Source organism: Mus musculus, chromosome X, assembly GCF_000001635.26.
Source record: "Mus musculus strain C57BL/6J chromosome X, GRCm38.p6 C57BL/6J".
NCBI lineage: Eukaryota > Metazoa > Chordata > Mammalia > Rodentia > Muridae > Mus > Mus musculus.
In genome coordinates, this window is record NC_000086.7 from 127,011,193 (window position 1) to 127,083,281 (window position 72,089).

Consider the following 72,089-nt stretch of genomic DNA (forward strand, 5'->3'; position numbering starts at 1 on the left):
AACATTAACACCAGAGATTTCCAGATGGCTAAAGGCAAACATAAGAATCTTAGTAACAGAAACCATGAACACCGGGTATCATCAGAACCCAGTACACTCACCAAAATGAGTCTTGGATACCCCAAAACACCTGAAAAGCAAGACAGATTAAAAACCATATCTGATGATGGTAGTAGAAGATCTTAAGAAGGGCATTAATAACTCACTTAAAGAAGTACAGGAGAACACTGTTAAACAGGTAGAAGCCCTTAAAGAGCTCAAAAATCCTTCAAGGAAGTACAGGAGAATACTGATAAACAGGTAGAAACCCTTAAAGATGAAACACAAAAATCCCTCCAGGAATTGCAGGAGAACACTTCTAAACAGGAAGAAGTCCTTAAAAAACTAAAGGAAAACACTGCTAAACAGGTAGAAGAAACACAAAAATCCCTAAAAGAATTACAGGAAAACATAAACAAACAGGGGATAGAATTGAACAAAACGATACCATATCTAAAAATGGAAGTATAAACAATGAAAAAAAAAAAAAAACAAAGGGAGACAACTATGGAGATAGAAATCCCAGGAAAGAAATTAGGAATCATAGATGTGAGCATCAGCAACAAAATACAAGAGATGAAAGAATCTCAGGTGCAGAAGATTCCATAGGGAACATGGACAGAACAATCAAAGTAAATGCAAAATGCGAAAAGATCCTAACTCAAAAAATCCAGGAAACTGAGGACACAATGAGAAGACCAAACCTACGGATAACAGGAGTAGATAAGAATGAAGATTTTCAACTTAAAGGGCCAGCAAATATCTTGAACAAAATTATAGAAGAAAGGTTCCCATACCTAAAGAAAGATACGTCCATGAACGTACAAGAAGCCTACAGAACTCCAAATACACTGGATCAGAAAATAAATTCCTCTCAAAACATAATAATCAGGAAAAAATAAACCAAATAAAGACAGAATATTAAAAGCAGTAAGGGGAAAAGTTCAAGTAAAATATAAAGAGAGTCACATTACAATTACTCCAGACTTCTCACCAGAGACTATGAAAGCCAGAAGATCCTGGACAGATGTTATACAGACACTAAGAGAACACAAATAGTAGCCCAGGCTACTATACACAGCAAAACTCTCAATTACAATAGATGGAGATAACTAAGTATTCCATGACAAAACCAAATTCACACAATATCTTTCAATAAATCCCACCCATCAAAGGATAATAAAGGGAAAACACCAACACAAAGATGGGAATTACATCCTAGAAAAAGCAAGAAAGTAAACGTTTAACAAAACTGAAAGAAGACAGCCACAAGAACAGATTCCCAACTTTAATAACAATAATGACAGGAAGCAATAATCACTTTTCTTTGATTTCTCTTACCATCAGTGGAATCTATTCCCCAATAAAAAGACATAGACTAATAGACTGGCTACACAAACAGGATTCAACATTTTGCTGCCTACAGGAAACCCACCTCGGGGAAAAGACAGACACTACCTCAGAGTAAAAGGCTGGAAAACAAGTTTCCAAGCAAATGGTCTAAAGAAACAAGCTGGAGTAGCCATTCTAATATTGAATAAAATTGACTTCCAAACCAAAGTTATCAAAAAATACAAGGAGGCGCACTTCATACTCATCAAAGGTAAAAATCTACCAAGATGAACTCTCAGTTCTAACTATCTATGCTCCAAATGCAAGCGCAGCCACATTCATTAAAGAAACTTTAGTAAAGGTCAAATACACATTGCACCTCACACTATAATAGTGGGAGACTTCAGCACACCACTCTCACCAATGGACAGATCCTGGAAACAGAAACAAAACAGAGAGACATGGACACTAACAGAAGTTATGAAACAAGTGGAATTAACAGATATCTACACAACATTTTATCCTAAAACAAAACAATATACCTTTGTCTCAGTAACTCATGATACCTCTTCAAAAATTGACTATATAATTGGTTACAAAAGAGGCCTCAACAGATACAAAAATATTGAAATTATTCCATGCATCCTATCAAATCATCACGAACTAAGGCTGATTTTCAATAACAGCATAAATAATAGAAAGCTAACATTCATGTGGAATCTGAACAACACTCTACTCAATGATACCATGGTCAAGGAAGAAATAAAGAAAGAAATTAAAAATATTTTGGAGTTTAATGAAAATGAAGCCACAACATATTCATACTCATGGAACACAATGAAAGCAGTCCTAAGAGGAAAACTCATAGCCCTGAGTGCCACCAAAAAGAAACTATAGAGAGCATACACTAACAGTCTGACAGCACAACTAGAAGCTCTAGAACAGAAGGAAGCAAATTCACACAAGAGGAGTAGATGGCAGGAAATAATTAAACTTAGGGCTGAAATCAATCTAGTGGAAACAAAAAGAACTATTCAAAGAATCACCAAACCAGGAACTTGTTATTTGAGAAAATCAACAAGATAGATAAACTCTTAGCCAGACTAACTAGAGGGCACATGGACAGTATCCTAATTAACAAAATCAGAAATGAAAAAGGAGACATAACAACAGATCCTGAGGAAGTCCAAAACATCATCAGATCATACTACAAAAGGCTATACTCAACAAAACTGGAAAACCTGGATGAAATGGACAACTTCCTAGACAGATACCAGGTACCCAAGTTAAATCAGGATCAGATTAACAACCTTAACAGTCCCATTTCCCCTAAAAAAAAAATAGGAGCAGTCATTAATAGTCTCCCAACCGAAAAAAGCCCAGGACCAGATGGGTTTAGTGCTGAGTTCTATCGTACCTTCAAAAAAGACCTAATTCCAAAGCTCCTCAAACTATTCAACAAAATATAAACAGAAGGTACTCTACCCAATTCATTTTATGAAGCCACAATTACTCTGATACTTAAACCACAGAAAGAACCAACAAAGAAAACTTCGGACCAATTTTCCTTATGATTATAGATGCGAAAAGTTTCAATAAAATACTCACAAATAGAATCCAAGAGCACATCAAAAAGGTTATCCATCATGACCAAGTAGGCTTCATCCCAGGGATACAGGGATGGTTTAATATACAGAAATCCATCAAGGCAATCCACTATATAAACAAACTCAAAGACATAAATTACATGATCATCTCATTAAATGCTGGGAAAGCATTTGACAAAATCCAACACCCCTTCATGATAAAAGTCATGGAAAGATCAGGAATTCAAGGCCCATACCTAAACGTAATAAAAGCAATATACAGCAAACCAGTAGTGAACATCAAAGTAAATGGAGAGAAGCTGGAAGCAATCCCACTAAAATCAGGGACTAGACAAGGCTGCCCACTTTCTCCCTACATATTCAATATAGTACTTGAAGTCCTAGACAGAGCAATTTGACAACAAAAGGAGATCAAGGGGATACATATTGGAAAGGAAGAAGTCAAAATATCACAATTTGAGGATGATATGATTGTATATATAAGGAACCCCAAAAATTCCACCAGAGAACTCTTAAACCTGATAAACAGCTTCAGTATAGTAGCTTGATATAAAGTTAACTCAAACAAATCAGTGGCCTTTCTTTACACAAAGGATAAACAGGATGAGAAAGAAATTAGAGAAACAACACCATTCACTATAATTCACAAAAAAATATAAAACTTTGTGTGACTCTAACTAAAGAAATGAAAGATCTGTATGACAAGAACTTCAAGTCTCTTAAAAAAGAAATTGAAGAAGATCTCAGAAGACAGAAAGATCTCCCATGCTCAGAGATTGGCAGGATTAATATAGTAAAAATGGCTGTCCTGCTGAAAGCAATCTACAGATACAATGCAATCTCCATCAAAATTCCAACTAAATTCTTCACTGAGTTTGAAAGGGAAATTTGCAAATTCATCTGGAATAAGAAGGAAGACCAATGTGTGGATACTTCATTTCTTCCTAGAATAGGGAATACAATATCCATGGAAGGAGTTGCAGAGACAAAGTTTGGAGCTAAGACAAAAGGATGGACCATCCAGAGACTGCCCCACCTGGGGTTCCATCTCATAATTAACCACAAAACTCAGACACTATTGCATAAGCCAGAAATATTTTGATGAAAGGACCCTGATACAGTTGTCTCCTGTGAGGCTTTGCCAGTGCCTGGCAAATACAGAAGTGGATGCTCACAGTCAGATCTATAGGATGGAACATGGGGCCCCCAATATAGAAGCTAGAGAAAGTACCCAAGGAGCTTAAGGGATCTGCAACCCTATAGATGGAACAACAATATGAACTAATCAGTACCTTCTGAGCTCGTGTCTCTAGCTACATGTGTAGCAGATGATGGCCTAGCTGGCCATCACTGGGAAGAGAGACCCCTTGGTCTAGCAAACTTTATATGCCCTAGTACATGAGGATACCAGGGCCAACAAGTGAGAGTGAGTTGGTAGGGGAGAAGGGCAGGGGGAGGGTAAAGGTGACTTTTGGGATAGCATTTGAAATGTAAATGAAAGAAACATCTAATAAATTAAAAAAAAGATGAAAAACAATAACACAAAGAAATCAAAAATGAAAATAATCTCTTTTCAAAACAGCATGCAGTTCTAAACAGAGAATTTTTAATAGATGATTTTTTTCTCTGTTTTTTAATTAGTTTTTTCTTCATTTACAATTCCAATGCTATCCCAAAAGTCCCTGATACCCTCCTCCCCCCCACTCCTCTACCCACCCATCACCACTTCCTGGCCCTGGCATTCCTCTGTACTGAGGCATATAAAGTTTGCAAGACCAACGGGCCTCTCTCTCCACTGATGGCCGACTAGGCCATCTTCTTATACATATGCAATTTACATAGCTTAAAAATACTTAAGAAATATTTATCATCCTTAGTGATCTGGGAAAGAAAAATTAATTTGAGGTTCTGTTTATACCTGTCAAATTGTCTAAAATCAATAGCAAAAATAACAACTCATGGTGGTGAGTGATATGCAGCATATGGAACAGTAATACATTGCTAGCTGAGTATTAATTTATGTATATACACTATGGAAATAAATGCAGCAGTTCCTTAGAATTTTGGAAATTTACCTACCTGGACATCCAGCTATACAACTCTTATAGTGCACATTTATCTAAAGGAAGCTTCATCCTATGACAAGAACATGTTTTCAACCATGTTCAGTTTTTCTTTATTCATAATATCCAGAAATGGATAGCAACCAAGATGTCTATCAATAGAAGAATGGATAAGAAATTTGGTATATTTACACAATGTAGTATTTTTCAGCTGTTTAGAAGATGTCATGAAAATTTTAGGAACTACATGTAATTTGACAGAACTAGAAAACAATCATCCCTAGTGAGATAACCCATATCCAGAAATATAAATATGACATGTATTTGCTTATGTGGTGATAATTTCTTTTGAATGAAAGAAATGATGCTCTATACATAGACCCATTGAAATTAGGGATAGAGAAAGAAACCAAGGGAGACCCATGGCTCTCCCTGGGATGGGAGTGCATGGGTTGGAGAGCAGGGGGGAGGGGTGATTGGGGATTTTCAGAGGGGAAACTAGGAAAGGGTATAACATTTGAAATGTAAATAAAGAAAATATCTAATAAAAAAGAATAGGTGTTATGAGTGAACTAGGGAGGAGGAAGAGATATGCATTTGAGGGAGGGTATTAAGGGAGAGACAGCCAGAATTTGAGGGGTAGTATGGAATCCTAGTATAGTGGAAACAACCTAAAGTATATGAAAGTGATCCTAAAGCTGTCTCTAATAATGGGGGAGATAGAGTCCCAACTGGCTATCATTTGTCACAAAATGAAGTTTCCAGTATCAGGACTGGGTTACATCCAATTGAGTTGTTGGCAAAATTTTTCCCCAAAACCCCAAACAGCCCAGGCTACTGCCAAGATAATATGTTTTTGTCAAAAAACTGACAACAAGGCCCCAGTTGCTGAACATAAAACCAACAGAACATATTAATCATAAAGAAGATGAGCTGGTGCGTACATAGAACCCATACATTCTAGTATTTTTGATGTTAGAGGGTTCTCTGCAGACTACCAAAAGAGAAATATAAATACCAAACCAACTACAAAATATTTGATCTACAATGCTCTGCTGCCTGCAAAATAATGGCACAAAGCTTATGGGAGCAACAAGTCTATGTCCGACTTGAGATGAAACATGTCTTATAGTTTCTATTGCTCTGAAGAGAAACCATGACCATTGTAACTCCCATCAAAGAAAACATTTAATTGGGGTTGTCATATAGTTCAGAGTCTTAGTCCATTATTATCATAGAGGGAAGCACAGTGGCATACAGGTAGACATTTTTCTGGAAAGGTACTGAGAGTTATCACTATGCTGTGAGTTCTACATCAGCATGCAGCAAGATGAGAGAGGCATTGAGCCTGAAACATTTGAAGCCTTAAAGCACACACCCAGTGAAACAATTCCTTTGAGAATGCCATACCCACTCTAACAAGGCTCATCCTAATAGTGCTACTCCCTATGAGAGCCTATGAGGGACAATTTTATTCAAGCCACCACATTCCACTCCCCAGTTCCCATAGGAGTATAGCCATATCAGAATGCAAATCTGAATTCATCCCAACTTCTAAAGTCCCCTTCTATAATCTATCATAGTCTCAACTCAGTTTAAAAGTCCAAAGTTCAAAGTCTCTTCTGAGACTTATGTCAGCCTCTTAGCTGTAAATTCCATTAAAAATCAAAATGAAAATGCAGATCACATACTTCCAACTTATAATAGATTAGGATATACATTACCATTCCAAAAGGGAGGAAAGGAAGCATTGTGGGCAAAAACTAGACCAGAGAACTAAAACCAGCTGAGCAAACTCCAGACTATGCATCTCCATGTCTGATGTCAAAGTACTCTTCATATCTTCAATCCCTTTTACCTTTGAAGAATAAAGATAAAAAATTACTGAACTCTTCCTCACCCCAGAGCCCGACCCCTCCCATCTAGAGATTGTTCCCAGAACACTCCTGAACTCTTCACCCCAGAATGCATTCCTGAACTCCTCACCCTAGAGTTCGAACCCTCCCAACTAAAGACTGTTCCAAGAACATTGTTGAGATAAGGGCCTCCTGGAACAACCTCAGAATGAACCGGGTACATTGCCAAATAATAGGACATGACCCCTTAGTTACGTAGAATCCCTTGGCAGAACCCCTTGTCCCTTGGCAGAACCCCTTATTTATGCAAACTTGTACTTTCCCTGCCCCGCTCTCCCCCCTTGAGTTTTTCCTATATAAGCCTGTGAAAAATTTGGCTCGAGGTCGATTCTCCTCTACACCATACTAGGTGCATGAGTTTCGACCCCAGAGCTCTGGTCTATGTGCTTTCTTGCTGTTGCTTTATTAAATCTTGCCTTCAACATTTTGAGTTCAGTCTCAGTGTCTTCTTGGGTCCGCGGCTGTCCCGAGGCTTGAGTGAGGGTCTCCCTTCGGGGGGTCTTTCATTTGGGGGCTCGTCCGGGATCAACGCGACCACCCAGAGGTCCTAGACCCACTTAAAGGTAAGATTCTTTGTTCTGTCTTGGTCTGGTGTCTGTGTTCTGTTTCTAAGTTTGGTGCGATCGCAGTTTCGGTTTTGCGGACGCTCAGTGAGACCGCGCTCCGAGAGGGAACGCGGGGTGGATAAGGATAGACATGTCCAGGTGTCCACCGTCCGTTCGCCCTGGGGGACGTCCCAGGAGGAACAGGGGAGGACCAGGGACGCCTGGTGGACCCCTTTGGAGGCCAAGAGACCATCTGGGGTTGCGAGATCGTGGGTTCGAGTCCCACCTCGTGCCTTGTTGCGAGACCGTGGGTTCGAGTCCCACCTCGTGTTTTATCGCGAGATCGTGGGTTCGAGTCCCACCTCGCGCCTTGTTGCGAGACCGTGGGTTCGAGTCCCACCTCGCGCCTTGTTGCGAGACCGTGGGTTCGAGTCCCACCTCGTGTTTTGTTACGGGATCGTGGGTTCGAGTCCCACCTCGTACAGAGGGTCTCAATCGGCCGGCCTTAGAAAGGCCATCTGATTCTTTGAGTTGCTTGTGGTCGACGCAAAGTTGCCGCTGTTTATGGTTTCTTTTTTGTCTTAGTCTCGTGTTCGCTCTTGTTGTGTCTACTATTATTCTAGAAATGGGACAATCTGTGCCCACTCCCCTTTCTCTAACTCTGGAGCATTGGAAGGAGGTGCAGGTCAGAGCCCACAACCAGTCGGTGGAGGTCAGAAAGGGTCCGTGGCAGACCTTTTGCGCCTCCGAGTGGCAGACGTTTGGAGTGGGCTGGCCACCAGAAGGTGCTTTTGACTTGTCACTAATCGCCGCCGTCAGGCGAATTGTTTTTCAGGAGGAAGGGGGTCACCCTGATCAGATCCCCTACATTGTGACCTGGCAGAATCTCGTCCAATTCCCACCTCCGTGGGTCAAGCCTTGGACCCCAAATTCTTCGAAACTGACGGTCGCGGTTGCCCAGTCTGATGCAGCCGGAAAGTCCGGCCTGTCAGCACCCCCCAAGATTTATCCAGAGATTGACGACCTCCTCTGGATGGACTCCCAACCTCCCCCTTACCCCCTGCCCCAGCAGCCACCTGCAGCCGCCCCACCACAGGGACCAATAGCGAGAGGGGCTCAGGGACCGGCGGGGGGGACTCGGAGCCGCCGAGGCCGAAGCCCCGGGGAGGAAGGGGGGCCGGATTCAACAGTTGCCTTGCCACTTAGAGCACATGTGGGAGGGCCAGCGCCAGGACCTAATGATCTCATTCCTTTACAATACTGGCCTTTTTCCTCTTCTGATTTATATAATTGGAAAACTAACCACCCTCCCTTCTCAGAGAACCCCTCTGGGCTTACTGGGCTCCTTGAGTCACTTATGTTCTCCCATCAACCCACTTGGGATGATTGTCAGCAGCTTTTGCAGGTTCTTTTCACCACAGAAGAAAGAGAAAGAATCCTGATGGAGGCGAGAAAAAATGTTCTAGGAGAGGACGGCACACCCACTGCCCTCCCTAACCTCGTGGACGAGGCTTTCCCCTTGAACCGCCCCAACTGGGACTACAACACCGCGGAAGGTAGGGGACGCCTCCTTGTCTATCGCCGGACTCTAGTGGCAGGTTTCAGAGGAGCCGCTAGACGGCCCACCAATTTGGCTAAGGTAAGAGAGGTCTTGCAGGGGCAGACTGAACCACCCTCAGTCTTCCTTGAGCGTCTCATGGAGGCATATAGGAGGTATACCCCTTTTGACCCCTCATCAGAGGGGCAGAAAGCCACTGTAGCCATGGCCTTCATTGGTCAGTCCGCTCCCGACATTAAGAAAAAGCTGCAAAGGCTGGAGGGGCTCCAAGATCATACGCTCCAAGATTTAGTAAAAGAAGCAGAGAAAGTCTATCATAAGAGGGAAACAGAAGAAGAGAGGCAGGAGAGAGAGAAGAAAGAAATGGAGGAGAGGGAAAATAGACGGGATCGCCGTCAAGAGAGAAATTTGAGTAAAATTTTGGCCGCAGTTGTAAATGATAGACAGTCAGGAAAAGGTAAAACAGGGCTCCTGGGCAACAGGGCAGTGAAACCGCCAGGTGGCAGAAAGATACCACTGGAAAAAGACCAATCCGCCTATTGCAAAGAGAAAGGACACTGGGCTAGAGACTGCCCTAAAAACCGGGAGCGATCCAAGGTCCTGACCCTAGAAGATGATTAGGGAAGTCGGGGCTCAGACCCCCTCCCTGAGCCTAGGGTAACTTTGTCCGTGGAGGGGACCCCCGTCAACTTCCTGATAGACACCGGAGCAGAGCATTCAGTACTCACTAGCCCCCTAGGCAAGCTAGGCTCTAAAAAGACCATGGTGATTGGAGCCACTGGTAGTAAATTTTACCCCTGGACGACCGAACGAGCCCTACAGATAAACAAGAACATAGTGACCCACTCTTTCCTGGTGATACCTGAGTGTCCTGCTCCCCTCTTGGGGCGCGATCTGCTAACCAAGCTAAAGGCTCAAGTCCAATTTACTTCAGAAGGCCCACAAGTAAGCTGGGGAAAAGCCCCCGTTGCCTGCCTTGTCCTCAACACAGAGGAAGAGTACCGGTTGCATGAAGAGCAACCCAAAAATGCAGTCTCTTCAGGCTGGCTAACTGTGTTCCCCAATGTCTGGGCAGAACAAGCAGGAATGGGGTTGGCTAAACAAGTGCCTCCGGTTGTGGTAGAACTTAAAGCTGATGCCACCCCCATCTCGGTAAGACAATACCCCATGAGCAAGGAAGCTAGGGAGGGCATCCGGCCTCATATCCAGAGGTTGCTAGACCAAGGAGTTTTAGTGGCCTGTCAGTCCCCCTGGAATACACCACTTCTGCCGGTTCGAAAACCAGGGACCAATGACTATCGCCCGGTGCAAGACCTCCGGGAAGTTAACAAAAGGGTCCTGGACATTCACCCCACAGTCCCGAACCCGTACAATTTATTAAGCTCTCTCCCACCTGAGAGAACATGGTATACAGTCCTGGACTTAAAAGATGCTTTCTTTTGCCTGCGCTTGCACCCTAAGATTCAGCTCCTGTTTGCCTTTGAATGGAGGGACCCAGAGGGCGGACAGACTGGTCAACTAACCTGGACTAGGCTACCACAGGGGTTCAAAAATTCCCCCACCCTGTTTGACGAGGCCCCCCATCGGGATCTCGCGCCTTTTCGCGCTCGAAACCCTCAGCTTACCCTACTACAGTATGTGGATGATCTCTTGGTCACGGCGGCCTCGAAGGAGCTGTGTCACCAGGGAACTGAGAGGCTCCTCACAGAACTGAGTGACTTGGGGTATCGAGTTTCGGCTAAAAAGGCACAAATCTGTCAAACTGAGGTAACCTACCTGGGGTATACCCTCCGAGGGGGTAAAAGATGGCTCACAGAAGCCCGGAAGAAGACTGTTATGATGATCCCATCGCCAACCACCCCACGGCAAGTACGTGAGTTTCTGGGGACTGCTGGCTTTTGTAGACTCTGGATTCCAGGCTTTGCAACCCTAGCGGCACCTCTATATCCTTTGACTAAGGAAGGAGTTCCTTTTGAGTGGAAATTAGAGCACCAAAGAGCTTTTGAGGCTATCAAGTCGTCTCTAATGACTGCCCCCGCGCTAGCATTACCAGACTTGACTAAGCCTTTTGTCCTATATATGGACGAGAGAGCGGGTGTAGCCAGGGGAGTGTTGACACAAGCACTGGGACCCTGGAAGAGACCTGTAGCCTATCTGTCAAAAAAATTAGATCCCGTTGCTAGTGGATGGCCCACATGTCTGAAAGCTTTTGCGGCAGTAGCCCTGCTGATCAAAGATGCTGACAAATTGACAATGGGACAGCAGGTGACTGTTGTAGCCCCTCATGCCCTGGAAAGTATCGTGCAGCAGCCACCTGACAAATGGATGACAAATGCCCGAATGACACACTATCAGAGCCTGCTGCTAAATGAGCGTGTAACCTTTGCGCCCCCTGCCATCCTCAACCCAGCTACCCTTCTCCCTCTAACAAATGATTCCGTCCCAGTACATCAATGTACAGACATCCTCGCTGAAGAAACTGGGACCAGAAGGGACCTGACTGACCAACCCTGGCCTGGAGCTCCCAGTTGGTATACGGACGGCAGCAGTTTCCTGATAGAGGGGAAGCGAAAGGCTGGAGCTGCGGTGGTGGACGGGAAAAAGGTAATTTGGGCAAGCGCTTTGCCTGAAGGAACATCGGCACAAAAGGCTGAACTTATAGCGCTTATACAAGCCCTCCGAGAGGCTAAAGGTAAGATCGTTAACATCTACACTGACAGCCGCTATGCTTTTGCTACCGCACACATACATGGGGCCATCTACAGGCAGCGAGGGCTATTGACTTCGGCTGGTAAAGACATTAAAAACAAAGAAGAAATTCTGGCCCTGTTGGAAGCCATACATGCACCTAAGAAGGTAGCCATCATCCACTGCCCCGGCCACCAAAGAGGAGAAGACTTGGTGGCCAAGGGCAACCAAATGGCAGACTCAGTGGCAAAACAAGTTGCTCAAGGGGCCATGATCTTAACTGAAAAAGGTGATCCGCCCAAAAGCCCTGAGGATGAAAGGTATAACATAAAAGAGCTATTGTGGACCAGTGATCCCCTCCCATACTTTTTTGAAGGGAAAATAGAATTGACTCCCGAAGAAGGAATAAAATTTGTGAAAGGACTACACCAATTCACCCACCTGGGAGTTGAAAAAATGATGAGACTAATTAAAAATTCCCGATACCAAGTGCCCAACCTGATGTCAGTGGCTCAAAAGATTATAGACTCCTGCAAACCATGTGCATTCACTAATGCGACTAGAGCCTACAAAGAACCTGGAAAGAGACAACGGGGAGACCGTCCTGGAGTGTATTGGGAGGTAGATTTTACTGAAGTTAAACCTGGAATGTATGGTAACAAGTATCTGTTAGTATTTGTAGACACTTTTTCAGGATGGGTTGAGGCATTTCCCACTAAAACTGAGACTGCCCAGATTGTGGCCAAGAAGATCCTTGAAGAAATCCTGCCAAGATTTGGAATCCCTAAGGTAATCGGGTCCGACAATGGACCAGCCTTTGTTGCCCAGGTAAGTCAGGGCTTGGCCACTCAGTTGGGCATCGATTGGAAATTACACTGTGCTTACCGCCCTCAAAGCTCAGGACAGGTAGAGAGGATGAATAGGACCTTAAAAGAGACCTTGACTAAATTAGCCATTGAGACCGGCGGGAAAGGCTGGGTGGCTCTCCTCCCTCTTGCGCTCTTCCGAGCCCGAAACACCCCTGAACGTTTCGGGCTCACTCCTTTTGAAGTTCTGTATGGAGGACCTCCCCCCTTAATGGAAGCTGGTGGAACATTGGTTTCCGACTCTGACCCTGTCTTACATTCCTCTTTGCTTATTCATTTAAAGGACCTAGAAGTGATTAGGACCCAAATTTGGGACCAACTGAAGGCAGCCTATATCCCAGGCACCACCGCAGTACCCCACGGGTTCCGAGTTGGAGACAAAGTCTTGGTCAGACGGCATCGAACCGGCAGCCTCGAGCCACGGTGGAAGGGACCGTATTTGGTGTTACTGACAACCCCTACTGCGGTAAAATTTGATGGGATTGCCTTCTGGATCCACGCCTCCCACGTCAAGAGGGCCGCCAGTCAAGATGAAGAAAACCACGAAGACAATTGGACAGTGGCAGCCACTGACAATCCTCTTAAGCTTCATTTGCACCGCAGGCGCCACCCTGAGCCTAGGGAACCACAACCCTCATGCTCCAATTCAACAGTCTTGGGAAGTGCTTAATGAGGAGGGAAACATTGTATGGGCAACCACTGCAGTCCATCCCCTCTGGACTTGGTGGCCTGATCTCACACCTAACATCTGTAAGTTAGCGGCAGGATCCCCCAATTGGGACCTCCCCGATCATACTGATCTTAGCAACCCACCCTCTGAACAGCGGTGTGTCCCGGGCGGGATAGGGAACTCGTATGGATGTTCGGGGCAGTTCTACCGAGCTAATCTTAGAGCTGCACAATTTTATGTTTGCCCTGGTCAGGGTCGGAGCAAAAGGCTTCAACAAGAATGTGGAGGGGCATCAGATTACTTTTGTGGTAAATGGACATGTGAAACGACAGGGGAAGCTTACTGGAAGCCCTCCTCTGACTGGGACCTAATCACGGTAAAACGAGGTAGTGGCTATGATAAGTCAAACCAAGGAGAAAGAAACCCCTATAAATATCCAGAGAATGGGTGCGCTTTTAAAAACAGCCCCCCGGGATCATGTAAAGGTAAATACTGCAACCCCCTACTTATAAAGTTCACCGAGAAAGGGAAACAACACCGTCTGAGTTGGCTTAAAGGAAATAGGTGGGGTTGGCAAGTATACATTCCACTAAGAGATCCTGGGTTCATTTTCACGATCAGACTGACAGTGAGAGATCCGGCGGTGACACTCGTAGGGCCCAACAAGGTCCTTATAGAACAGAGCCCCCCAGTCGTACCAGCTCCCCCAAAGGTCCTGGCCGTACCAGCTCCACCAACTCCACAGCCCAACACGGTGGTACCCTTCCTAGGGACTAATACTCCCCTCATAAAGCCTACCTTGGCTTCCCCACCGCCCCTAGATACAGAGAGCCGTCTGGTCAGTCTAGTCCAGGGAGCTTTTTTAGCTTTAAATAGGACTAACCCTAATATGACTCAATCATGCTGGTTATGCTATGCCTCTAGCCCCCCTTATTATGAAGGAATAGCTCAGATCAGGACTTATAATATTACTTCAGATCATTCTCAATGCCTTTGGGGAGAAAACAGAAAGTTGACTCTAGCAGCAGTTTCAGGAAGAGGGCTTTGTTTGGGCCGGGTACCTCAGGATAAAGGGCACCTCTGTAATCAGACCCAGAACATCCAGTCTAGCAAAAGTGGTCAGTATCTAGTGCCCCCCCTAGACACAGTGTGGGCTTGCAATACCGGTCTCACTCCTTGTGTGTCTATGTCTGTTTTTAATAGTTCCAAAGATTTCTGCATTTTGGTTCAGCTTATTCCTAGACTCCTGTATCATGATGATAGCTCCTTTTTAGACAAATTTGAGCATCGGGTCCGCTGGAGAAGAGAACCCGTTACCTTAACTTTGGCAGTTCTATTAGGATTGGGAGTAGCGGCTGGAGTAGGTACAGGAACCGCTGCCTTAATTAAGACCCCCCAATACTATGAAGAACTACGTGCAGCTATGGATGTTGATCTTAGAACTATAGAACAGTCTATAACCAAATTAGAAGAATCTTTAACTTCCCTGTCCGAAGTGTTGCTACAGAATAGAAGGGGATTAGACTTATTATTCCTTAAAGAAGGAGGACTCTGTGCTGCCCTAAAAGAGGAATGTTGTTTTTATGTTGACCATTCAGGAGTAATCAAAGATTCTATGGCCAAACTTAGAGAACGCCTAGATATACTTAAAAGAGAAAGAGAAAGCCAACAAGGATGGTTCGAAAGCTGGTTTAATAAGTTCCCTTGGCTCACCACTCTCCTCTCCACCATAGCAGGACCTTTAATTACACTTATGCTTTTGCTTACTTTTGGCCCCTGCATCCTTAATAAGTTGGTAGCTTTTATTAGAGAAAGGATAAATGCAGTACAGGTTATGGTACTAAGGCAACAATATCGGGTCCTCCAAGAGGTTGAAAACTCGCTCTAAGATTAGAGCTATTTTCTAAAAGGAGTGGGGAATGAAGAATAAAGATAAAAAATTACTGAACTCTTCCTCACCCCAGAGCCCGACCCCTCCCATCTAGAGATTGTTCCCAGAACACTCCTGAACTCTTCACCCCAGAATGCATTCCTGAACTCCTCACCCTAGAGTTCGAACCCTCCCAACTAAAGACTGTTCCAAGAACATTGTTGAGATAAGGGCCTCCTGGAACAACCTCAGAATGAACCGGGTACATTGCCAAATAATAGGACATGACCCCTTAGTTACGTAGAATCCCTTGGCAGAACCCCTTGTCCCTTGGCAGAACCCCTTATTTATGCAAACTTGTACTTTCCCTGCCCCGCTCTCCCCCCTTGAGTTTTTCCTATATAAGCCTGTGAAAAATTTGGCTCGAGGTCGATTCTCCTCTACACCATACTAGGTGCATGAGTTTCGACCTCAGAGCTCTGGTCTATGTGCTTTCTTGCTGTTGCTTTATTAAATCTTGCCTTCAACATTTTGAGTTCAGTCTCAGTGTCTTCTTGGGTCCGCGGCTGTCCCGAGGCTTGAATGAGGGTCTCCCTTCGGGGGTCTTTCACCTTCACTGACTGAAACAGACCTTTCTGTCTTGCACTGGTTCCACTCCCTGATAGCAGCTTTCCTTGGTAGGTATCCTACAAATCTGCTTTCTCCAAGAAATTGATGTCTCCAAGGCACCTCAGGCTTCACCCTCACCATTTCAAACAATGGTTTCTCTTGGCCTCCATAAAGGGATGTCTTTTGCATATGCCTAGCCTCAGTGGCTTTTCTTTGTCTTAGAAGGAGATTCTATAACTTCTTTCTTTTATCCTTAACTTGAAACCTAGAACCACATGTCTGAGCTCCCAAGTTTTCTGCTTGCTGGGGAAAAATCATGACTCCTTCCTTCAATTCTATTTTCCCACTACTTCTGATTTCTATGATTTCATTTGCTGTCTAACTTTAGATATCCTGCAAGTCACACTGTAGACCAGGCTGGCCATGAACACAAAGATCTACCTGTCTCTGCCTTCTGAGTGTTGGCATTAAAGGTGTGTACAATCACACCAGGCCTTAACATTTTAAAATAATGTTTTACTTTAAAAAAAAAAAAATCTTCTTCACAGTTAGAAGCTTAGCTGGTTGAGTCTTCATACACTTAGCATAACTCATTACTTTAATCTGTTTATACTTCCTGGTGTCCCTTTTTTTCTCAGACTTTATATTTTGTATCTTTTTCTTGACCTGCTTGCTCCTTTTCATTATATATCTGCATAATTATAGCCACTAATAGCAATGCTAGGCTGTCTGGAAATCTCTCCTGTTAAAGCTGTCAATTCGTAATTCTTCAATTTTGCTGCAAACAATTTTTTGAAAAGGACAGAAAGAAGCCACATTCTTTGACAATATATTATCAGTGAGAGCATATCAAGTGACTTCTTTTGTGATTGGGTTACCTCACTCAGGATGATATCCTCCAGATACATCCATTTGCCTAAGAATTTCACAAATTCATTGTTTTTAATAGCTGAGTAGTACTCCATTGTGTAAATGTTCCACATTTTCTGTATCCATTCCTCTGTTGAGGGACATCTGGGTGCTTTCCAGCTTCTGGCTATTACAAATAGGGCTGCTATGAACATAATGGAGCATGTGTCCTTATTACCAGTTGGTATATCTTCTGGGTATATGACCAGGAGAGGTATTGCTGGAAACTTGGGGCCTCAGAAAGTATGGAGGTCTGATGAGGTGGGTGCTGGGATTGGGGTCTCCCTCTTGGAGACTGAGATGTGGGAGATAGGAGGTGTGGAATGTAGAACAGTCCAAAGGTAGAGCAAGATTGGGATAAAGTCTGAACTGTAAAAACATTTAAAGAATAAATAAATAAATAGATAAATAAAATCTTAAACAATATGATGTTCAGAAAGGCACAATTGTATTAGTTAAGATAGGCCTCTTTTATGGTCAGGGAACAAGAACAATGACAGCACTGGCTGACATGACTCTCATTGAGGCTATACTGGTGATGATTAAGTTTTTATACCCAATTATGTCCTCAAATTCCTGATATGATTTATTAAGAATTGCTGATGAGCTCATATGCTTTCCAAGGATGTAAGGTAAATATGGCTGGTTTTTATATAAAAATTTAGATTTGTGCCTGTTTTAAGTTTTTTATAAGATTACATTGAAAGATAAATAGGAAAATAATTACTCCTTTCTTTATGACCACAAAATCCCTCCTGTCAATAAGAGAAACTAGCTGAGAATTCTACATTGCTTGCTAACAATTTGTTAATCTATATAAAGATGCTTAATTATGGATGTACATGGGTTTGGGGAAATAATTTATCTTTTTACCTGTACTATACAACGTTATTTCTTTTAAAGGTTGTAAAGGCCCTCAGAGACCTCCATTGGGCTCAGAAGGAAGATGAAGGGGGTGGCCTTGACAGGAATGGGTCCCAGCCTCTCTTTGGGCATGGTTCCTTTGTTCCTGTTCCTGTTGGCACAAGACCCTCCATGATTGTTTAAGCTGATGTTTCATTCTACTCACCCGTGATCCCGAAGTGATCCCTAGGTGATCCCGAGGTCCTAAGGTGTGGAGAGCACTCTGGAGCCCTTAGTGGCCTCTGCAGGTCTCAGAAGGAAGATGGTGGGGGCTAAAAGCATTAAAGCAGAGGATGGTTTCAATCCATTGACCTCTGGGTTATGGGACCAGCACGCTTCCATTGTGCCACTCTGCTTATTTTTATTTTTATTATCAGCTGAATAATATTCGATTATGTAAATATGTCATGATTCTGTTATCATCATTCATCAGTCGAACATTTTGCCTGTTTCTATTTTTTTTTTGATCTTGCAAATAATGCAGTGATTAACAAGTATATCTGTAGAAGAATATAAAATCCTTTTGTTATATGTGAAAACATTACATTCAGACTCTTCCTGCTTAATTTACATGCAGACTGGCAAAAAGTAAATCATTAAATAACCAGTTAGAAGAACTGAAACATGAGTCAGAATCTTGAAAACATACATGTCTCTAATATAAAGGGATTTTCAGTACTAGTTTTGTTAAAAAAAAAAAAAAAAGAAAATTACCTGTTGGACAAGGGAGTCTCTAATATGAAGATGTTAATAGCATGGAAAGCTCAAGTTCTTCAAGTTCACTAAAAAATTAAATTTAAGCTTATATTAGTTATTTTTCTTGTAGGTTTGACAAAATATCTAATAATTCAAAAAAGTAAATATTTACTTTGTTTATCAGTTTGAGCTGATGCAGTCATTTATAAGAGAAAGGACTGTGGATGGAACTGGTTACCTTGTTTCTGCAGTTAGGAAACAGAAAGGGATGAAACTTGGTGACTGCTATATTCAGAGTGATTTTTTTTTCTTTTCATTTAAACCTTTCTACATATTCCATCATAGACATATCCAGAGGAGTGTTTAAACTTTAATTCTTGGTCTGGTCAGAGACAGCCAATATTAATCATCACAGTGCTGGAGACTGGTCTTCAGAATGTAGTTCAGAAGCTGAGAAAAATCTTTGTCAAATGCACAAGACTATGATGATTGAGAGGATTTTCCAGGTGTAAAAAGTACATCTCTGAAAGAAAGAAAAGGAAAGATTCATGGAAAATTATACTAATAAGTCTAGAAGAAAAATGAAACAAAAATAATTCAAAGTTACTGTAATAAAGACATATGCTCCACTATGTTCACAGCAACATTCTTTATAATAGCCAGAAGCTGGAAAGAATCCAGATGTCCCTCAACAGAAGAATGGATACAGAAAATGTGGTACATTTACACAATGGAGTACTATTCAGCTATTAAAAACAATGAATTTGTGAAATTCTTAGGCAAATGAATGTATCTGGAGGATATCATTCTGAGTGAGGTAACCCAATCACAAAAAAAACAAAAACAAAAACAAAAACAAAAACAAAAACATAATATGCACTCAGTGATAAGTGGATATTAGACCAGAAGCTCACAATTCTTTTTAGAAGGAGAAACAAAATATTCATGGAAGGAGTTACAGAGACAAAGTTCGGAGCAAAGAATGAAGTGATGGCCATCCAGAGACTGTCCCACCTATAAATCCATCCCATAAACAACCACCAGCCCCAGACACTAGGCAGATGCCAACAGGATCCTGCTGACAAGAGCAACACATAGCTGTCTCCTGTAAGGCTCTGCCAGCGCCTGCCAAATACAGAAGTGGATATTCACAGTGAAATTGGACGAAGCACAAGGTCCCCAATGAAGGAGCCAGAGAAAGTACTCAGGGAGCTGAAGGGGTTTGCAGCTCCATAGGAGGAATAACAGTATGAAGTAACCAGTACCCCCAGAGCTCCTTGGAACTATACCACCTATCAAAGGAAGCACATAAGGGTGGAACTTATGACCCTAGCTGTATATGTAGCAGAGGATGGCCTAGTTGGTCATCAATGAGAGGAGAGGCCCTTGGTCCTGTGAAGGCTCAGTGCCCCAGTATAGGGAGATGCCAGGACCAGGAATGGGAGTGAGTGGGTTGGGGAGCAGGGGAAGGGAAGATGGGATAGGGGATTTTCAGAGGGGAAACTAGGAATGGGGATAGCATTTGAAACATAAACAAAGAAAATTTCTAAAATAAGAAAAGTAAAAAAAAAAATCAAAGTTACATGCTAGGATAAGAATCAGGAATTCTTTCTTTTAGAAGATTCTAATTTTTTCACAGAAAGATAAATATACCATATCATCTTTATTGAGTGTACCCTGGGGTATTCCCCTCAAAATCAAGAATGAAATGAATGAATAGCTTTGAGCTTTTTTTTTTTTTTTTTTTTTACACAAACAAGATAATGGAATAAAAGTATGAACCAAAGATTTCAGATTAAAACAGTAGAAAGGGATGAGAAAAATCATCATTATTGTAAAGGCTGCATATATGTAAATATCAAGAGGAAGTTGATGTAGGAAATGTGTAAATATCTCCAGGTTCAGATCTAAAGTACAGACTGGCAACAATTCAATTAAGATTTAATGGTGGGAAGGAAACATTTATAAAAACAGGAGAAAGTTTAACGTGTATAGAAAAAATTAATATGAAAATGGTGAGATTTACACAAGCAAAACCACAGAATGCTACCAAAACATTTTTATTGGATATTTTCTTTATTGACATTTCAAATGTTAGCCCCTTTCTACATTTCCCTCCCTCTTGGAAACACCCTATCACATCCTCCCTCCCCCTGATTCTATGAGGGTGTTCCTCCACCCACCCACCCACTTCCAACTTCCTGCCCTTGATTCTCAAATACTGGGACATCTATCAAGCTTTCATAGGACAAAGGTCCTATGGAATTACAGGAAAACACTGCTAAACAGGTAGAAGTCATTAAAGACGAAACTCAAAAATCCCTTAAAGAATTATGGGAAAACACAAACAAACAGGTGATGGAATTGAACAAAACAATCCAAGACCTAAAAATGGAAGTAGAAATAATGAAGGAAACCCAAAGGGAGATAATTCTAACCAAAAACAACCAGGATATTGAGGACACAATGAGAAGACCAAACCTAAGGATAATAGGTTTAGATGAGAATGAAGATTTTCAACATAAATGGCCAGTGAATATCTTCAACAAAATTATAGAACAAAACTTGCCTAACAAAGAAAGAGATGCCCATGAACACACAAGAAGCATATAGAACTCCAAATAGACTGGACCAGAAAAGAAATTCCTCCTGACACATAATAATCAGAAAAACAAATGCACTAAATAAAGATAGAATATTTAAAGCAGTAAGGGAAAAAAGGTCAATAAAATGTAAAGGCAGACCTATTGGAATTACACCAGACTTCTCACCAGAGAAAATGAAAGTCAGAAGAGCCTGGACATATGTTATACAGACTCTAAGAGAACACAAATGCCAGACCAGGCTACTATACCCAGCAAAACTCTCAGTTACCATAGGTGGAGAAACCAAAGTATTCCATGACAAAATCAAATTCACACAGTATTTTTCCACAAATCCAGACCTTCAAAGGATAATAAAAGGAAAACTACAACACAAGGACAGAAATAATGCCCTAGCAAAAGCAAGAAAGTAATCCTTCGACAAACCTAAAAGAAGACAGCTGCAGGAACAGAATCCCAACTCTAACATCAAAAATAACTGGAAGTAACAATTACTTTTCCTTAATATCTATTAAAATCAATAGACTCAACTCCCCAATAAAAAGACATAGACTAACAGGCTGGCTACATAAAGAAGACACAGTGTTTTCATGCTTACAGGAAATCTAACTCAGGGAAAAAGAAACTACCTTAGGGGAATAGGCTGGAAAACAATTTTCCAAACAAACAGTCCAAAGGAACAAGCTGGAGTAGCCATTCTAAATTTGAATAAAATCTACTTCCAACCCAAAGTGATCAAAAAAGACAAGGAAGGGCACTTCATACACATCAAAGATAAGATATTCCAAGATGAACTCTCAATTCCGAATATCTATGCTCCAAATGCAAGAACTTCTACATTCATTGAAGAATCTATAGTAAATCTCAAAGCACATATTACACCTCACACAATAATAGTGGGAGATTTTAGCACCACATTGTCATCAATGTACAGATCCTATAAACTGAAACTAAACAGAGAAACATTGAAAGTAACTGAAGTTATGAAAGAAATGTATTTGACAGATATATACATAAGATTTTATCCTAAAACAAAAGGATATAACTTCTTCTCAGCACCTCATGGCATCTTCTCGAAAATTGACCATATAATTGATCATAAAACAGGCCTCAACAGATACAAAATTATTGAAATTATCCCATGCATCCTATCAGATCATCAAGGACTAAGGGTGATCTTCAATAGCAACATAAATAATAGAAAGCCAACATTCAAATGGAAACTGAACATACTGTAATCAATGATACCTTGGTCAAGGAATAAAGAAAGAAAGAAATTAAAGACTTTTTAGAGTTTAATGAAAATGAAGCAACAACATACACACACCCATGTGACAAAATGAAAGTAGTCCTAAGAGAAAACCTCATAGCTCTAGGTGCCTCCAAAAAGAAACTAGAGAGAGTATACACTTGCAACTTGACAGCACACCTAAAAGCTCTAGAAAAAAAAAAAAAAGGAAGCAAATTCACCCAAGAGCAGTACACAGTAGTAAATAACCAAACTCAGGGCAGTAATCAACCAAGTGGAAATAAAAAGAACTATTCAAAGAAGCAACCAAACCAGGAGCTTGTTCTTTGAGAAAATAAACAAGATAGATAAACCCTTAGCCAGACCCACTAGAAGGCACTTGGACAGTATACTAAATAACAAAATCAGAAAAGAAAAAGTAAATATAACAGAACATGAAGGTCCAAAACATCATCAGATTCTGTTACAAAAGGCTATATTCAACAAAACTGGAAAACCTTGATGAAATGGACAAATTTCTACAGATACCAGTTACCAATATTAAATCAGCATCAAATTAATGACCTAAACAGTTCAATATCCCCTAAAGAAATATAAACAAGCACTCATTGATAGTCTCCCAACCAAAAAATAACAGGACCAGATTGGTTTAGAGCAGAGTTCTATCAGACCTTCAAGAAGACCTAATTCCAATTCTCCTCAAACTATACCACAAAATAGAAACAGAAAGTACTCTACCCGATTCATTCTATGAAACCAAAAGTATTCTGATTCCTAATCCATATAAAGATCCAACAAAGATAGAGGACTTCAGACCATTTTCCTTTAAGAATATTGATGCAAAAGTACTCAATAAAATCCCCACAAACCAAATCCAAGAACACATCAAAACAATCATCCATAATGATCAAGGAGGCTTCATTCCAGGGATGCTGGGATGGTTTAATATATGGAAATCTATCAATTTAATCCACTATATAAACAAATCAAAGATAAAAACCACATGATGTTCTCGTTAGATGCTGAGATAGCATTCAACACAGTCCAACAAAACTTTGTAATAAAATTCTTGGAAAGATCAGGAATTCAAGGCCCGTACCTAAATATAATCAAAGCAATATACAGCAAACCAGTAGCCAACATAAACTAAATGTAGAGAAGCTGGAAGCAATCCAACAAAAAAATCAGGGACTAGAAAAGGCTGCCCACATTCTCCCTAACTATTCAATATAGTACTCAAAGTTCTAGCCAGAGCCATTAGACAACAGAGGAGGTCAAGGGGATACAGATTGGAAAGGAAGAAGTCAAAATGATAGTATATATAAGTGACCCTAAAAATTCCACCAGAGAACTCCTAAACTTGATAAACAGCTTCAGTGAAGTAGCTGGATATAAAATTAACTCAAACAAATCAGTGACCTCTCTACACAAAGGATAAACTGGCTGAGAAATAAATTAGGGAAACAACACCCTTCACAATAGTCATAAATAATATAAAACAACTTGGTGTGACCCTAACTAATGAAGTGATAGATCTGTATGACAAGAGCTTCAAGTCTCTGAAGAAAGAAATCAAAGAAGATCTTAGAAAATGGAAAGATCTCCCATGCTCATGGATTAGCAGGATAAATATAGTAAAAATGTCTATCTTGCCGAAAGCAATCTACAGATTTAATGCAATCCCTATCAAAATTCAAACTCAATTCTTCAAGGAATTTGAAAATGCAATTGCAAATTCATCTGGAATACAGATTCAATGCAATCTCCATCAAAATTTCAACTCAATTCTTCACTGTGTTTGAAAGGGCAATTTGCAAATTCACCTGGAATAACAAAATCCTAGGATAGCAAAAACTATTTTCAACAATAAAAGAACCTCTGGGGGAATTACTATGCCTGATTTAAAGCGGTACTACAAAGCAATTGTAATTAAAAACTGCATGGTACTGGTACAGAGACAGACAGGTAGATCAATGGAAAATAATTGAGGACCCAGAAATGAACCCACACACCTATGGTCATTTTATCTTTGACAAGGGAGCTAAAACCATCCAGTTGAAAAAAGGACAGCATTTTCAACAAATGGTGCTGGCCCAACTGGCAGTTATCACGTAGAAAATTGAGAATTGATCGATTCTTATTTCCTTGTACTAAGGTCAAGTCTAAGTGTATCAAGGAACTCCCCATAAAACCAGAGACTCTGAACCTTATAGAGGAGAAATTGGGAAAAGCCTTGAAGATATTGGCACAGGGGTAAAATTCCTGATTAGAACAGCAATGGCTTGTGCTGTAAGATCGAGTATTGACAAATGGGACCTCATAAACTTGCAAAGATTCTGTAAGGCAAAAGACACTGTCAATAAGACAAAAAGGCTACCAACTGATTGGGAAAGGTTTTTTTTTTTTTTTTTTTTTTTTTTTTTACCAAGCCTAAATCAGATAGAGGACTAATATCCAATATATATATAAGGAACTCAAGAAGATGGACTCCAGAAAATCAAATAACCCTATTAAAAATGGGGTACAGAGCTAAACAAATAATTCTCAACTGAGGAATACTGAGTGGCTGGGAAACATCAGAAAAATGTTCAACATCCTTAATCATCAGGGAAATGCAAATCAAAACAACCCTGGGATTCCACCTCACACCAGTCAGAATGGCTAAGATCAAAAATTCAGGTGACAGCACATGCTGGAGAGGATGTGTAGAAAGATGGGCACTCCTCTATTGCTGGTGGGATTGTAAGCTGGTATAACCACTCTGGAAATCAGTCTTGCAATCCAGCAATTCTTCTGTGCATATACCCAGAAGATGTTCCAAGTTGTAATAAGGACACATGCTCTACTATGTTCATAGCAGCCTTATATATAATACCTAGATGCTGAGAAGAACCCAGATGTCCCTCAAAAGAGGAATGGATGCAGGAAATGTGGAACATCTACACAATGGAGTACTACACAGCTATTAAAAAGAATGAATTCATGAAATTCTTAGGCAAATGGATGGATCTCAAGGATATCATTCTGAGTGAGGTAACCCAATCACAAAAGAATACACATGATATGCACTCATTGATAAGTGGATATTAGCTCAGAAACTTAGAATACCCAAGATACAATTTGAAAAACACATGAAATTCAAGAAGGAAGACCAAAGTGTGGATACTTTGCTCCTTCTTAGAATGGGGAACAAAATATCCATTGAGGGAGTTACACAGAAAAGTTTTGGAGCTGAGGCTGAAGGAACGACAATCCAGAGACTGCCCCACCCAGGGATCCATCCCATAAACAACCACCAAAATGAGACACTATTGCATATGCCAGAAAGATTTTGCTGATTGAACCCTGATATAGCTCTCTCTTGTGAGGCTATGCCATTGCATGGCAAATACAGAAGTGGATGCTCACAGTCATCTATTAGATGGAACACAGGCCCCCCGATGGAGAAGCTAGAGAAAGTACTCAATGAGCTAAAGGGGTATTCAACCCTATAAAAGGATCAAAAATATGAACTAACCAGGATCCCCCAGAGCTGTGACTCTAGTTGCATATGTAGCAGAGGATGGCCTAGTCAGCCATCAATGGCAGGAGAGGCCCTTGGCCTGGTGAAGAGTATATATCCCAGTAGAGGGGAATGCCAGGAACAGGAAGAGGGAGTGTGTGGTTTGGGGACCAGGGCAGGGGTAGGGTACAGGGGGCTTTGTGGATAGATTTTGAAATGTAAATGAAGAAAATATCTAATAATAATAAAAAAAGAATATTGGAAACAGTGACCATGGGGCTGTGTTTACTACTTTGCTGAATTACTACCTTGTGTGATCTCCTTGCTTACTATTTTACTTAATTATTGCCTTGTGTGATACAAGCAGGCTGGAGAGAAATAAAGCTGTTTCAGAAAAAAAAAATCCCCATAGAATAATGTCCACAAGCCATTCTTGTAGTGGTTATCCCTCAATTGAAATTCTCTCCTCAGAGGTGTTTCAAGTTGACAACAAACTAACCATAACATTTTTCTTTGTAAAATATGTCAAAAATGAATTATTTTTAAAAATCATTTAAGAAAATATAGGCCTTCATTATCTAATACTTATTTTTTGATACTACCCAAAAATAAAATCATATGTCTTGTTTGGTTATGAGTTGTTGTACATTTGTAATTTCAGTTAGTTAGAAATTAAAGCAAGAAGATCTCTTCAGTTCATGAGTGCATTTGGTGCAATCCTGAGCACCACAGCAGTGTTTCATCTCAATAACATTTTGAAATCCCTAAATAACCATTTGCTGTGTTTCACAAATGCATTTGAATACTTATATCTCTCAGTCATATAATTAAGTTTTGTTTTTCATTATTTTTGTTTTAATTGCCTTACAAAATAAAGGATTTTTAGTAAGGTATTTATATATATATATATTTTGTTTATTCTCCTTTTCAAATCTCTTCTCTCCCTTCCTTCCTACAGCTGGTCACTTTTACCATCTCAGTATATACCATTCTGCTCTTATGTCACATGTATCACATTTATCCTCTGTCTCCAAGGTTTCCTTTTCCCTTTCAAGGTCCCCTATATGTTTCATGATCTACAATTACCCACTATATATCTCTACATAATACAGAACACACAGTAATTATACTTATATGTTTTATTTTACTTAATATAATATGTCCCAGCTCCATTGATTAGTTCACAAGATATTTTAATGCTGAAAAAGTTATATTACACATGTCTGCAATATTTTGTCCCCTTTCTATATTGTTTGAGATCTAGATTTGTTTCCATTTCCTTGATATTATTGGAAGTAGAGAAACAATAAATATAAATATTCAAAAAACTCAGTCGAAATGCTTAGAATCCTTTTTGTATAGGGATAAGAATAGTATAGCTGGGTCATATGGCAGCTTTACTTTTAGTTTTTTGAGAAACAACCATACTAATTTACAATGTGTAATTGCAAGTTTACATCCTGCAACTATAAATAAGAGTTGTTTTTCTCACACCCTCACTAACAACTGTTTCCATTTGATTTCTGGTTAAGTATATGGCATCAAAGAAATGCAATAAACCCTACCCTTTTTATTTTAATGTAAACATACTAGAAAAAGAACTTTGTAAGTACCAATAGTCAGGAACCATATGTCTGTCAGGTTTCTTATCTGCTTTAAGTACTTATTTATCATATGTGAATTTTAGGAGTTATTTAATATTTTAAATTTTAAAACATTTATACAATTTCCATATGACTTTGAACATCATGCTTGCTTAGAAGAGCAAGCCCTGTTCATCTAGTGATAGTTTTAGGTGTAAAACTTATTAAAATATTAGAATAGAAAAATGATTATTTCCTTGAAACTAAATTACTGTAGATTTACTGACAAATGGAATTTGTTTAAAGTTCTTAGGCAATATCTGTTTCACAAAAGAAGCCACAATATAACACTGCTAGCCTCCTCATTTAAAGGCATATTTTGTTATGGATATAGTCAATTATATATTATTGTAGAGTGATCATATAGTTCACACAAATGTGATGTATTATTATATCTATTTAAAACACAAAATAAGTATATATCTATAGCTAAAAGAACATTAGGGCCAAGTTTTATATCTTATTATCTTTTTTAAAATGTTTGCATTGCTATTCATAGTGTTAATACTTTGTAGTTGACTTTTTCCTCATAATTTATGGTAGAGATTTTGGCCCTGTCCACAATTTTATGAGGTGAGAATTCTATGTTCACAATTGTGTCAGAATTCTTGTATTTTTACTCTCAGTAGCAAGCCCTATAATGGCTTCTCTAATATATAATTCTAAAGCCTGCTTTGCTGATCCCATAAACCATTGCCCAATCCCTAAGAACTACATGAGTATATTTTCTTCAATGGCAGTCGTAGTTCTCAGTATTAATTGTATCTGCTAGTTTAGTTTCTTTACTCTCTTTGCACTTAATATAACAAAAACCAACTTAAGATACAATGGATTTATTTTGATTTATACTTTGTAAGAACAGTTCATCATGGTAAAGGTGGCATGGTGCTGGTGCTTAGAGTGTGGCACTGATCAGAAAATGGAGAAAGGGAAAAACAATTTCCCATCTTGATTTCTCTCTTTTGCCTTTTATCCAGACTACAACTCTAGCCCATAGGATACTATTGCTGACATACAATGTAGGCCATTACAATACAAATAAAACTTTACACAAATTATGGTAAAGGCACATCTTCAAAGCATTTTCAAATCTAGTCATGCAGATCATGGGGATTAGCCATCTTTTCACTTTATGGGCATCAGCATCAGCATCATTACTATTACTATTATTATTTGCTGATTTTACCACTTAGAATTTCTACATAACTAAACTAATAGTAATTAAATTGATATAATTTTCGGTAGACTCATATGTGTTTCTTTATTGGCTTTGCTGTTATGAATTATTCTAAAATGCTTTTAAGGCAATACATTTGCCTATTAATATATGGATAAAATACTTAAAATTTGGTTGCTTTTGAGTCTCAAACTATATCAGTCTCATATTTCAGTACTTATAATTTTTACTATCCTCATTCTGACACTGGAAAAAAAATGGTCATCTTTTTTAGCTTTTGCATTATTAGGTAAGTATTTCCCTCACAATTCAGTTGTCATAGAAACCTTCATGTAGATTCAGAAACCTCCAGCTTTGTCCAGTCTGGTAGTTCATCCTTTCCAGGTATCAAGCTTACTTTTTAACTTCTTTGTATTTTTAGGTAACTTTCCATTGACTTTTGATTATTCTATTAGGTTACATTTGATTTGGACCTCTGACCTATATAATTACTCAGTTAAATGATGGGCCATTATTTAATTACTTCTTCCTAAAGATATCCTCTACTTTCCATGGGAATTTACTTGGTCTTACTTTTAAGTCTCTTAAGTATATTTCTTTATTTCTTTTCCCGAATTATTCTTATCTAATTGTAGTAATGGAATTTATGCCCATGTATGAGAATATACTGTGTGTTAGTTTAATATCTTAACAACATGCTAATTAGAAACATGTGACTATCTTGGTTTTCCTTTTAGTCATGGAATCAGACTCTCGATTTCTTTTATAAAAAAATGTCTCATTACTGTCATTGATTGCCCTGATATTTTAACTTTTTGTTGTTTTGTCTCTGTTTTGTTTTAAATTTCAGGAATTTTAAATGATTAACTTTGTTTTTGACAAATGAAATAAAACTCCCAACAAATTATCCTAAGTACATATGTTTCTAGTAATATTCTAATTAGAAAAGATGTTTATTGAACAATAATCTTTAATTTATTAAAAATATAGTAACTTTAGGTACAATAGAATATTTTTAATACATTATTTCATGAACTCTAATTTCGATACTATTTCTTTAAAATTATATTTTTTTCTAAAATCAGCAAATCTTTTATATTATTTATTTCCTTTCCTGTTCCTAATTATCAAAAGTTTATATTAATTAACTGGACATTCATTTCTAGTCTGAACCTAGGCCAATCCTAGTACTGTGACTACTTGGCTTGTTGTTTACACTAAGAAGTCAAGAGAACTTCCAATTTTTTTTCTAAATTGTCCTTTAGACCTCTGTCTACTCAGTATTTCAGAGCCATATTAAAGCACCCTAAATATCACACTTAACATGGAATAGTGTAAATTTTTCAGCACACTAGTTGATTTCTGATTAATTTTTGAACTTTGACTATTGCAACAGAGTATTTTACAAAATACTGGCATTTTAACTATTCCTTATCCGAAGATGATGTACTTCATTTCCATCCTTTTGCTATGTTATTATATTCTATTAGTCTTACATAACCCATGTTAACTGTGAACTTTTTTTTTAAAAAATTAGGATGAATTTGAACTCTTAATCCTACCTCCTTCATATTCAGAATGATGTGACTAAAGACATATACAAATAAACAGTTCATTTAAATTTTCAGTTTTATTTTTCATTCTTCAAAATTCTCTCAATTATTTCCTGTACTTAAAAAGCCATTTAATGTTACCATATAAGCATCTCTTCTTAAAATTAATATATTTATTTTATTCTGTATATATTTTATCCCACAGCATCTTTGTTCCTGCTATACTTTGTGTTTTGTGCACATCTTTGAATTTGTTTGTAATGACTGGTCATATGTTTACTATCTAAGTTTTAGCTAATCTTACCATTAAGGACATCTATCTAGGTTGCCTTTTCCTCTAATGTGCATTCAATCACTTAAGATTTCTAGTTCGGTATCCTATAAGTACATATCTCATTAAAGGGAATATGTATTCCCCCCAACATCAAGTATCTTCAGGGTGCCATATTTCATTTAATATTCTTGTTTCAGAAAATTTTCTTCTGTTTGTAAAACAGAATTTTCTCTTTGTCAGGAGAAGCCTCTGTCCCTGTGTGGGTAAGGGAAGATCTTGTTAAACTTTTCAATGAGTTTAACAAGATTACTAAATATGCACCTTATGATTTGTAAAGGAGATTATCATTAATTTATTATGGCATCTCAAGTTCTACATAGGAACAATTTGATCCTTTCACTTCCTTTATCCATCTCTTATCCTTATATGCAAAAACATTGATTTACCAAGGGCATATGAGATAGGGACCAAAGCTGATTGACAGGTTTGCCATCAGATTTTAACTAGATACTTATCATCATAATATAGTCATAGAGCTAGTAATAAATCTCAGTAAGAAGGGTACTTGCCTAATATGAATGATGCTCATGGTTTAATCTTTAATTTGTGGTGTTGGTGCATGACTTTAATTACATCAATTGATAGATGTAGGCAGAATAATCAGAAATTCAGGGCCATTCTGATTATAAAGAAAATTAAGAACATTTAAGGCCTGCATATGAGATAGACTCTCAAGCATCATCATCATCATCATCATTATCATCAAAAAATATCTCAAACATACAAAAATCAATATTAAGATTATTTGTGCAAATATGTACATGGGAGGCATTTTTGACGATCTTCTGTCTCAGCAATGAATTGCACAGAGAAAAATGGATTGTTACAGGTAATGAGATAGTTATTTAAGAGAAAAACTAACTTGGAATTATCCTAAACCTGGATAGTGGACTTGCTCCCCAAACGGGATCCCATGACTTTTTTTTTTTTTTTTTTTTTTTTTTTACCTTTTTGGATTTGCTATATGTTATAGTAACCTTGTTCAAAATTTTGGGTGCAATTACTTGTTTTTTTCACATTAGTACCTGGGTTTTCCTCTGCTGCCCTGCCCTATTTCCCATTCTACCTCAGGTGTACCCCAAACATTTGGAATACTAAAACTCTTTCCAATTAACAAAAGCAAGCAATCATCTGTGATTGTGCATAGACATTGCCTAATACAGTCCATTGAATTTTCTTTCCATTCTACCTAGCAATAGAGATGATTCTCCTCTTTGTGTTCAGGCTTTTATGGGTCATGAAGTGGGTAGTTCTGGAAGGTCAGGACATTTACTTTAAAAAGTTGTTTTATTCTAGGAGATATAAGTTGAGTTCCAAGATTTAATATACAAGAATTTGAGTAATAAGCTAATCAGAAGCATGAGTAATAAAGCCACTGTAGGTATTATTCCCCATATCGAGTTCATCATTTATTTAAAGGTAAATCCTAGTCATTACTCCCAACAGATACTAGAGTTTAGGTTTGAGTATACCTTAATCATCTCTCTTAATTTTATATGATTCTGTTCAACTTTCAGTAAATTAATTTAAAAGCAGCATATTTATTGAACATTATGGTAGTTGTTTCCATTTTGGTCCCACAATATCTAAAGTCTTGCATAAAGGGGTCAAAGCTTCCTCAACAGTAACTCTAGTGGCCTACCTTGTCTAATGTAGTAGCAGGGAAAGGGCATATACTGACGTTTCTAATGCAGTAATTTACATGGGGTAGAAAATAAAATTCAGTTTAATCCAATGAAGTCTTTTTTTTTTAGAACAACAATTAGACTTTTATTTTATTTTATTTTATTTTAATTTTTTATTAGGTATTTAGCTCATTTACATTTCCAATGCTATACCAAAAGTCCCCCATACCCACCCACCCCCACTCCCCTACCCACCCACTCCCCCTTTTTGGCCCTGGCGTTCCCCTGTACTGGGGCATATAAAGTTTGCATGTCCAATGGGCCTCTCTTTCCAGTGATGGCCGACTAGGCCATCTTTTGATACATATGCAGCTAGAGTCAAGATCTCCGGGGTACTTGTTAGTTCATAATGTTGTTCCACCTATAGGGTTGCAGATCCCTTTAGCTCCTTGGGTACTTTCTCTAGCTCCTCCATTGGGAGCCCTGTGATCCATCCATTAGCTGACTGTGAGCATCCACTTCTGTGTTTGCTAGGCCCCGGCATAGTCTCACAAGAGACAGCTACATCTGGGTCCTTTCGATAAAATCTTGCTAGTGTATGCAATGGTGTCAGCGTTTGGATGCTGATTATGGGGTGGATCCCTGGATATGGCAGTCTCTACATGGTCCATCCTTTCATCTCAGCTCCAAACTTTGTCTCTGTAACTCCTTCCAAGGGTGTTTTGTTCCCACTTCTAAGGAGGGGCATAGTGTCCACACTTCAGTCTTCATTTTTCTTGAGTTTCATGTGTTTAGGAAATTGTATCTTATATCTTGGGTATCCTAGGTTTTGGGCTAATATCCACTTATCAGTGAGTACATATTGTGTGAGTTCCTTTGTGAATGTGTTACCTCACTCAGGATGATGCCCTCCAGGTCCATCCATTTGGCTAGGAATTTCATACATTCATTCTTTTTAATAGCTGAGTAGTACTCCATTGTGTAGATGTACCACATTTTCTGTATCCATTCCTCTGTTGAGGGGCATCTGGGTTCTTTCCAGCTTCTGGCTATTATAAATAAGGCTGCTATGAACATAGTGGAGCATGTGTCCTTCTTACCAGTTGGGGCATCTTCTGGATATATGCCCAGGAGAGGTATTGCTGGATCCTCCGGTAGTACTATGTCCAATCTTCTGAGGAACCGCCAGACTGACCTCCAGAGTGGTTGTACAAGCCTGCAATCCCACCAACAATGGAGGAGTGTTCCTCTTTCTCCACATCCACGCCAGCATCTGCTGTCACCTGAATTTTTGATCTTAGCCATTCTGACTGGTGTGAGGTGGAATCTCAGGGTTGTTTTGATTTGCATTTCCCTGATGATTAAGGATGTTGAACATTTTTTCAGGTGCTTCTCTGCCATTCGGTATTCCTCAGGTGAGAATTCTTTGTTCAGTTCTGAGCCCCATTTTTTAATGGGGTTATTTGATTTTCTGAAGTCCACCTTCTTGAGTTCTTTATATATGTTGGATATTAGTCCCCTATCTGATTCAGGATAGGTAAAGATCCTTTCCCAATCTGTTGGTGGTCTTTTTGTCTTATTGACGGTGTCTTTTGCCTTGCAGAAACTTTGGAGTTTCATTAGGTCCCATTTGTCAATTCTCGATCTTACAGCACAAGCCATTGCTGTTCTGTTCAGGAATTTTTCCCCTGTGCCCATATCTTCAAGGCTTTTCCCCACTTTCTCCTCTATAAGTTTCAGTGTCTCTGGTTTTAAGTGAAGTTCGTTGATCCACTTAGATTTGACCTTAGTACAAGGAGATAAGTATGGATTGATTCGCATTCTTGGCTTATTATTATTTAGGTTGTCAAATACTGTAAGTTAGGTAACATCTAGTGCTGTGTTTTTCTTCCTTCTATAAGAAACACATAAGTGGATGCTCACAGTCAGCTATTGGATGGATCACAGGGCCCCCAATGGAGGAGCTAGAGAAAGTATCCAAGGAGCTAAAGAGATCTGCAACCCTGTAGGTGCAACAACATTATGAACTAACTAGTACCCCGGAGCTCTTGACTCTAGCTGCATATGTATCAAAAGATGGCCTAGTCGGCCATCACTGGAAAGAGAGGCCCATTGGACACACAACCTTTATATGCCCCAGTACAGGGGAACGCCAGGGCCAAAAAGTAGGAATGGGTGGGTAGGAGAGTGAGGGGGGGGGTATGGGGGACTTTTGGGATAGCATTGGAAATGTAATTGAGGAAAATACCTAATAAAAAATATATATATATATAAAAGAACAACAACAAAAAAAAAGAAATACGTAATTAGGAGTTCTTGAGAAAGAATCCCAAGTTGGTAGGGAATGTTAGGGAAGTCTTATGACTATATTATAATTTGAGAAGGTGGATATTGTAGTACATGGACTTTGGTATCTCTGGATTAGAACAGAAAGTATCCTTCTTACACACAAAAAAATCATGCCCGATGGCTGTTGTGGTTTGGTCTAATGCTTGCATTATGTTAATTTCGTCTCCAAAATTGCACCAGAATCTGCATGTTAAGTTGCTGAGGGTTCTTTCCCTAGTTGGTTTTGATTGGTACATAAAGCTGTCTGCTGCTAATGGCTGATCAGAAAGACAGGGGTGGTACATTTAGGATTTCCAGGCAAGGGACTGAGGGAGGAAAAAGGGATAGCCCCCATGCCAGGGAAGGAAGAGTAATATCTGGCCTCTGAGGTATAGAAGACAGAAAGACAGTCCTCGTGTTACATGCCAGGGAACACAGACAAAAGGGCTGCAGGTCTATGTCTGGGGAAGCTTAGAGGAAAATGAACCACTGCCACCAGGTCAATTTAAGCAGAATTAATTAGATACTACTACAAATGGTCTATAGGTTTGTAGCAGTATTAGAGGGACCCTAGGACCAAGTGTGTATATGAAAAAAAGATATGGAAAAGATTTTCAGTGTTATAAAAGGATCCCATAAATCCAGGTTCCTTTAAAAGATAAGGGTCAATTTCCAAGGAAGTAATAATATTTGCATATTGAAGGAGAGTGGGTACTGTGTAAGAAAGTTTTTCAGTTATATTCTGGACATAAAGCATACTAAGATTGAATGGTGGACAATAGTTAAGCCTTTTTGGTATTGTTATGTAGTGATAAATTTTTTTGTTATTTTAACAGATGTATGTCAATGTTTCGTGCCCAGTATCATTGCTTATTTTAACAGGTTCAGATCAGGTCCTGAGAGAATAGTTAAATTATCTGTTGCCGGAGGACATGATAAAGATGGGATATATAAGATTAGAGTCTGAAACATCGTATTCCTCTTGATCCCAGAGTATTTTTTTCTCATTTTCTTATCAACTATCCAACAGATTTGTACATTTAAGATCCCTATACATAATAAGCCAGTTCCAACAAAACTAGAAAATACACAAACACTGAGTTTTTCAAAGACCTTTATGTAGCTCTTTAGCTTGAAGAAATGTCTTGAAGGAATGGTCTTCCAATTTTGGTATTTAGGTTTCAGGTTCCTCTTCCCATCCTCCACAGATGATTTCATTATATGGAACATACTTCAAACCTGAATATGTTGCCTCAGTGTGGCTCATTTCTTTCACACTAAGTCAGAGTCTTCTAAAGGATTGCTTGTAATTGTTACATTTTAGGACAAAGCCATCAATGAAAGGAGTTATTGAGATCAAATATCTGCATTACAATAGGTAAAAACAGATTGCTTATTCCAGTAGCAAGAAGAAGAACAAATAAAAGCAAAGTAAAATATTTCCTTTTGCTTGGAGCACATAGATTGCCCTGTATTGGCTTAGGATTCTAGAAGAGAAACCTCATCAGGGACATTTTCAGAACACTTAAGACAACACTTATAAGGGGGACACTTGTGTTTGAAGAGAAATTCGAGGTCTTCCACCAACTCACAGAATAGGTGTTCTCTTTTGAGTCTTCAGGTGGGAACACTCTGTTTGAAGCTTTTGATTTTATACTGCATAAATGAAGCCAGCTGTCCAGTTCCTGTGGTTTAACAACTACAGAGATGCTCAGTACAACCTTGAAAAAAAATTCTTTCATCAAAGGTCCAGTCAATTCTTTTTTTTTTTTTTATGTTTCTGACATTATTCATTTTATTTCAGAAAGGAAATTTCCAGATTCATACTCCCCAGCAAGGTATAAACAGTAGTCTTCTAAACTTTCCTAAATTTATTTTTATTTCTCAATAAAAGATATAAATGAAGATATCTTATCTTGGATCTATATCTATATCTATATCTATATCTATATCTATATCTATATCTATATCTATATCTATATCTATATCCCAGTGCCATTCCTCATAGAACATTAACTAGAGAGTAAGGCTGTATGGTGCTTGACCCTGGTGATCATCTTAGCCACTCTACTGAAAGGTACATGGACTTTTAATTTTGATCTCTGAAGATTACAATGAAGATCCTTTGGCATTTAAGTTGGACCAACAACTCACTCAAGAGTGAACATAATCTGAACACTATCATCTGGGTCTTTTTATTTCCTCTCTTTTGTTCCCATTGTTCATCCTCAAGATATTGGTTGTTGAACAAGACTTTGGTGTTCAATAGCCAAATCTGAAAAATAGAAATAAAATAAAATAAAATAAAAACGAAAAAATAGCCAAGTCTGAGGGATCTAAGGGTCAATCTATATTTTCTGAAGCTGTATTTATATGTCCAGGACTGATTGACTATTATCAATATAAAAGAGCTTCCTCTTCTTCTTCTTCTTCTTCTTCTTCTTCTTCTTCTTCTTCTTCTTCTTCTTCTTCTTCTTCTTCTTCTTCTTCTTCTTCTTCTTCTTCTTCTGTCAATAAAGGAATCAAGTTGGTGAACTTCAACCAGTATTTTAAATATAAGGCAAGAGTTAATTCCCCTTGAGTCACACTTCTGATCTTCTCAAACATAACAAGTTTCTTAATACATTTTTAAATTTGTGTAATAAGGCTTTCTGTTATCAACCTATGATTATCACCCCACTGGGAATTATGATCTTGCTTATTCTCTTTTCTATGAAGACAGACATAACGATTTTGACTAAATATCTCATCTATATGCTTTTTATTTCCTTCCAAAATTTTCTGTACCCTATCCCACTTAGAGATACAATCAAGTGGTATAAAATAATTATTTTATGCAGATTCATAAGTTAAAGGTAAGATCTCTAAGTTGATGATGAATCAAGATGTGTCATCATAGACATTTTTTATGTATTTGTGGTATGGAAGGCCATAGTTTCTTTTTTTTTTTTTTTCTTCTGTATTTGCCAGGCATTACCATAGCCTCACATAGAAAGGTACGTCAGTGTCCTGTCAGCAATATTGTTCTGGCAAATGCAACAGTGTCTGGGTTTGGAGGTTGTATATGGAATGCATGCCTGGGGGGAGGGGGCAGTTTCTGCATGGTCTCTCCTTCTGTCTCCACTCTGAAATTTGTCTCTGTAACTCCTTCCATGGGTATTTTCTTCCCCATTCTAAGAAGGAGTGAAATATCCACACTTTGGTGTTCCTTCTACTGAGTTTCATGTGTTTTGCAAATTGTATCTTGGATATTCTAAGTTTCTGGGCTAATATTCGCTTATAAGTGAGTGCATATGTTCTTTTGTGATTCGGTTACCTTACTGAGGATGATATCCACCAGACTCATCCATTTGCCTAAGAATTTCATGAATTCATTGTTTTTAATTAATGAGTAGAACTTCATTGTGTAAATGCACTACATTTTCTGTATCCCTTCATCTGTTGAGGGATATCTGGGTTCTTTCCAGTTTCTGGCTATTATAAATAAGGCTTCTAAGAACATAGTGGAGCATGTGTCCTTATTACAAGTTGAAACATCGTCTAGGTATATGCCCAGGAGAGGAATTTCTGGATCTTCGCATAGTACTATGTATAATTTTCTGAGGAATCACCAGATTGATTTCCAGAGTGGTTGTACCAGCTTGCAATCCCACCAACAATGGAGGAGTGTTCCTCTTTCTCCACATCCTTGCCAGCATCTGCTGTCACCTGAAATTTTGATCCTAGCCATTCTGACTGGTGTGAGGTGGAATCTCAGGGGTGTTTTGATTTTCATTCCCCTGATGATTAACGGTGTTGAATATTTTTCAGGTGTTTGACAACCATTCAGTATTCCTCAGTTGAGAATTCTTTGTTTAGCACTGTACTATATTTTTAATAGGGTTATTTGATCTTCTGGAGTCCATCTTCTTGTATTCTTTATAAATATTGGATATTAGTCCTCTGTCTGATTTAGGATTGGTAAAGATCCTTTCCCAATCAGTTGGTGATCTTTTTGTCTTATTTACAATGTCTTTTGCCTTACAGAAGCTTTGCAATTGTATGAGGTCCCATTTGTCAATTCTCAATCTTATAGCACAAGCCATTGCTGTTTTGTTCAGGAATTTTCCCCCATATCTTTGAGGCGTTTCCCCATTTTCTCCTCAATAATTTTCAGTGTCTCTGATTTTATATGGAGTTCCTTGATCCAATTAGACTTGACATTAGTATAAGGAGATAAGTATGAATCAATTCACATACTTCTACATGATAACTGCCAATTGTGCCAGCACCATTTGTTGAAAATTCTGTCATTTTTCAACTGGATAGTTTTAGCTCCCTTGTCAAAGATCAAGTGACCATAGGGGTGTGGATTCTTTTCTGGGTCTTTAATTCTATTCCATTGATCTACCTGTCTGTTGCTGTACCAGTACCATGCAGTTTTTATCACAATTGCTCTGTAGTGCAGCTTGAGGTTGGGCCAGATGATTCCACCAGAGGTTCTTTTTTTCATTGAAAAGAATTTTTGCTTTCCAAGGTTTTTTTGTTATTCCAGATGAATTTGCAAATTGCCCTTTCAACTCATTGAAAAAAATGGGTTAGTATTTTTATGGTGATTGCATTGAATCTCTAGAAAGCTTTTGGCAAATAACCATTTTTACTATAATGATCCTGGCAATCCACGAGCATGGGAGATCTTTCCATCTTCTCAGATCTTTTTTATTTCTTTCTTCAGAGAATTGAATTTCTTATCATACAGATATTTCCCTTCCTTAGAGTCAAACCAAGGTATTTTATTTTATTTTTGACTATTGTGAAGGGTGTTGGTTCCCTAATTTCTTTCTCAATCTGTTTGTCCTTTTTGTAGAGAAAGGCCACTGATTTGTTTGATTTAATTTTATATCCAGCTACTTCACTGAAGCTGTTTATCAGGTTTAGGAGTTCTCTGGTGGAATTTTTTGGGTCCCTTATATATACTATCATTTCATCTGCAAATAGTGATATTTGACTTCTTTCTTTCCAATTTGTATCCCCTAGATCTCCTTTTGTTATCGAATTGATTTGGCTCTTATTTCAAGATCTATATTGAATAGGTAGGGAGAAATTGGGCACACTTGTGTAGTCCTTGATTTTAGTCGCATTGCTTTGAGTTTCTCTACATTTAGTTTGATGTTGGATACTGGTTTGCTGTACATTGCTTTGAATATATTCAGGTATGGGCCTTGAATTCCTGATATTTCCAATACTTTTATCATGAAGGTGTGTTGGACTTTGTTGAATGCTTTCTCAGCATCTAATGAGATGATCATGTGGTTTTTGTCTTTGAGTTTGTTTATATATAGTGGATCACGTTGATGGATTTCCATATATTAAGCCATCCTTGCATCCCTGAAATGAAGCCTATTTGATCATGTTGGATGATTATTTTGATATGTTATTGGATTCTGTTCTTGAGACTTTTATTGAGAATTTTTGCATGAATATTCATAAGGGAAATTGGTCTGAAGTTCATTCTATGAAGCCACAATTACTCTGATACTTAAACCACAGAAAGAAACAACAAAGAAATAGAACCAAAGTTAAATCAGGATCTGATTAATGACCTAAACAGTCCCATTTCCCCTAAAGAAATAGAAGCAGTCATTAATAGTCTACAAGCAAAAAAAGTCCAGGACCAGATGGGTTTAGTGGAGAGTTCTATCAGACCTTCAAAGAAGACCTAATGCAAGTCTCCTCAAACTATTTCACAAAATAGAAACAGAAGGTACTCTGATCCTGATTTAACTTTGGTAAATGGTATCTGTCTAGAAATTTGTCCATTTCATCCAAGTTTTCCAGTTTTGTTGAGAATAGCCTTTTGTAGTAGGATCTGATGATGTTTTGGATTTCTTTTTTATTCATTTTATTTTTTTTGTTGTTGTTGTTGTTGATGTTTTGGATTTCTTCATGTTCTGTTGTTATGTTTACATTTTCATTTCTGATTTTGTTAATTAGGATACTGTCCCTGTACCCTTTAGTGATACTGCCTAAGGGTTTATCTATCTTGTTAATTTTCTCAGAAAACACACTCCTGGTTTTGTTGATTCTTTGAATAGTTCTTTTTGTTTCCAGTTAGTTGATTTCTGCCCTGAGTTTGGTTATTTCCTGACGTCTTCTCCTCTTGGGTGAATTTGCTTCCTTTTGTTCTAGAACTTTTTGGTGTGCTGTCAAGTTGCTAGTGTATACTCTCTCTAATTTATTTTTGGAGGCACTCAGAGCTATGAGTTTTCCTCTTAGGTCTGCTTTTCTTGTGTACCATGGGTGTGAGTATGTTGTGGCTTCATTTTCATTAAACTCTTAAAAGTCTTTAATTTCTTTCTTTATTCCTTGACGAAGGTATCATAGAGTAGAGTGTTCTTCAGCTTTCATGTAAATTATGACTTTCTATTATTTATATTGTTATTGAAGATCAGTCTTAGTCCATGGTGTTCTCATAGGATGCATGGGGTAATTTCAGTATTTTTGTATCTGTTGGGGCCTGTTTTGTGACCAATTATATGGTCGATTTTTGAGAAGGTACCTTGAGGTGCTAAGAAGAAGTTATATCCTTTTGTTTTATGATAAAATGTTCTGTATGTATCTGTTAAAGCCATTTCTTTCATAACTTCTGTTACTTTCAATGTGTCTCTGTTTAGTTTCTGTATCCAGGATATGTACATTGATGAGAATGTGGTGATACAGTCTCCCACTATTATTGTGTGAAGTGCATTATGGGCTTTGAGCTTTACTATAGATTCTTCAATGAATGTTGATGCCCTTACATTTGGAGCATAGATATTCAGAATTGAGACTTCTTCTTGGAAAATTTTACCTTTGATGAGTATAAAGTGCCCCTCCCTGTCTTTTTTGATCACTTTGGGTTGGAAGTCGATTTTATTTGATATTACAATGGCTACTTCATCTTGTTTCTTCATACTGTTTGTTTGGAAAATTGTTTTCCAGCCTATTCCCCTAAGTTACTTTCTGTATTTTTCCCTGAGGTAGGTTTCCTGTATGCATGAAAAAGGTTGTGTCCTCTTTGTATAGCCAGTCTGTTAGTCTACGTCTTTTTATTTAGGAATTGAGTCTATTGATATTAATAGATATTAAGGAGGAGTAATTGTTACTTCCTGTTATTTTTGTTGTTAGAGTTGGGATTCTGTTCTTGTAGCTGTCTTCTTTTAGATTTGTTGAAGTATTACTTTCTTGCTTTTGCTAGGGCATAATTTCCATCCTTGTGTTGGTGTTTTCCTTTTATTATCCTTTGAATGTCTGGATTCATGGAAAGATATTGTGTGAATTTGGTTTGTCATGGCATACTTTCGTTTCTCCATCTATGGTAATTGAGAGTTATGCTGGGCCTGGTCTGACATTTGTGTCCTCTTAGAGTCTGCATAACATATGCCCAGGATCTTCTGGCTTTCATTTTCTCTGGTGAGAAGTTTAGTACAATAGGTCTGCCTTTACATTTTATCGACCCTTTTTCCTTACTGCTTTTAATATTCTATCTTTATTTAGTGCATTTGTTTTTCTGATTATTATATGTCAGGAAGAATTTCTTTTCTGGTCCAGTGTATTTGGAGTTCTGGAGGCTTCTTGTATGTTCATGGGCATCTCTTTCTGTAGGTTAGGGAAGTTTTGTTCTATAATTTTGTTGAAGATATTTCTTGGCTTTTTATGTTGAAAATCTTCATTCTCAGCTATACCTATTATCCTTAGGTTTGATCTTCTCATTGTGTCCTGGATTTCCTGGATATTTTGGGTTAGGGTAATTTTGCATTTTGCATTTTCTTTGATTGTTGTGTCCATGTCTTTATTGAATCTTCTTCACCTGAGATTCTCTTTTCCATGTCTTGTGTTTTGTTGCTGATGCTCCTCACATCTATGGTTCCTGATTTCTTTCCTATTGTTTCTATCTCCAGAGTTGTCTCCCTTTGGGTTTCCTTCATTGTTTCTACTTCCATTGTTAGATCTTTTATGGTTTTTTTTTTTTTTACTTCCATCATCTGTTTGTTTGTGTTTTCCTGTAACTCTCTAAGGCATTTATTTTTGTGTTTCCTCTGTAATGACTTCTAACTGTTTAGCTATGTTTTCATGTAATTCCTTGAGTGATTTTTGTGCTTTCTCTTTAAGGGCTCCTTCCTGTTTAGCAGTATTCTGTATTTCTTTAAGTGAGTTATTAATGCCATTCTTAAAATCCTCTACCTATGTCATGAAATATGATTTTAAACATGATTCTTGCTTTTCAGGTGTTTGGGGTATCCAGGACTCGCTGTGATTGTCTTACTGGGTTCTGATAATGCCCGTTGGTCTTGGTTTCTGCAAGTAAGATTCTTTCGTTTGCCTTTCACCATCTGGTAATATCTGGTGTGAGATGTACTAGCTGTCTCTGGCTGGAGCTTATTCCTCCTCTGATTTTTTTATCTTTTGTTAGCACTTCTGGGAGACCATCTCTCTATTGAGTACCAGTGGTCAGAGTACTCTCTCAGGCAAGCTCTCCTATTGCAGGGAAGGTGCACAGAAGTCTGGAGCTCAGATCCAAGTTCTGATTTCTGGGGTCAGAGCACTCCCTGGAGGCTGATTCTCCTCTGGCTAGGAAGGTGCCTAGGAGTCTGCCTCTCAGCTTTGTCTCCTAGCTGAGGATGAAGGCCCAAAGTAACCCTGTCTAAGAAGCCCTGTTGCTTCTGCTGTCCACGTGCTCTGCTGTGTAGACTGGTCTCAGTGATCCCAAGATTCTATGTGTGCTAAAGCCTGCCTTTGTTCTTTTACCCTTTTGCTGCTAGCACAAAACCCTCTGGGTTTTTTTTTTGGAACAGATGTTGCATTCCATTCACCAGTGTTCTCAAGATTCTGGGTGTGCTAGGGTCCCTGCAGTTTGTAGAGTTCCCTGGGGACCTTTGGACCCTCCACCAAGACAGATCTCAAGATGGATCTGGTTCCGCAGGTACCCTTTGTCCCTGTTCTTGCTAGCAGAAGACCCTCTGTGATTTTTGGAATTAATGTTTTCCACTCACCAGTGATTTCAACATCCTGGGTGTGCCAGGGTGCCGGCAGTGTAGATAGTCCTCTGAGGACCTTAGGACTCTCTTCTGAGATCGTGCCCAAGATCCTGTCTTATAATTTAATTCATTATTTAGTACAAAAGCATGCACAGACAAGATGCTAACACATACATGCATACATTCATACATACATATACGATAATGATTAGCCTGGCGTGTTGGCATACGCCTTTAATCCCAGCACTCAGGAGGCAGAGGCAGGTGGATTTCTGAGTTTGAGGCCAGCCTGGTCTACAAAGTGAGTTCCAGGAAAGCCAGGGCTATATAGAGAAACCCTGTCTCGAAAAAAACAAAACAAAACAAAACAAAACAAAAATCAAAAACAAAAACAAAAAACCAAGATAGGGATTATATATCCTAACAAAGAGATGTTGGTTATGAATAAAATTCAAATGATATGTCACAGTTACACAGTATACAGTTATAATAACTTAATATTTAAAATAATATATTTACCATTTTCATACCATCAAGTCAATTTTTATTGTAATGCAATGCAACATTAAAATATATCTGACCCAGTTTGTTTATGTATAAACTTTATTCTAATTACTGAACCATAGCATTAAATAACAAGGTAAGGACTGAGAGAGCAGGCAATAGTTAAAAGGACTTGCTGCTCTTATACAGAATCAGTGTTCAGTTCCCAGTATACCAGTTCCCAGTTGTCAAGTGGTTCACAAATGGGTATAACCAGTTCCAGAGGATTGAATAACCATCTTCTGGACCCTATAGGGCAACTAAAAACACACCCACCAACCCACCCACGCACACATTTACTATTTTGTTAAGAATGACCTATCTCTTCAGGTCTAATAGCTAAAGCTAAGTCAGTTTTCATATGGTATGAATTTGAAAGCAAATATTTTAAATTTTGCAAATAAATCTTTCATCGAATTATTGAAACTACTTCTACCCAAGAATTCTGCTAAAGGTGTATATCATTCTTTTCCTTAAATATTTATATAGTACTACAATTTCTTATAATATTATATATGTCATATGCCATATTATCAAGGTTTAAATATCCTAAAAGCATCACAGTGGTTTTGAACCATTTAAATTCAAACACTATGATCTGAAAATAAATGAGTTATTTGAACAATTTAAAAAACTTCTGATCAAATTTGAAAATGTATAACAGAATGTGTGTGTGTGTGTATATATATATATATATATACATAGATATAGATATAGATATAGATATAGATATAGATATAGATATAGATATAGATATAGATATAGATATAGATATAGATATAGATATAAAATCAAACACACACTGTATAAACAACAAACTATATATAAGATATATATATATATATATATATATATATATATATATATATAAACATACAATCACTTTCAGCTACCAATGCTATTAACAATGATCATTTATACATTTTATTACAGTAATATTGCTTTAAAAGGCATTGGTACTAGCACATAAATTAGTATTGTTAGGATTATCTAAATTTTACATATTTTGAGTAATATTCAGAAAGAAACTCTTTATATACTCTAAATACCATATAAATAAGCTATTGTTTGACATATTTTTGTTCTTCAATATGACTCTAGCCTTTTCTCAGCTCTCTGGTTCTTGTGGGCTCCTTTGAATGAATTTGGAGAAGAGACACAGAACAAATTGTAGAATAATATGGACAGAATATATAAGATACATGTGAAGATAAGATTAATTTGATTTCAAAGTAAGCTTTGGGACCCTTAAGGCTTGTGATTGATCACTGATGAAAAGAGCCATTGTGTAAAACATGCTATCATGAAGTGACTAGGGGAGAGTGGACAGAGGAGTTCATTGTTTCTAACAATATGCAAACATAGAATCATTATTTATTCATTCTGGAAAAGATAGGTTTTTTATATATATATTTTTTTCTTACCCAGATGATTAACTGTTTTATGTGGATTAACTTTTGAGGAGACAAGAGTATGTCTTTGTTCTTTACAGAGAGACTCTGTTAAGGAATAAATTTACGTTATATTGGGCACTTTGGAATTTTAATTCAATTTCTTTGAATTAAAAATCGTGTAGAAAAACAAATAAAAGATATTTGAAGAACATTTTAAAATATATGAAATACTCATGCTTTACCAGGAACAAATGCTTTTTACATAATTGTCCTCAAAAAATATATCCTAGTACTCAAGCTTTTTATTTTTTAACTGATATTTTGATTTTTAAATAATGGCAATTGTCACCATTAAAATTCTAAGGTGAAGTAATTATGATAGTTTTCTCCTTCTTAAAATGATGTCTTACAAGAAATGTAGAAGGGGATGGGGGTCTCAGGCTAGATGACATTCAAACCTGCTAGTTTAGAATAATCAACCTAATATATTAACTTCCATTCTTGATGTTGATTTTAGACAACACATTCTAAATAATGTGTCATTCTACTGTTCAACTAATTGGAAAATTCCCATTTTCTTTTCAGCGTTGCCATTCACATTGAGGCCAGTCACCACTTCCATGAAATTTTCATCTCTAATTATTATAGAGCCCTGTGAGCTAAGTCCGGGCTCTCAGAGATTCGCCATCAAGAAGAAACTGGACAAGAAAAAAAAGGTAGGCTAAAACATGACAAGCTTTTATGGAATCTAATATTGTATAAGCTTGCTCAAAGCTAATTTCAGCAATGAAGAATGTTTGACATGATAAGATAACTGCACATAGAGGATCTCAGACATAATGTTTGAATGAGTATCTGTATGCAATAGGTAAATGTTTAAATATTCAAAATGAAAGTGCAACTTGTTCTTTAAAAATGGTGAAATTATCACCATCTGGATACATAATATCTGGTAAAGGAAGGAAAGTACTTGGTCTATCCTTTCCACAAAATTTGAAGAAAATTATATTGACTTAGAATTTATAATATTAAACAAGATCAACCAATCTCAAACTCCACAAATACATGTTTTCTCTCATATTAGGTCTTAGGCTATAATGTATACTTGGATACAGGTGAAGAAATATAAGTGTAGCTATAACATAACATGTAAGAAGGAAAACAAAATGGGTAAAATTAAATCATAAAGAAAGATGACATGTTGACAAAGATAATTGTTTTTACTTTTAGCTTTGTCATATATTTTATAGTGGAGTTTGAGAGATTTGTAAAATTACAAAAATGTAGTTGACAACAAGATTGTTAAATATAAACCAAAGCTTCACAAATTCAGAGTGTCTCTTTTAACTGTATAGAAATACAATGAAATATAAAGACTTTAATCAAGTTGTGTGACATTTTTATTTACAAAGACCTCACAAAAAAGTATTTTATGAAAATAGATGAGGAATATTAGCAAAGGTTCATTACTTAAAATTAAATTATAATTTATAAAATATACAAATTTACAAATAATTCCTGAGGATATTTAGAAACTGCTACTGTTTTACAAATATGATCTGTAACAAACTAGAATGGAACCAATAGATTATCTATCGTTATTCACTGAACTTTAATAAATGACAACTCTATATAACAGAAGAAATAGTTTCCATGTGTCATTTAGCATAAAAAATCCCTTTCCCTTTAGAAACATAACAGATGAAATGCTCCCCTAATTTTATATCAAGGAAATGGAGAGAATGCTTATGACTTCTCTTGTATGATCCACATTCTAAGGAATACGATATGACAAAAATAAATATTCAGTACTATAAATTTACTTTATTAAGAAATCATATTTGTAAGAATTGCTCTGGTGTTGTGTTTAACTCCATTGATATTCACTTCAGATTGTTCTCATTGAATAGTCTTAAAGACTCTGAGCCCAAGGGAGGAAAGGACTAAACCTGTGGAGGGGTTAGCAACTCCAAAGAAAGAACAATAGTATCAATCAACCATGCCCCCAAGGCTCCAAGGGACTAAACCATAAACCACAGATTAAGTAAGGAGGGACCCATGGCTCCAGCTGCATATGTAGCAGAGGATTACTTTACTTGGCCTCAATGAGAAGGGAACCCTTTTGTTCTGTGGAGGCTCAATGACCCAGTGTAGGGGAATGCTAGGACACTGAGGAGGAATGTGGTGGGTAGGTGGGGGGACACCCTCATAGAAGCAGGGGAACAGGGGAGGGGATGGGGGTTTAACTGGGAAGGTGGTTAACATTTGAAATGTAAATAAATAAAATAACCAATAAAACAAAACAAAGCAAAACAAAACAACAAAATTAAATGTGTGGCATAACATTTGGTTTATTTTTTTAAATAATTTATTTTATTTTTAATTATTTATATATGTGTATGACTTTGTGTATATATGTATATATATGGGAGCATTGCCTCTGTCTTCAGAAAAGAGTTTCAGATTCCCTGGAAGTAGAGTTACAGACAGATATGGCCCACAAAGTTAGTACTAGACATCAACCTCAGTTCCTCTACACAAGCAATATATACTGTTAGCTGTTGAGACATCTCTCCAGCCTCCTAAAATTTTTAATATATAAAAGTACAAAACCAGAATAGAACAGGAATAGAAAACATATGGATACAATATAAGAATCTGTTGCATGGACTTAGAAAAGACAATGGGGATACTGAACAGCTTCTATGGATAAACATTCCAGGTTAAGTGTGAGATTGTTCATTTGGTACCTGTGTTGGTGATAGAGTTGCAAGAATAAATTAAATCACCTAGTGGAAGACTGTAGAATGAAATATGGTCCCTGAATTTAACAAAGCAGACAGTAATACCTTGTTGTGTATATAATTCTAGTAATTTAAGTGGTCCTCTGAAAGAAAATTACATCAGAACAGTCTTTTGATTAATTTTAATAAAAACAGACTGGTTAAGTAATCAGAATAAATGTATTACCTTATAGTTTAATATGGATGAATCTCATCAATCATAGAGAATATAGAGATATTTAAAAATCTGTTCTATAAGAATCAGTGCTATAATCAAGTAATGAATGGGGGTTCACCTGGATCTGCAGGTTATACTTTTTTTATATAAAATTTCCATATTAATCAGATTAAAAATATTATTTACTTTTCCTGAGTGTGATGGTAGAAATGGAAGTTGTCCACAAGTGAGCTTCAGGGATCTCTATAGGGTGATAGAAATGTAGTGAAGCTGAGTTGTACAGAACTCTAAGTTTACTAAAACAAACAAAATATTTACTAGTGTACAGGGAATGTGTGAATTTTTAAGTTATTTCTTTATAAAAGAAAAGAAAAATAAAAATTCTGGATATTGTAATATCTTCTTAGAGACTTACGTTTTTTTCAAATAATTATAGGTACTCAATAGTGCTGTTTGGGGTACTTGTAAAAAATAATATTTCTGAATTAGAAAAATAAAGGTTACTTTTAGAAAATATAAGAATTTCCTTTGGAAAACAGTGGTGGTTGTTCCTTATAATCTAAGCATTCCTTGTACTCTCAGGATAAGTATAGATTAATAGATGGATTTGAACTTTTTGTCAAATATAAATTCATACCTATTAGAATGTAATTTTCATTATCTTGCATCTATAAATTAATTTAGAAAGGTACAGCATCTTTAAAGAGTTAATTTTTTCCCATACAGTAATATGCAAGGAGGAAGCTACAGGAAATATTTGTGCTTTTGCTATTGACATTTTATCTGCAAGACATTTGAATTAAATCTGTTCAAAAATCAAAAATGAATTCCAAAAGAAATTCTGCTTCACAACAAAACAAGTCTGCTCAAAAAGAAAATCATTATAAAAATCCAAATGATGTGGTTCGTATGTCCAGAAATGACAAGGAAGTCAATCAACACCTAGAGCAAGGAAACTTTTCAGGAAATCCTGAAGAAACTGCAGAATCATCAAACAGTAATATTTTTAAGGCTGGGGAAATTTCAAACCTTACTCGGATTTTTCATGTATTACTAGAAGAAGAAAAGTATTTGACTCAATTTGGAGAAGGTACATTAGCAAAGTTCTATGCACATATCATGGAAAACACTGGTGTCAACTTAGAATCATCTTTTGTCAAAGACCAAGGTCTTTATGTGACAGTTTTTGGCAACCCAGAAGCTGTCACAAATGCTGAGAATGAAATTTTTAAATGGTGTCAAAAACAATATTTACCTTTAACTCTCATTTCCAAACAAGAACATTGTTTTTTTCTAAACCAGACTGGTAATAAATCACAAGATTTGGAGCAAGAAGGTCAAATAAACACTCAGATCACAAGTCCACATAATCAGAACAACAGTATAAATAGTGTTGATGTGAATCAGACAAAGATGAAGTCTTCAGATGGAAGCCTATCTACATCTGCCAGAAGTAACAAAGGTGATATCCAGATACTAGAAATGGAGAAATCATTTAATCCCCTGACTGTGAAGCCATACCTTCAAGCAAGTGACATTTTCCAAGAAACAGAGGAGCATGTCCCTTTTGAACTCTCTAGTGCCAAGGAGACAGATTTAGATATTAATGAAGGACAACTGCATGTGGATCAGATAGGTTGTCTTAAAAATGATATGATTAAAAAAACCAGTACTATAACTGAGGGTATGATGATGACATTTCAAGACAGTGGTACCAGAAGTCTCAAAAGACATTTTCTAGAAGAGATCCTAGACACAAGTGAAGATTCAACAGGACAGTCACAATCAGAAAGCATATCAGATTATATGACACAACACAGTGATCTTGACAGTTCTGGGGAATTATTTAATGAAGCCGATGACAATGATGATGACTACATTGCTTCTTCAATCTTCGCTCCTTCTTGGTTGCACAGGTTTATTATTGGTACAAAAGGTGAGGAAATATCTGAGATAACAGAGTGTGTGCCAAAGGTTCAAATACATTTTACAGCTAAAGACAAGATAACACTGAAGGGACCAATAGATGACGTAAATTATGCTCAAGAAAAATTTGACATCATTGTCAAGGACCTAATGAGTAAAATGGAATATACTGAGATAAACAGTGACAGTAAATTTTACAAATACCTGACAGGAAATAATGGGGAGATTCTAAATAGAATTACAGAGAAGAACCAAGTCTCTATCACAATGTTTCCTGAAAATGAGTCGAACTACTCAATCAGAATTGAGGGAGAATCTCTGGGTGTCCACCAGGCCAAAAAAGAACTACTTGATCTGGCAAATAACTTGGAAGAAGAGTATAGCCAGGACATAATCATCAAACACCAATTTCATCACATTCTTATTGGCCAAAAAGGTGAAAGAGTTCGAGAAATTTGTAAGAAATTCCCTGATGTTATCCTCAACTTTCCACACCCTGCAGAGAAAAGTGATATTGTTCAACTGATAGGGCCAAGATATGAATCAGAAAAGTGTGCACAGTATTTAGAGAATATGTTGACAGATATTAAAGAAAATAACTATTCTATAAGTGTTCCTATAATAAAAAAGCTTCACAAAAGGATAATTGGAAAAGGAGTTTCAAACATTAGAAAAATCTCTGAAGCAACCAATACCAAAATTACTTTTCCACCAGAAAGCTGCAATTCAGAAGAGTTCATCATTACTGGATATCCAGAAAATTGTGAAATTGCACGTAACTGGATACTTTCACTTCAGCAAGAGTTAGCTGATACTGCAGAGGAGGAAATTATCATTCCTGCTAATCTATACAAACATCTGACTAATCCTAAAGAATGTTTGTTAAATTCAATCATAGAAGAATGTGGGAAGATCCATCTGCATTTTCCAAAAGGCAAATCAAACCTGAATAAAATCATTATCATGGGCACCATCGAAAATGTTGAAAAGGCCAAAACAAAACTTCTAAAACTTTCAGAAGAAGAACAAGCCAAAAATTACTCTGAGACTCTTCATATCAAATCAAAGTACCATCAATTCCTACTGAACAAAAATGGAGGTAATATTTCCAAAATCTGTGATGAGACTGGGACATGTGTCTTTTTCCCTAACCCTACAAATAAGGATCAAGAAACCATAACAATTACAGGGACTGAGGAGTCTGTTAAAGAGGTCCAAAAACAACTAGATGATTTAGTTAAAGACTTTGAGAATGAGGTGGATGATTCCATACTAATAAACCGTAGATTTCACCATTATTTTGTCATGCGGAGAGGCCAGCTTTTAAAAGAAATGGCAGAAGACTATGGTGGTGTAGTTATTACATTCTCTTATTCAGGGAGACAGAATACAAAAGTCACAATAAGAGGGGCAAAACCTTGTGTTGAGGCAGCAAAGAAACACATTAAGGAGATTTTTGAGCCTTTGGGCTCCCAAATTACAACTCGGTATGTTCTACCCCACTCTTTCCAACCTTTTATCATGGGACCAATAAGTTCGAGAATCCAACAAATTGCTAGGGATTATAAAGTTGAAATCAAATTTCCAGATATAGAGAAGCCAGCCTTAAATATGGATTTAGGTACTCATGAGAAAGGAAAAGAAAAGTGGAAAAGGACTGCTAAAGAGATTGCTCCCAATTCCCCAAGGAAAGGTGACACCATATTTATCTCAGGTCAAGTGGAAAATTGCAAGGCAGCTACTGAAGCTCTAGCATCTATAATTCCTGTTACTACTGAAGTCCATGTGCCCCTTCACCTACAACCTTACATCATTGGGCACAAGGGAAGTGGTTTACGCAAACTAGTAAAGGAATATGAAGTGCATATGCAGGTGTCACAACCTGGAAAAAATTCTGATATAATATCTATTATGGGTCTTTCAGCAAATGTGGAACAAGCCAAGATAAAATTACAAAAGCGAGTCAAGTCTTTACAAATGGAAGTAGAAGATCGAACACTAAGAAATTTTAAGTTAATGTTTAATCTAGATCCTAAATATCAAGCCAAGATCACCGGTCACAAGGGCTTGCTTATTACTCAAATTTGCACAGAACATGATGTTACTATCCATTTTCCAAAGAAAGGAACCCATGATATGCAAGAACAAATCACTATTACTGGTTATAAAGAGAACACCCTAGCTGCCCGAGATGCAATAATGAGATTGTTGCATAAAATTGAAAAAACAATTTCTAAGGAAATCACCCTAAACCAGCAGGTTCGTGGCAATGTTATTGGAGTACGTGGAAAAACCATCAATAAAATCATGGATCAATACCAAGTAGATATACGTTTACCTCCAAAAGGGTTATATAATCCTAATATCACAGTGACTGGTCTCGCTGATAATGTAGAAAAAGCAATTGAGCATATTCTTAATCTTGAAAAGTATTATCTATCAGCTGCCATAAACCACGGATCTCAGCAAGAACAACCTAAAAGTATGTCCCTTTGCAATATAGCCATGACACCATCCAAGAGTTTTGTGAGAAAGTATGTTCCCTGTTATGCTAAAACAACCACAAAGCTCCCAGATGTAGATAATTGTGAACACTTTCCAAGATTAAAACAGCGAACATCTTCTAAAACTCATCCTTCAAAATTGTGACAATGATGATCAAAAATAAAGTGTTGCAAACTTCTTACTTTAAAATGTCAATTTTTATTTATTTTTCATAAAAATCCCATGTATGAATATTGTAAATATGTATCTTCTCCAGCCTCTTTTACTCTCTATATGTTCTACCCATACTTGTCTATTATTTATCAAATTCAACACACACACACACACAAAACCAAGTCAATTTAGTACTGGGATATTGGTTGAAAGTATAAAACACATTTGTAATAGTATATATCCTGAAAAGAATGTCTTTTGTTTTGTCAGTTAAAAGTTTATTCTCAGCTACACAGTAGAGTAGGAGGCTCTTGATTGCTTCCATAAATAGGAATAACAAATGAATGTCTCTTTACAGATCAATTCCCTCTGTGAGAAAATTAGCTAACTGTTAAGAATGGCTCATTAAACTGAGTAAACATCCTTATGATGACTAGAAGTGGAGGCACATTAAGCCTAGGGTTTTTGCCAATCATTTCACTATGAAGTCCTGAAAGGAACCCATATAACTCACCAATACCTATAGTTTCTAGCTCACAATCCCTACTTGGTCAAAATTCACCTGCTTCTCAAGAAAATGGAATGTAACCTACAGATATATCTCTATTCCCTTAGAAATGTAGGGAGATCTTACATAGCCACACAAATAGTTCCAGGGACTTCACCTCTAGAAACACTGGGAAAAGAAAGAAAGAAAGAAAGAAAGAAAGAAAGAAAGAAAGAAAGAAAGAAAGAAAGAAAGAAAGAGAGAGAGAGAGAGAGAGAGAGAGAGGGAGGGAGGGAGGGAGGGAGGGAGGGAGGGAGGGAGGGAGGGAGGGAGAGAGAGAGAGAGAGAGAGAGAGAGAGAGAGAGAGAGAGAGAGAGAGAGAGAGAGAGAGAGAGAAAGAAAGAAAGAAAGAAAGAAAGAAAGAAAGAAAGAAAGAAAGAAAGAAAGAAAGAAAGGAAAACACAAAAGATAAAAAAAATTCTCCTAAGTTCCTTATTGGACAAAGAAGTTAAAGTCAATTACTCTTTAAAATGACGTCCATTAGAAGAGAAAACTTGGATCTATGGGTGTGTTTGTAGGTCCTGGTCAGATACTGAGTTGAGAGATCAGTTAGGAGGGACAGAGCATCATATCAGTGGAAGAGGAGGAAGGAGAGGGGAGAGAGTAAGAGAGTAAGAGAGTCTTTCAAAAATATGGGGAAATATCATTTGGAGAGATCCTACAAAGTGGAAGAGTAGGAAAAATAGAAGCCATCTACAGCATGAAGGGTTGGGGTAGAGATAAAGGAGAGAATACTTTCAGATAATCACACAGAAAATGGGAATTCCTAATTGTTATACATTTTTTTTCCAGTGGTAAAGGGAAGTTTTATGGTATGTCATTTAGTCTGATTAGTCTATAGGACAATAAGCATGACATAGACAAGTAATGGATAGGGCCATAAACTAACTTTGCAGTTGTAAGAGGTAGCTGGGCTTGCTATATACTTCATGCCCACATTCCTACCACATGTGGATTTTTGTGTACCAATTTACATAGCCAAGACTGTTAAATGTCAGGATTAGTGGTGGGAAATGGTTTAGTTTCAAACTATGTCAGGTAGTTTATAGTATCTTCTGCCCTTGAGATTCTTTCTTTCTTCTATCTTGTATTCTTTTGGTGATGCTTGTGTCTATGACTCCTGATCTCTTTCTTAGGTTTTCTTTCTCCAGAGTTGTCTCCTTTTGTGATTTCTTTAGTGTTTCTATTTCCATTTTTAGATTCTGGATGGTTCTGTTCAATTCCTTCACCTGTTTGATTGTATTTTGCTATAATTCATTAAGGAATTTTTGTATGACATCTTTAAGGGCTTCTACCTCTTCACCTGTGTTCTCCTGCATTTCTTTAAGGGAGTTATTTATGTTCATCTTAAATTCCTCTATCATCATCATGAGATATGACTTTCGATCACAGTCTTGGTTTTCTGGTGTTTTGGGGTATCCAGGTCTCACTGAGATAAGAGAACTGGAATCTGAAGATGCCAGGTAGCCTTCGTCTCTGTTGCTTATGTTCTTGACTTTGCTTCTTGCCATATGGTTTTCTCTAGTGTTAGATGGTCTTTCTGTCTCTGACTGTGGCTTGTCCCTCCTGAAAGCCTGTGTGTCAGTACTCCTTGGAGACCAATTCTCTCCTTGAGGGATTTGGGTATGGAGAGCTGTGGCACAGTGTCAGCTCCAGGGTGCAGATGGAAACCAGAAGGATCCTGTTCCTGGCTGTTCCTTGGTTCCTGTGTCCTGATGGCTCTGGGTAGGTCCCTGTTGGGCCAGGAATTTGAACAGAAGTGGTGGTCTTACCAGTCCTCACAGGATTGTCAGCATTCCTGGGAGACTCACTCTTTCCTGGTGGTATTTGGGTATGGAGTGCTGTAGCACGGGATAAGCTCTGGGTGCTGTGGCTCAGGATCAGCTCCTGGTTCAGAAGGAAACTGGAAGGATCTCCTATGATTTTTGTTAAACATGTTTTGGGGACCTTTGAGCTGGGAATATTCACTCTCCTTTATTCCTATTATTCTTAGTTTTGGTCTTCTCATTGTGTCTTGGATTTCCTGGATGTTTTCAGTTAGGAGTCTTTTGTTTTTTGTTTTTTTTTTTTTTTCTGTTTTGAATTTTCTTTGACAGTTGTGTCATTATCTTCTAAAGATGTCTTCTACAACTCAGATTCTCTCTTCTTTCTCTTGTATTCTGTTTTTGAGGCTCACATCTGTGATTCCTGACCTCTTTCCTAGCTTTTCCATTTCAAGGGTTGCCTCCATTTTATGTTTTCATTATTGTTTCTACTTTGATTTTTAGGTCTTGGACCACTTTGTTTAATTCCTTCACCTGTTTGATTGTGCTTTTCTGTATTTCTTTAAGGGACTTGTTTCTTTCGTCTTTAAGGTGTTTACCAGTGTTTTCCTGTATTTCTTTCAGTGAATTACTTATATCCTCCTTAAAGGGCTCTATTATCTTCATGAGATAGGATTGTAGGTTAGTTTTCTGATTTTCAGGTGTGTTGGTGTCTTCAGGGCTTGCTGTGTTGAGAACTGGGTCCTGATGATGTCATAGTATATTGGTTTCTGTTGCTTATGATCTTGTGTTTGACTCTCACCAACTGGTTATCCCTGTTGGTAGCTAGACTGGGTGTCTTTCTCTGGTTCCTCCTTTTTGTGTCACTGGGTTGCTGCAGGTCTCCTGGTAGACTTATCTCTCAGGCTGTAGCAGACCTCTGAGGCATTCAGACTGTGATGTCTTCAGAGGAGCAGACAAATTTTCTTGCCCTGGCTGCTGTAGATTCTGAGTCTGAAAAGCCTTCTGATTGTTGGGTCTTCAGAAGAACAGTCAACCTGTTGTCCTGAGTATAGCTCTTCTAGGTGTAGGCCTTTGGGCTATAAGGCCTGTTTTCCAGTTGCTCTGCAAGCAGTGGATCTCCTGCAGACCTTGAAACAGGTGTCCTCCTTAGTAGACACACTGGTAATCTGCCCTGACAGAAGTTGTCTGCTGGAAGGGGATTGGAATTCGGGGAGCAGTGGGTTTGTGGAGTGATGGGTCCCAAGACCACTGGGTTCTTTGAGTCTGCCAGTGGGTATGACTGTTAGGGAAGTTCCTCAACCAGTTGCCCTGCATGTAACAGAATTCCTGGAAGCCTTGAGACTGGGGTGTCTTCAAAGGAGCAGGCAAGCTGGTGTTCTGCCCAGGCAGAATGCACCTGTCTGAAGGTAAGTCGAATTTGGGGTTTGAGGGGTCCTGAGACCACTGGGCTCCTTGGGACTCTCAGTGACTGTTAGGGAAGGTCCCTTACCAGTTGCCCTGCATGCATTGGACCTCCTGGAGACCTTAAGGTAATTTTTTGTTTTTTAATAATGCATTTCCATTTGTTAAAAAAAATTGGTCCTAGATGGATACGTTTTTTGTTTTGTTTTGTTTTGTTTTGTTTTGTTTTGTTTTGTTTTGTTTTGTTTTGTTTTTTCTGTTAATCCCAGAATGCAGGAAGCAGAGGCAGCCAGATCTCTGAGTTAATGGCCAGCCTGATCTACAGAATGAGTTTCAGAATACCAGGGCTACACAGAGTAAACTCTGCTTCAAAAACAAACAAAAAGTTAAAGTTTGAGATATTTGCAATAAACAGCATTTGTCAAAGTTAAAAAAAAAAACTTGTCTAAATGATAAAATATTTAGTGACTTTAACACAGAGAATACAACAAGATACCTCAATTATCTCACTCTCCTGGAGTTATTATTTTAGTGTTTATTTATTTTTATGCTGCTGTGTCAGTGTGCTATGTGAAGCATTGCTCTACAACAATCACTTAGGAAATTATTTCTTTCATGAAAATGTTGTTTCAAATGAGTAAGTTATTTTTATTGTAAAAATTACAAAGCATAATAAATACTAGCTTGATATTTATTTATTATGTATTATCCAAATTAAAATAATATATAGTTATGGAATACTGTGATATTTTGTTATTCATATATTCTTTAATATTAAATTAGAATAAGAATATTTATCTAATCAATCACCAATCATCTTATAAAGTAGAAAATAAGTAATAATTTCTTCTGACAATTGGTAATGTGTCATTGTCTAGAGTCGACATTCACTGATATTGGACAACAGGACATACTTCATTATCTAACTGTAATTTGGTATCTCCTAAACAGCTTTCCCCAAGTTCTCTGTCTTTTACCCAGACATTCATAATAGCTAATGTCTATTAGTTTCATGAGAGGAACTTTTATTCAGATTCCTCATAGGAGATTTTAAAGTATTTGTTTTTCTTTTACTGGATCAATTCATTTACTATAATATCTTCCAAATTTATGTATTTTGTATAAGTGCTACATAGTGTTCCTGTGTAGATACAAATTGCATTAAAATTTTATCCATTCCTTACCTGATTGACAAAGAGATATTTTCTATTTCTTGTGTATTAACATTAGCTTTGCATTAAATAGTTGGATATCTCTCCAACATACTGATTTCTTTTTGTTGCACATATAAGCAGTAGTGAGTTTGCTTGATTTAATAATGTTCCTAATTTTTAAATAATTCTTTTCTTTCTCAAAATAATGTACTAAGTTATCTTCTACCAATTATATGCAAGGATTCCTTTTTTTTCTTCTTAAATCTGCAAGGTTCCCTTTTCATCAGCTGTTCTACGTTGAATAAAGTAAAATCTAAATTTAATATGATTTACATTTCTTTGATATTTTGTAGTATTGAACATTTAAAAATGAATCTTGGCCATCTGCAATTTTCTTCAGTCATAATTATTTATTTTAAAAAATTCTTGATTTTGTATCTCTGGGGAAATTTATATGCTTGATTTTTGGTTCTATTTTGTTGATTGTTTTGTTCGTTCCTGTTATTATTTGTGGCCGAGTGTCTCCATATAGAACAGACTATGCAGGAATTCATTATGGAGACCATGTTTTTCTTATTCTTGTGATCTGTCTTCTTCTTCACCTTGAATTCTAGAATTATAGGCATATGCTATTACACTAGCTTTCATTTCTGGCTTTTACCCCAAAAATTCCTCAAATACTTTAATACCTTGAGATATTTTGTCTATATATTATTTTCATTGTTTTATAGTTTTAAGTACTACAATTACATTTTAAACAAATTTTGAGTTGGTGTATATATTTAAATTTTCACATCTAATTTAACCCTTATACATGTCTTGCCCTTTGGAGTAGATTCTGTGCTTTGGCATTTCTTCTACTGTTTAAACTTATCTAATACCAATGCCTTTTTGTTTTACTTTCCCACAAAGGTAGGACATAGATTTCGCATTCATACGTTTGGCCATAGTGTAACATGAAAGGCTATTAGTCTAATTTCCAACAGATGCTCATTTTCATCTGAAGCTTTACTAGACTCAACTTGAACATCCATATTTATATCATCATTCTGATTTACTGAGTCCTTACCATACTTCACATTTGTAAGGGGAGGAGGTGATGACTAAAATCTGGTTCCCTAATTGTTTCTTGATTGTGTCAATAAAGATGGCAGAAGCCAATCACTCGTTGAAGAGGAAAAAGGTGGATTTTCTGGGTCCCAGGAGGAAGACAAGGGAACATGGAGATGTTTGGGAATTCAGACAAACCTGTGGAGCAGGTCAGAAGTGGCAGACATGTAAGTCTCTCAGGGTACCTATAATATGTAGCATCCACTCTCAGTAGAGGCCAAGGAGGACAGGAAAGGGTACTGTAAAATTAGAGTAGGAAATTCTTCACTCAGCCATTGAGTTATCTGGTCAGTTTTAAAATAATAAAAGTCTCTAGTTTTTTTCCTCATGTTAAAGGGGACAGGAGAAGAGAGTGGGATACCAGGACAGTTAGCCAGTAGTGTATGAACAGCAGCTTCCTGTGTTTTGGGGAAGGGTGGTGTTGGAAGCTTGGCAAAGCCAGCTGGATGATAGAGCAGCATTTTTGAGAAAATGCCAGCTGGCAACTGGTAGGGCTGAGTGAGATGGCCGCATAGCTGCAGATTGTTCTCTGAGCCAAGAGAAGTTTGTAGCATGGCTTTTTAAAACTACAAGCTACACACATTATACTCTGATTGTAATTGTCTGGTTTTCTTTAGTCCTCTTCTATATTCTTCGAACTTTCTAATCCCTTCGTATAACCAATTCAAAGGTCTCTTCTACATTTTCTTAAGTATAGAAATAACAAAGAAGCAATTTCTGGACAACATTTTTCTCTATTATTTGGCTTACTGCTACTGTAAAATTTACTCCCAATTATCACCTAATAAAAATTATTTCTTTGGGGTCCACTAATGAGAGTCTGATCATGTTTACAGTACCTGGCATGTCTTCAAATACTAGATGATCTCTGTATTGGTTTGAAAGAGAAAAGTTACTCACAGGCTCATGTATTTGAACACATGTATTTTGAATGATTCCAAGTTGTTTGCATTAATGAGGAAACGTATGGGACCAGTAAGTAGTAAACCATTTCCAGAGGAAGCATATCACTGGAGATAGGACTTGATATGTTACAGTCTTAGCCATACTTTGTTTCCTAAAGAAAATACTAATGTAATTAAATATAAAAAATAGAACAATTCTTTTATACATGGATAAACACACAAATATACATATACTGTGCCAGATAAAGAAGAAAAACACGTTATGTATGAAAAACTATGGATATTATTTTTTCTAGTTATTGTTCACTGGTTGATTTTATTGCTGCCTAGACATATTTTCAAAGGGTATATAAGAACTTATAGTCTTCACAAAGTTTAAAACTACATGGATTTCATTTTTTGACTAATAGACACAAATGTATCATTTATTGGTTTCTACCTTAGATATCATTCACATTTTGCCATATATTTTCATATATATGATTAAAAGATAAAAAGAAAATGTACTGGTCTCATAGCCCAATGTTGGACATAAACACATTTTAGTTCAAATTTTTATAGATATGTATTTCTATAAACGAAATCATGTATCTTGATATAGATTTTGAGTTTCATATCCAAAAAAATCGTTTCAGAGTATTAAAAAATGCCAGTACTGATGATCATAAAATTGAAATGAAAGGATATATATTAATACATATTTTTTGAACCTTCTCAAGATATAATTTTGTCTGTACCAGTGTTTTGTCTTCATATATGTCCTTATATCATGTACATTCCTGGTGCCCACACATATACATACATGCTGGCAAAACACTCATATACATAAAAAAACATTTAATTACTGTAGAAAACAATATGCAGTTCTGACACAAGATCAGATGATCCAAATTAGATCTGATCTGAAAGCATCCTCAGTTAGTACTAGTACGAGAAGCCATTTTACAAGTTTCCAATTATCTAAGTTTGGGTTTCCATTGCTATGAATAGACACCATGACCAACACAAATCTTATTAAGAACAACATTTACTTAGGACTGTCTTACACTTTCCGAGTTTCAATTCATTATCATCATGACTGGAAACATGGCAGAATGCAGGTAGACATTGTGGTGGAGGAGCCAGGATGTCTATAACTTCATTGAAAAGAAGACAGGAGCAGACTGCCTCTGTTATGCCCAGTTTTCAGGAATCCCAGAAGAATTCCAGGAATTGCAAATACCATGCAAAAACAAAGAGAGTCTTTATTACAGGAGTCTGACTCATCACAAGCTTTCCCCACTCTTCAGGTTAGGAATGTGATGCTCATGTCCAGAAGCTTAGAATATATATATATATATATATATATATATATATATATATATATATATATATTTACATACATAGCTGGGGAGGTGATAAGGAAACCTGATAAGGTTTGTTCAAACAGTGGATCAGAATGGTGCAGCTGGAGAGGGACCTTCCTGACCTGGGAAAAGTAACTTATTGAGTTCTAAGAAGCTAGTGTATTTTTACAGCTGGTCACAGCTCTCTGGGAATACTTAATTGCCCTTCTCCCATAGTCTAAGAGTGGGCTCTCTATTATTTCATGGATATTGATCCCTGCTTTTGTCAAGGGAAGGAGCCATCTGTACCGGGGAAGCACTGGTTATCATCAAAGGGAGTAGGAGTGTTGGTCTCAGTAATGGGCTGACTTTGGTATGGTGCTTTCTGTTTGTCCCCAAGGTTAGCATCTCTCCTCCACCAGGGGACATCAGGGAGAAGAGAGTGCTACCATGAAAGGGGAAATGGGGAATTGCAACATTCTGACCCTAGGCTGGGCCCTCTCCAAAAGCCAGAGGCAACTATGAAGGGGGGAAGGAAGGGTCTCTAAATTCTGGCAGCAGGGACATGCAGAGGCAGGCTCCCTATGTCTCTTTACCTCCACATGGCTGGAAGGAGGGTCTCATAGCCCACCCCCACAATGACACATTTCCTCCAACAAGACTACACCTACTCCAACAAGGCCACACCTCTAAATAGTGCCATACCCTGGGCCAAGCATATTCAAACCACCACACAAAGGGAAGGAAGCCATCAATGCTCCTATGGAGTTCTTGTCTCTATGAATCACAACAAGGACCAACATAGAAAGATACTTTTAAAAGTGTAATAGTGTCACATATATACTAGTGGTGACAAACAGCTATGTAATTGAACTCATGGCCTGCTCAAAAGAGGGAAAAAAATATATGATACTGGAAAGTACAAATAATAACTTCAGAGAGTGGAAGAATAATTAATCTCCTTTAGGGAGGAGCCCACCAATTAATTATCTAATACAAAAATTATCATCTCTGAAATAATATACACATAAACAATAAAAATGCACTCAGCAGGTTGTACCTATACATTTATATATATGTAATGCATATAATATACATAGTATTCAAATAAAAAAGGTGAGCAATTTGACAATAATATGGGGACATGAAAAAGGTTGAAGGAGTTGGTTAGGGGGAGTAGATTAGGAAAGGAAAAGGGAAATTATATAAATGTATACTTATATTTAATTAAAAGTATATTAAAATAACAAAAAAACAAATTTAAATAAATTACTAATTTAAAAAGTATTGTTTTATACTTGTGTTGTTCACATAGAGATGCCCTAAAGTTACCCCAAGCCACAGAAAATTCTGCATCAAGAGAAGACCTGGGTACACAAAGCTACTCCTAATTATGGTATGAATGACAATTGTTAGATATTAGGAAAGGAAAATAGTTTTATCAAAAGACCGTATCCTCTGATAAATTGACCCTTGTCCAGAGGAAGACCACGTGTTCAATATTTTTGTTAAGCTCAAATTGGTCTTGAAGTTCTTTAAAGAAAGATACAACATTGACTTGGTAGTAAAGGGGAAATACACATGGGAAACTGTGAGAGGAGAATTTAATATAATCAAAATACATTGTGTAAAACTCTCAAAGAACTAATTCTTAGAGTACTTTTTATTTGTGTTTTGTTCACATAGAATCCTCCAGGGTTAACAGAATGTATTTCCATATTATGTTGAAAAAGCCTTTCTTTAATCTATATTAATATTAATATTTCTGCTCCTTTTTTTTCTGTTTTAAAGTTTTTTGAAAACTAACTCTCTCTCTCTCTCTCTCTGTCTCTCTCTCTCTCTCTCTCTCTGTGTTTATGAAGGCCAGAAGAGGAAGTAATATCCACTATAGTTAGCTTCACAAGCAGTTTTGAGACATTCAACATTGATAATAATAATCAAATTCATGTTCCCTGGAAGAGAGACAACTTCTATTAAACACTGACATATTTCTTTTAGTTTTGTTTCTCAAGTAGACTTGATATGCAGAGTAGCTTAAGGTAACTGACAGATTGAGAGAATACATTCTGTTTCATTGCCCCTCTCATTTAACATGTTATGGTAGTATGATATATTTGACATTTAATATTAAAACATTATTAACAATGATAGTGCTTATCAAACATCCATTTCTAATTATTTTTACATAATACATGATTTACTCTCCACATATTAGTTTCTAAACTAACATCACATAAATGTATTGGGATAACATCTGGACAACATCAAGGCAAAAACCAGGATAAATTCCTCTTCCCAAGGTCCTTAATTGAATCACACATAAAAATCTCCACCATATAAGGTATGAGTCACTAGTTGTGATTATTAAGGTATATCTTTGAATGGGCATTACTCATCACAGCACAGGGTATTCTGTAATATTGCTGTCACCATTTTTCATTTCTTCTTTTATTTTTATTTATAGCTCTCCTGTTTTGCCTCTATTCTTATCTGTGCACAACTTTCATGAAGTACAAATAAAGAACAGAAAAGGGTATTAGATATCCTGAGACTGGTGTTATAAATAGATAGGAGCTGACATTTGTTCGCTACAAATTTATATTTCTGTGGAATATCAGCTAGTACTTAATTCTTAACAGCTAAGCCATTTGTCCAGTCTTGCTCAACTCAACTTTAAAGAATTCAGTGACAAAGTATTATCTTCTGTATCTATATGGCATGATTACAAAATATGGTATTATTATTATTATTATTATTATTATACTAAATAGATATTTTATTAAGACAATTAAGAAAATGAACAATAAAATGATCTGTTATTCTTTATCTGACCTTGAAGCTTTTTCTTTCTTTTTTTAGTTTTATTTATCTATCTATCTATTTATTTATTTATTTATTTATTTATTTATTTATTTATTTATTTATCTACATTCCAAATTTTATTTCCCACCCCTTGTACACCTACCCACTGTTCCACATCCCAAACCTCCTCCATACCCCTGTATCCCCAAGGATGTCCTGACCAACCAGATCTCTTAACTCCCTGTGGCCTCCAGTCTCTTGAGGGATAGGTTTATCTTCTCTGACTGAACCCAGACCCAGCTGCCCTGTACTGTATATGTGTTAGAGGCCTGATATCAACTGGTGTATGCTGCCTGATTTGTTGTCGAGTGTTTGAGAGGTCTCGGGGGTTCAGATTAATTGGAACTGCTATTCCTTCTACAGGGTCACCTTCCTCTTCAGCTTCTTCCAGCCTTTAATTCAGCCACAGGGGTCAACAGCTTCTGTCTGGTTGGATGCATATACCTCCATCTGACTTTTCAGCTGCTTGTTGGGTCTTCTGGAGTGTGGTCATGCTAGGTCAATTTTTGTGAACACTCCATAGCCTCAATAATAATGTCAGGCCTTGGGACCTCCCCTTTAGCTTGATCCTACTTTGAGCCTGTCACTAGACCATCCTTTCCTCTGGCTTTTCTCCATTTCCATCCCTGCAGCTCGTCACACAAGAAAAACTATGGGTCAGAGTTTTGACTGTGGGATGGCAAACTCCTCTCTCCCTGGATGTCCTGTCTTCCTGCTGGAGGTGGGCTCCAAATGTTCCCTATCCTTACTCTCCTACATTTCATCTAAGGTCCCTCCCTATAAGCCTTGAGAGTCTCTCACCTTCCAGATCTCTGGTGCATTCTGGAGGGTCCCTTCAAGCTCTTACCTCCCAAGGTTGGCCGTTTTCATTCTTTCTGCTGGCCTTCAGGACTTTAGTCATTTTCCCTCACCCAATACCAGATCTGGTTCCCTCTCCCCCACACCTCCCCATACACTTTCCCTCCAAAGTCCCTGCCTTCCTCTACAACTGTGATTGGTTTCTTCCACCTTCCAAGTGGAACTGAGGCATCTTTTGAATACTGTGGACTGTATCATTGGAATTCTGTACTTTCTTTTTTTTTTTTTTTTTTTTGGCTTATATCCACTCATTAGTGAGTACATACCACACATGCCCTTTTGGATCTGAGTTATCTCACTCAGGATGAGATTTTCTAGTTCCATCCAGTTGCCTGGAAAACTCAGGATATTCTCATTCTTAATAGCTAAGTAGTATACCATTGTGTAAATAAACCACATTTTCTATATCCATTTTTCTGTTGTGGGACATCTGGGTTGTTTCCAGTTTCTGGCTATCACAAACAAGGCTGCCATGAACATAGTTGAATATGTGCCCCTGTGGCATGGTTGATCATCTTTTGGGTATATTTCCGAGTGGTATTACTGGGTCTTCAGCTAGATCTATATACAATTTTGGGGGTAATCTCTAGATTGATTTCCAGAGTGGGAGTACCAGTTCTCAATCCAACCAGCAATGGAGGAGCATTCCTTGTTTTCCACATCCTCACCAACATGTTTTGTCACCTGAAGTTTTGATCTTTGCCATTCTGATTGGTCTAAGGTGGAATCTCAGGGTCGTTTTCATTTGCTTTTCTCTAATCACTAAGGACTTTGCATATTTCTTTAGGTGTTACTCAGCCATTTGAGATTCTTCTATAGTGAATTCTTGGTTTTGTTCTATATATCATTTGTTTTTGATTGGGTTGTTTGTTTTTTTTGGTGGTTAGCGTCTTTTGTTCTTTACATATTTTGGATATTAGACCTCTATTGGATGTGGGGTTAGTGAAGTTTTCTTTTTTGTTTTTTGTTTTGTTTTGTTTTGTTTTCAAACCTGTAGGCTGCCGATTTGTCTATTATGTCCTTTGCCTTATAAAAGCTTGCCCTTTTCATCAGGTCCCATTTATCAATTCTTGATTTTAGAGCCTGAGCCTTGGAGTTCTACTCATGAAAGTACTCCCTGTGTCAATGACTCAAAGTACTTTCCCACTTTTTTCTTCGATTAGATTCAAAGTATCTGATTTTATGTAGAGGTTCTTGATCTATTTGGACTTGAGTTTTGTGCAAAGCATTTGTGAGTTTATTTTAATTTTTCTATGTAGAAACAGCACCATTTATTGAAGAAGCTTTCTCTTTTCCATTGTATATTTTTGGCAGCTTTGTCAAAAATATAATGTCCATAGTGTCTGGTTTTATTTCTGGGATTTCAATTTTATTCCACTGATCAATGTGTCTGCCTCTGTACCAATGCCATGCATTTTTTATCACTATTGCTCTCTAATAAAGCTTGAGGTCAGGGATGGTAATTCTCCTAACTGTTCTTTTATTGTTAAGAATTGTTTTCCCCACACTGGTTTTTTTCTCTTTCCAGGTGAAATTGAGAATTGTACTTTCCATGTCTTTGAAGAATTGTGTTTGGATTTTGATGGGGATTGCATTGAATCTGTACATTGCATTTGGTATGATGACCATTTTTATTATGTTAATTCTGCCAATACATGAGCTTTGGGAGATCTCTCCATCTTCTAAGATCTTCTTTGATTTCTGTCTTGAGAGGCTTGAAGTTATTGTCATATAGGACTTTCACTTTTATTGGTTAGAGTTACCCCAAGATATTTTATATTATTTGTGGCTATTGTGAAGGGGATTGTTTCCATAATTTCTTTCTCAGCCTATTTATCATTTGTATAAAAGAAGTCTACTGATTTATTTGAATTAATTTTATATTAGTTCATGTTCCTGAAGTTGTTTATCAACTTGTTCTCTGGTACAATTTTTGGAGTCTCTTATGTATACTATCATATCATCTTCACATAGTCATACTGTTACTTCTTCTTTGCCAGTTTGCATCCCCTTGATCTCTTTTTGTTGTCTTATTGTTCTAGCTAGCACTTCGAGTAATATATTGAATAGATATGGGGAAAATGGGCATCCTTGTCTTGTCCCTGATTTTAGTGGGATTTGTTTTTTGTTTATTTGTTTCTTTGGTTTTCGAGACAGAATTTCTCTGTATAGCCCTGACTGTCCTGGAATTCACTCTGTAGACCAGGCTGGCCTCGAACTCAGAAATCTGCCTGCATCTACCTCCCAAGTGCTGGGATTAAAGGTGTGTGCCATCACTTTTTGGTAAGTGGGATTTCTTCAAGTATGTCTTCAAGTATGTCTTCATTTAATTTATTGGCTGTTGATCTGCTGAAAATTGCTTTTATTATATGTATTTATGGGCATTGAATTCCGGTTCTCTCCAATACTTTTAACATGGAAGGGTGTTGTATTTTTTCAAATGTTTTTTCTACATCTAAGGAGATGATTATGTGATTTTTACTTTGAGTTTTTTTTAAATAGTCGATTACGTTAATGGATTACTGTATATTGAACCAACCTTGCTTCCCTGAAAGGAAGCCTACTTGATCATGTTGAATGTTGGCTTTGATGTGTTCTTAGATTAAGTTTGCAACATTTTTATTGAATATTTTTGTATCGACAGTCATAAGTAAGATTGTTCTGAAGTTCTATTTTTTTGGGGGGGGTTAATCTTTGTGTCGTTTAGGTATCAGAGTAATTATGGCTTCATAGGATGAATCAGGTAGTGTTCCTTCTGCTTCTATTTTAATAAATAGTTTGAGTAATATTGCTATTAGGTCTTTGAATGTCTAATAGAATTCTGCATTAAATCCATCTGTCACTGGGTTTTTTTTGGTTGGAAAGTTTTTCATGACTTCATCTATTTCCTCTTGGCATATGGCCCTGTTTTGATAGTTTACCTGCTCTTGATTTAACTTTGGTATGTGGTATCTGTCTAGAAAAATGTAGGAACTAAAAGGGGGCAGAGGAAAGAGGGGGAAGGGAGGATAACCTGCACCCGGCCATAGTTCCTTCTATGCTCTGGGCAGGCATACGCTGGAGGGCTGCCAGATGCTTTCCACTTGGCCCCGGGTGGGCATGTAAGCCACTGACCACACTCAACAAGGGGTGGACAAGGGACAGCCCCTGACTGGGGGCCCCAGGGTGACATCCTATAGCCCTGGGGTGATGGGAGAGAGGGCTGAGGGAGAGAGGTTTCCATGCAGGCGAGAGTAAATGTAGCGGGTCTTGATGAACAGAGACAGTCTATGGTTTTAAAGCTTTATTATAGAAAGACAGGGAGAAAGGAGAGAAGGTGAAGAGAGAGGGAGAGAGAGGGGTAAGGATAGAGTGTAAGAAAGAGAGAGTAAGAGGTGTGAGAGAGAGAGAAGACAAGGAGAGAGGAGAGGAGAGGAGAGGAGAGGAGAGGAGAGGAGAGGAGAGGAGAGGAGAGGAGAGGAGAGGAGAGGAGAGGAGAGGAGAGGAGAGGAGAGGAGAGGAGAGGAGAGGAGAGGAGAGGAGAGAGAGGAGAATAAGGGGAGTAAGAGAGCAAGAGGGGGCCAAGCAGTCCCTCTTATGGTGTACTGTTATCTTTACTGTTGCTAGGTAACTGGGGAGGAGTTTAGCCTGAAGGTCAAAAGCTTGGAACATTGTCTAAGTGACTGCTAACCATGCTTCTCCTGTGGGGCTGTAGGGGAGGTAACTGACAGGAGCCAGGGTTCAAGGAGATATGGTTGAAAGCCTGGCATCCCATGTAGGTGGGAATTACCACCCATCAGGTTCTCCCAGGGTTCAAGATCTAGCCTCCACTGAAAACCAGGCTGTCTTTGCATAGCCCAATGCCCCACAGAAAAACATTCATTTTACCTAAATATTCTACTTTTGTTGAGTATAGGCTTTTATACTAGGATCTGATGATATCTATCTATCTATCTATCTATCTATCTATCTAATATATATATAGATATTAGATATCTTCTTTATTTACATTTCAAATTTCAACTGTGATCCTGAAAGTTCCCTATAACCTCTCCTGCCCTGCTTCCCTACCCACCCACTCCCTCTTCTTGGCCCTGGCATTCCCCTGTACTGAGTCATATAAAGTTTTCAATACCAAGGGGCCTCTCTTCCCAGTGATGGCATATTAGGCCATCTTCTGCTCCACATGCAGCTAGAGACACTAGCTCTGGGGGGACTGGTTAGTTCATATTGTTGTTCCACCTATAGTATTGCAGACTCCTTCAGATCCTTGGGCGTTTTCTCTAGCTTCTCCATTGGGAGCCCTGTATTCCATCTTATAGATGACTGTGAGCATCCACTTGTGTATTTGCCAGGCACTGGCATCACCTCATACAAAACAGCTATACCATGGTCCATTTAGCAAAATCTTGCTGGCATATGCAATAGTATCTGAGTTTGGTGGCTGATTATTGGATGGATCCCTGGGTGGGGTGTTCTCTGGATAGACCATCCATTCATCTTAACTCCAAACTTTGTCTCTGTAATTCCTTTCATGGGTATTTTGTTCCCTATTCTAAGGAGGAACGAAGTATTCACCCATTGGTCTTCCCTCTTTTTTATTTTCTTATGTTTTACAAATTGTATCTTGGGTATCTTCTATGTATCTGGGCTAATATCCACTTATCAGTGAGTGCATATCTAATGACTTCTTTTGTGATTGGGTTACCTCACTAAGATGATATCCTCCAGATACATCCATTTGTCCAAGAATTTCATAAAGTCATTGTTTTTAATAGCTGAGTAGTACTCCATTTTTTAAATGTACCACATTTTCTGTATCCATTCTTCTGTTGAGGGACGTCTGGGTTCCTTCCAGCTTCTGGCTATTATAAATAAGACTGCTATGAACATAGTGGAGCATGTGTTCTTATTACCAGTTGGAACTTCTTCTGGGTTTATGCCCAGGAGAGGTATTGCTGGATCTTCTGGTAGTATTATGTCCAGGAACCTCCAGAATGACTTCCAGAGTGGCTGTACAAGCTTAAAATCCCACTAGCAATGGAGTATTCTTCCTCTTTCTCCACATCCTCTCCAGCATCTGCTGTCACCTGAAAATTTGATCTTAGCCATTCTGAGTGGTGTGAGGTGGAACCACAAGATTATTTTAATTTGCATTTCCTGATGATTAAGGATGTTGAACATTTTTTCAGGTGCTTCTCACCCATTAGGTATTCCTCAGTTGAGAATCCTTTGTTTAGCTCTGTACCCCATTTTTTAAAGGGGTTATTTGAATTTCTGGAGTCCAGTTTCATGCACCCTTTGTATATATTGGATATTAGTCCCCTATCAGATTTAGGATTGGTAAAATCCTTTTCCAATCTGTTGGTGGTCTTTTTGTCTTATTGAAAGTGTCTTTTGCCTTACAGAAGCTTTGAAATTTTATGAGGTCCCATTTGCCAATTCTTGATCTTATAGCACAAGCCATTGCTGTTCTGTTCAGGAATTTTCCCCTGTGCCCATAACTTCGAGGCTTTCCCCCACTTTCTCCTCTATTACTTTCAGTGTCTCTGGTTTTCCATTTCTCTGGGTGATGGCAGGAGTCTTTGGATTCTGTTGTCTGTTTCCTTCCATGCTTCAGAAATCTTGGGAGGCTTTCAGTCTGTCGGGTAGGTTTCCTTGCATGCCACAGAGCCCCTGGCAGATCTACAGACTATGCTGTCTGTTGCCTTGTTGCCCTGTGTACAGAGATGCTTCTGTGATGCCCTCAAGCTTTGGTGTCTTCTGGGGACTAGACAAGTTGGTGTTCAGTTGCTCAGTTGCCCTGTGTTCAACAAATCTCCTGGGATGCTTCAGGTTGTGGTATCAGTTTCCTGAATGTTCTGGGTCAATGGATCTTCTGGGATGGACCAGGATATGGTGTCTTCAGAGAATCAGACAAGCTAGCAGTCATCCCCAGTAGAAAGAACCAGGCAGAATTGGAATAGTATTCAGGTGTAGGGGGTTTGGTGGATGATGGGTCCTGAGTGCACTGGGTTCCCTTTGGCAGCTCTGGGACTTTGGGGGCAGGCAGGGTTCTTATCAAGAGCTCAAAGTGCAGCAGGTCCTCTAGGATGGCTTGGAATATAGTGTCTTCAGAGGAGCAGACCCACTAACAGTCTGTCCTAGCAGAGAGGACCAGGCAGAAGAGTCTGAAGCTTTTACTACATATATAAACATGTTTCTGAATTATATAAATTTATTTCTCTGAAGATACCATTTTATATTTTCAAGGAACAGAGAACATGAATTTTATTTCCCAAAATAAAGGGTTATTCATTTCTCCTTTAGTAAAGTTAACTATAATGAGAATATAATTTAATTTTTTCGTAACGTCCAATTATATTTGTCTGATAAAGCTTTCATTTCACCTACTAAGGAAAGAGAACAAGAAGCACACACACATACAAACAAATAGCATTTATAAAAACAACATGAGAAACTATAATATACAAGCAAAAGTACAGTACAACAAAAAATTTCCAAATCAATAGGAGGCAAAAGTCTACAAAGATACCATTGAGTTCACTTTCTGATAGTCATATACTACTAGTCATGGGGCCTGTCCTTAAGTGTGGTTAATATTTCCAAAGTGTGGTTGAGAATAGTTTTCGATATCCAGGTGTTTTTTGTTTGTTTGTTTGGTTTTGGTTTCTTTGTTTGTTTGTCTGTTTGTTTTTTGTTTTTAGAGACAGGGTTTCTCTGTATAGCCCCGGCTGTCCTGGAACTCCCTTTGTAGAGCAGGCTGGCCTCGAACTCAGAAATCCACCTGCTTCTGCCTCCGGAGTGCTGGGATTAAAGGTGTGTGCCACCACGCCCGGCAATATCCAGGGTTTTTTGTTGTTCCAGATGAATTTGAGAATTTCTTTGTCTATCTCTGTGAAGAATGGATTGCACTGAATCTGTAGATTGCTTCTGATAAGATGTCTATTTTTACAATGTTAATCCTGCAGATCCATGAGCATGGAAGATCTTTCCACCTTCTGAGGTCTTCAGTTTTCAGGGTTGTCTTACTTTGTGATTTCATTAATGTTTCTATTTCCAATTTTAGATGCTGGATAGTTTTTATTCAATTCATTCACTTGTTTTCTTGTGTTTTCCTGTATTTCTTTAAGGGATTTATGTTTCCTATTTAAGGGCTTCTACCTGTTTATCTGTGTTCTCTGATATTTCTTTAAGAGATATGTCCTTCTTAATGTCCTCTATCATTATCATGATATGTGGGGTTGTTTTTTTTTTTAATCAGAATCTGCTCTTAAGGTGTGTTGGGGTATCCAGAGCTTGCTGTGGTAGGTGAACTGGGTTCTGATGATGCCAAATAACCTTGGTTTCTGTTGCTTATACTCTTCCCCTTGCCTTGAGTCATCTTTGGTATCTCTGGTATTAGCTGACCTTGCTTAC

General features: G+C 37.7%; 1 protein-coding gene across 1 annotated transcript; it reads left to right on the forward strand.

Annotated features, from left to right (window-relative positions):
- The first annotated feature begins 28,779 nt into the window (after window positions 1-28,779).
- On the forward strand, window positions 28,780-52,794 carry Gm382 (predicted gene 382). The gene is made up of 3 exons (NM_001033241.3): window positions 28,780-28,829; window positions 45,804-45,934; window positions 48,906-52,794. Exon 3 carries the CDS (start codon window positions 49,002-49,004, stop codon window positions 52,752-52,754), a length of 3,753 nt encoding a protein of 1,250 aa, NP_001028413.2. The 5' UTR covers window positions 28,780-28,829; window positions 45,804-45,934; window positions 48,906-49,001; the 3' UTR covers window positions 52,755-52,794.
- The last annotated feature ends 19,295 nt before the right edge of the window (window positions 52,795-72,089 follow it).

Bases quoted from the DNA above. Each gene is read 5' to 3' on its own strand.
- Gm382 (NM_001033241.3), top strand. From the start codon at position 49,002: ATGAATTCCAAAAGAAATTCTGCTTCACAACAAAACAAGTCTGCTCAA.